The sequence below is a fragment of the Leptodactylus fuscus genome, chromosome 4, assembly GCF_031893055.1.
Source record: "Leptodactylus fuscus isolate aLepFus1 chromosome 4, aLepFus1.hap2, whole genome shotgun sequence".
Taxonomy (NCBI): Eukaryota; Metazoa; Chordata; class Amphibia; order Anura; family Leptodactylidae; genus Leptodactylus; species Leptodactylus fuscus.
In genome coordinates, this window is record NC_134268.1 from 224,544,922 (window position 1) to 224,617,010 (window position 72,089).

The window sequence follows — 72,089 nt, forward strand, 5'->3', positions numbered from 1 at the left end:
AGAACAGAATGACACTAGGGCAGATGGAGGGGGGAGAATGGCATGACACTGGGGCAGATAGAGGGGGAGAGAACAGCATGGCACTGGGGCAGATGGAGGGGGGAGAATGGCATGACACTGGGGCAGATGAAGGGGGAAGAACAGAATGACACTAGGGCAGATGGAGGGGGGAGAATGGCATGACACTGGGGCAGATGGAGGGGGGAGAATGGCATGGCACTGGGGCAGATGAAGGGGGGAAGAACAGTATGACACTGGGGCAGATAGAGGGGGAGAATGGCATGACACTGGGGCAGATGGAGGGGGGAGAATGGCATGACACTGGGGCAGATAGAGGGGGAGAGAACAGCATGACACTGGGGCAGATGAAGGGGGGAAGAACAGAATGACACTAGGGCAGATGGAGGGGGGAGAATGGCATGACACTGGGGCAGATGGAGGGGGGAGAATGGCATGACACTGGGGCAGATGAAGGGGGGAAGAACAGAATGACACTAGGGCAGATGGAGGGGGGAGAATGGCATGGCACTGGGGCAGATGAAGGGGGGAAGAACAGCATGACACTGGGGCAGATGGAGGGGGGAGAATGGCATGACACTGGGGCAGATGGAGGGGGGAGAACAGCATGACACTGGGGCAGATGAAGGGGGGGAGAACAGCATGACACTGGGGCAGATGGAGGGGGAGAACGGCATGACACTGGGGCAGATGAAGGGGGGGGAATGGCATGACATTGGGGCAGATGAAGGGGGAGAACGGCATGACACTGGGGCAGATGAAGGGGGGAGAACGGCATGACACTGGGGCAGAGACGGGGGGGAAATGAAAATGTGGGCAGATAAAGGGGGAGAATGGCATGAAACTGGGGACAGAGATAGAGGGGGGGACATGAAACTAGGGGTAGATGAAGGGTGTATATGAAAATGGGGGGGGAGATATAATTTACGGGTGACTGTAGGAGGATTATACTGTGTGGAATCACATGTAAATTGAATGAGAATGGGTGGAGTCAACATAAAAGCGGGCGGGGCCTAATTTGCTGTGGCGCACATTTTGCTCCCTCTTTCTAGTCTTCAACAGTTGGGAAGTACAGGTTAGAAGTGCGAGACCCCCAGTAAGTAGGGCCCCACCAAAGTCAATTGCCCAGGGCCCCGCAAACCCTGGATCCGCCACTGCTGCTCCTTCAGCCGCTAATCTCAGGTCCCAGGTCTGTTATCTCTCTATGTAACACTCAGCTAACCCTCAGTCCATTGTGTACAAGCATCTGCATATTATCTGATCTGCTCCAGGCAGTGCTGACACACTGGAGGGGAAAACACCTTTATTCCAAATTGGCAGTTTGCTGATATTAAACATGGCGGGAAAAACTAAATCTAATTTGTGGCAAACAACGAGAGCGATGAAGGAGCCAGAAGTCACAGAGTTCTCAATCGGAGCAGACGGGATCATTGGCGCCAACAACACGCTCATTATTTGGTGTCCCAGTGAGCTGCTGAGATGCCGGAACAATCACAGGCACGGTGCGAGGAACAAGTTCAGCCGCAGGACAGCTTGAGAGCTGACGAATTGCCGGAGAAGGCAAACCACGGCACGGCAGCAATTTGCAGAATATAAGCGGATCATCGACGCCAAAAACACGCAGACAAAGTCGCAGGCAGAGGCTAGTATGTAATTGTACAGACAAGACGTATCTCGGGCCTAAAACTCTGCTACTAATTCCAGGTATAGAGGTTGTAGTGAGTGTGTATAGTGTGTAGTTGTTAGGCTGTGATAGTGGGGTAATAGAGGGGCTTTGGGGTGTTAGATGCCCCCAGACATGCGCCCCCTGCTGGCCCAGTTACATTGCAGTGTGTTGGCATCATTTCCTGGGGTGTCATAGTGGACTTGGTGACTCTCCTGAGGTGAATGGTGGGATCCCCTGAAACGAAGCATCTTCTCCATAGACTATAATAGGGTTCCATATTCCTTCCAATAGTCCAATATTGAGATGATATTCAGAATGAATAACGAATATTTCACTACTCTCTCATCTCTAGTCAAAACTTATGATGAGCAAGTCATCTGCTAGGTTCTGGCAGCGGTTGCAATGGTGGTCCCGCCATCATTGAGCCCTTGTGAGTAGGGTTGAGCAATCGAGTAAATTTCATGATCGTGATTGGAATTCCAATCCCAATCTTTTTAGGAGGGATCAAGGTCAGAGGTCATTTCCCACAATGCTTTGCTACTGGCCAAGCATTGTGGGAAAAGCTAATAATGTCAGCTAGGACCCATAGGAATGAATGGATGCGGCGTCCGGCCGCTTAACCCCCTGCGCGCGGCTGCGTCCATTCATTCTAATAGGAGACTAGCTAACATCTCTAGTAGCGAACACTTACCTGCTCAGAAGCGCTGCTGCTGATCTGGTCTCCGCTGTTCTCGCCTCACTGCCCCCACCTCCCAGGTTAGTGTTACAGACCTAGGAAGAAGGTGGGGCTTATGGCTTAGGAGAGTGTGGGCGGGTACTGGGAGGGGAGCACTCACGTCTCCCCGCCCTTTACCTCCCCACACTCTCCTAAGCCACAAGCCCCGCCTTCTTCCTAGGTCTGTAACACTAACCTGGGAGGTGGGGGCAGTGAGGCGAGAAGAGGAGCGAGAACAGCGGAGACCAGATCAGCGGCAGCACTTCTGTGCAGGTAAGTGGACAGCAGGGGGGACTAAGTAGCTGAGGGATTTTTCAATCACTACACAGCGTGGAGTCTAACAATTAAAGCGTTCAATTTTTGGACTCCATGCTGTGTAGCGAGAAGATCGTTTTTAAAATCCGATCTTCAATTATTAAAAATATCCCATTGACTTGCATTCGGATCGGGTTCGAATGGAAAATGATCGGAAATCGGATTTTAAAAACAATCCTGAAATCTCAAGATCGGCTGAACCCTACTTGTGAGTCCTCGAGACGCAACCACATTGGCGTTACTGGGGGCTTTGCCGACTGCACCACACAGAGGTATTTGGCTGCATGATGTGTGTTTTGTTGCATGAAGTTGCCGTGTAGCCCCTGCCCCGGGGATTTGATGACTGATGGAAAACGGAATTTTGTTGGGTAAATCCAATAGTGAGACATATAATACCGTCCTATATCCTCTCCAGCGATATATCAAACCCCTATGAGGTAACACTGAAACCAAACTGATCCGTCCTGATTCCTCCCGGCATCACCTGACAGATCCTGTTCATGTTGTAAGGCCGAGAGCCAAATATCTATCAGGTAGATCTGACCTATATCTGATTCCCAGTATACAGCACCGTATATCCCAGTGTAATGGGAGGAGTATATAGCAGGGAGTACGCAGCAATGAAAACAACAACTCATCTCAGTCCAGGATTAGCAGATGGATCATAGAGATCGGTCATAACTCAGAAAACAGGTCATATTATTGGTTCAGGTCAAAGATAGATACATTTCATAAGGATCAGAGCTTAAAGGGATCCTATCATTCAGAAGAATAGCCTTAAGAAAGATTATTCATCTCCTACCATTAGAAGTGGTCTCGGCCCGCCGTTCGGTAGAAATATTGGTTTTTACTGGTATGCAAATGAGTTCTCTCGCAGCACTGGGGGCGGGCCCCAATGCTGCAAGAGAACTCTGTCCAGCCACGCCTCCATCTTCAACAGGAACCGCCTCTTCTGTCATCTTCTTCTGGCTGGGGTCACACTCCAGAGCCTGCGCAGTTGGCTCTGCCATCAGTACGCAAACAAGAGCCAAATGCACAGGCCGGCGGACATTTTTTGGAGGCCGCATATTCGCGCATGCCGAGTACGCTCCTGTTCTCCATAGAAGTAAACTATATTGCATAGTGTATGACACTGTCAGGGCTCCTAGGACTATATATATCTATAATACATAGTGTATGACACTGTCAGGGCTCCTAGGACTATATATATCTATAATACATAGTGTATGACACTGTCAGGGCTCCTAAGACTATATATATCTATAATACATAGTGTATGACACTGTCAGGGCTCCTAGGACTATATATATCTATAATACATAGTGTATGACACTGTCAGGGCTCCTAGGACTATATATATCTATAATACATAGTGTATGACACTGTCAGGACTCCTAGGACTGTATATATCTATAATACATAGTGTATGACACTGTCAGGGCTCCTAGGAGTGTATATATCTATAATACATAGTGTATGACACTGTCAGGGCTCCTAGGACTATATATATCTATAATACATAGTGTATGACACTGTCAGGGCTCCTAAGACTATATATATCTATAATACATAGTGTATGACACTGAATTGTTTTGTAGAGAGGAATGGTCCAAAATATCTTCATCCAGGATCCAGGAACTGATTAAAAGCTAAAGGAAGCGACTAGAGGCTGTTATCTTTGCAAAAGGAGGATGTACTAAATATTAATGTCACTTTTCTGTTGAGGTGCCCATACTTTTGCACCGGTCAAATTTTGGTTTAATGCATATTGCACATTTTCTGTTAGTACAATAAACCTCATTTCAATCCTGAAATATTACTGTGTCCATCAGTTATTAGATATATCAAACTGAAATGGCTGCTGCAAACACCAAAATATTTAGAACTAAAAATGATTAAGATTAATAGGGGTGCCCAAACTTTTTCATAGGACTGTATATATAGTTCATAGTGTATGACACTGTCAAGGCTCCTAGGACTATATATATCTATAATACATAGTGTATGACACTGTCAGGGCTCCTAGGACTATATATATATATATATATCTCTATAATACATAGTGTATGACGCTGTCAGGACTCCTAGGACTATATATATCTATAATACATAGTGTATGACACTGTCAGGGCTCCTAGGACTATATATATCTATAATACATAGTGTATGACACTGTCAGGGCTCCCAGGACTATATATATCTATAATACATAGTGTATGACACTGTCAGGGCTCCTAGGACTATATATATATCTATAATACATAGTGTACGACACTGTCAGGGCTCCTAGGACTATATATATCTATAATACATAGTGTATGACACTGTCAGGACTCCTAGGACTATATATATCTATAATACATAGTGTATGACACTGTCAGGACTCCTAGGACTATATATATCTATAATACATAGTGTATGACACTGTCAGGGCTCCTAGGAATATATATCTATAATACATAGTGTATGACACTGTCAGGGCTCCTAGGACTATATATATGTATAATACATAGTGTATGACACTGTCAGGGCTCCTAGGAATATATATCTATAATACATAGTGTATGACACTGTCAGGACTCCTAGGACTATATATATCTATAATACATAGTGTATGACACTGTCAGGGCTCCTAGGAATATATATCTATAATACATAGTGTATGACACTGTCAGGACTCCTAGGACTATATATATCTATAATACATAGTGTATGACACTGTCAGGGCTCCTAGGAATATATATCTATAATACATAGTGTATGACACTGTCAGGGCTCCTAGGACTATATATATCTATAATACATAGTGTATGACGCTGTCAGGACTCCTAGGACTATATATCTATAATACATAGTGTATGACCCTGTCAGGGCTCCTAGGACGATATATCTATAATACATAGTGTATGACACTGTCAGGGCTCCTAGGACTATATATATATCTATAATACATAGTGTATGACGCTGTCAGGACTCCTAGGACTATATATATCTATAATATTTTTTTTATTTTTTATTTTATTTATATAGCGTCAACATATTCCGCAGCGCTGTACAATTTATAGGGTTCAGATACAGACATACATAACAAAGAACGTCATTTCACACAATGGGACTGAGGGCCCTGCTCAAAAGAGCTTACAATCTATGAGGTAGAGGGGGTGACACAAGAGGTAGCAGGGGCGGCATTGCTTATACAGTGTTCAGACAATTTTGTGCATTAGGAATTGTGATAGGCCGGTCTGATAAGATGCGTCTTTAGTTTGCGTTTGAAACTGTAGAAATTGGGAGTTACTCTGATTGTCCGGGGTAGAGCATTCCAGAGAAGTGGTGCAGCTCGGGAGAAGTCTTGTATACGAGCGGGGGAGGTTCTGATAATAGAGGATGGAAGTGTTAGGTCATTGAGTGAGCGGAGAGCACGGGTTGGGCGGTAGACAGAGATGAGGGAGGAAATGTATGGAGGTGCGGCATTATGGAGAGCCTTGTGGATGAGAGTAATAACTTTATATTTTATTCTATAATGAATAGGCAGCCAATGTAGTGACTGGCACAGACCGGAGGCCTCGCTGTAGTGACCGGCACAGACCGGAGGCCTCGCTGTAGTGACTGGCACAGACCGGAGGCCTCGCTGTAGTGACCGGCACAGACCGGAGGCCTCGCTGTAGTGACCGGCACAGACTGGAGGCCTCGCTGTAGTGACCGGCACAGACCGGAGGCCTCGCTGTAGCGTCTAGCCTGATAGATGAGCCTGGCTGCTGCATTCAGAATAGATTGTAGAGGGGAGAGTTTAGTGAGGGGAAGACGGATTAGTAAGGAGTTACAGTAGTCAAGGCGAGAATGAATCAGAGAGACAATAAGTGTCTTTAGTGTATCTCTGGTAAGGAAAGGGCGTATTCTGGAGATGTTTTTGAGGTGGAGGTGACATGAACGTGCGAGTGATTCAATATGAGGGGTGAAGGAAAGGTCTGCGTCACATATGACCCCGAGGCAGCGGGCCTACTGCCTAGGAGTTATAGTAAGGCCTGAGACTGCAATGGATATATCAGGGACAGATCTGTTAGATGGTGGAAACAGTAGTAGTTCAGTCTTAGAGAGATTTAGTGTCAGATAGAGCGAGGACATGATATTAGAGACAGCAGAGAGACAGTCACTGGTGTTCTGTATGAGTGCAGGGGTGATGTCACGGGAAGATGTGTATAATTGGGTGTCATCAGCATAAATATGTGTATGACATACATAGTGTATGACACTGTCAGGGCTCCTAGGACTATATACATCTATAATACATAGTGTATGACACTGTCAGGGCTCCTAGGACTATATATATATCTATAATACATAGTGTATGACACTGTCAGGGCTCCTAGGACTATATATATCTATAATACATAGTGTATGACACTGTCAGGACTCCTAGGACTATATATATATCTATACACTATGTATTATAGATATATATAGTCCTAGGAGCCCTGATAGTGTCATACACTATGTATTATAGATATATATAGTCTTGGGAGCCCTGATAGTGTCATATACTATGTATTATAGATATACAGTCCTATGAAAAAGTTTGGGCACCCCTATTAATCTTAATCATTTTTAGTTCTAAATATTTTGGTGTTTGCAGCAGCCATTTCAGTTTGATATATCTAATAACTGATGGACACAGTAATATTTCAGGATTGAAATGAGGTTTATTGTACTAACAGAAAATGTGCAATATGCATTAAACCAAAATTTGACCGGTGCAAAAGTATGGGCACCTCAACAGAAAAGTGACATTAATATTTAGTACATCCTCCTTTTGCAAAGATAACAGCCTCTAGTCGCTTCCTGTAGCTTTTAATCAGTCCCTGGATCCTGGATAAAGGGATTTTGGACAAACAATTCAAGTTCAGTTAAGTTAGATGGTCGCCGAGCATGGACAGCCCGCTTCACATCATCCCACAGATGTTCAATGATATTCAGGTCTGGGGACTGGGATGGCCATTCCAGAACATTGTAATTGTTCCTCTGCATGAATGCCTGAGGATTTGGAGCGGTGTTTTGGATCATTGTCTTGCTGAAATATCCATCCCCGGCGTAACTTCAACTTCGTCACTGATTCTTGAACATTATTCTCAAGAATCTGCTGATACTGAGTGGAATCCATGCGACCCTCAACTTTAACAAGATTCCCGATGCCGGCATTGGCCACACAGCCCCAAAGCATGATGGAACCTCCACCAAATTTTACAGTGGGTAGCATGTGTTTTTCTTGGAATGCTGTTTCTTTTTGGACGCCATGCATAACGCCTTTTTTTATAACCAAACAACTCAATTTTTGTTTCCAAAATGAAGCTGCCTTGTCCAAATGTGCTTTTTCATACCTCAGGCAACTCTATTTGTGGCGTACGTGCAGAAACGGCTTCTTTCTCATCACTCTCCCATACAGCTTCTCCTTGTGCAAAGTGCGCTGTATTGCTGACCGATGCACAGTGACACCATCTGCAGCAAGATGATGCTGCAGCTCTTTGGAGGTGTCTGTGGATTGTCCTTGACTGTTCTCACCATTCTTCTTCTCTGCCTTTCTGATATTTTTCTTGGCCTGCCACTTCTGGGCTTAACAAAACTGTCCCTGTGGTCTTCCATTTCCTTACTATGTTCCTCACAGTGGAAACTGACAGGTTAAATCTCTGAGACAGCTTTTTGTATCCTTCCCCTGAACAACTATGTTGAACAATCTTTGTTTTCAGATCATTTGAGAGTTGTTTTGAGTAGCCCATGATGCCACTCTTCAGAGGAGATTCAAATAGGAGATCAACTTGCAATTGGCCACCTTAAATACCTTTTCTCATGATTGGATACATCTGGCTATGAAGTTCAAAGCTCACTGAGGTTACAAAACCAATTTTGTGCTTCAGTAAGTCAGTAAAAAGTAGTTAGGGGAATTCAAATCAATAAAATGATAAGGGTGCCCATACTTTTGCACCGGTCAAATTTTGGTTTAATGCATATTGCACATTCTCTGTTAGTACAATAAACCTCATTTCAATCCTGAAATATTACTGTGTCCATCAGTTATTAGATATATCAAACTGAAATGGCTGCTGCAAACACCAAAATATTTAGAACTAAAAATGATTAAGATTAATAGGGGTGCCCAAACTTTTTCATAGGACTGTATATATAGTCCTAGAAGCCTTGACCGTGTCATACACTATATAGTATAGATATATATAGTCCTAGGAGTCCTGACAGTGTCATACACTATGTATTATAGATATATATAGTCCTAGGAGTCCTGACAGTGTCATACACTATGTATTATAGATATATATAGTCCTAGGAGCCCTGACAGTGTCATACACTATGTATTATAGATATATATAGTCCTAGGAGCCCTGACAGTGTCATACACTATGTATTATAGATATATATAGTCCTAGGAGCCCTGACAGTGTCATACACTATGTATTATAGATATATATAGTCCTAGGAGCCCTGACAGTGTCATACACTATGTATTATAGACATATATATATAGTCCTAGGAGCCCTGACAGTGTCATACACTATGTACTATAGATATATATATATATAGTCCTAGGAGCCCTGACAGTGTCATACACTATGTATTATAGATATATATATATATAGTCCTAGGAGCCCTGACAGTGTCATACACTATGTATTATAGATATATATATAGTCCTAGGAGCCCTGACAGTGTCATACACTATGTATTATATATATATATATATATATATATATATAGTCCTAGGAGTCCTGACAGTGTCATGCACTATGTATTATAGATATATACACTCACCGGCCACTTTATTAGGTACACCTGCCCAACTGCTCGTTAACACTTAATTTCTAATCAGCCAATCACATGGCGGCAACTCAGTGCATTTAGGCATGTAGACATGGTCAAGACAATCTCCTGCAGTTCAAACCGAGCATCAGTATGGGGAAGAAAGGTGATTTGAGTGCCTTTGAACGTGGCATGGTTGTTGGTGCCAGAAGGGCTGGTCTGAGTATTTCAGAAACTGCTGATCTACTGGGATTTTCACGCACAACCATCTCTAGGGTTTACAGAGAATGGTCCGAAAAAGAAAAAACATCCAGTGAGCGGCAGTTCTGTGGGGGGCGGAAATGCGTTGTTGATGCCAGAGGTCAGAGGAGAATGGCCAGACTGGTTCGAGCTGATAGAAAGGCAACAGTGACTCAAATAGCCACCCGTTACAACCAAGGTAGCCAGAAGAGCATCTCTGAACGCCGCACAGTACGTCGAACTTTGAGGCTACAGATGGGCTACAGCAGCAGAAGACCACACCGGGTGCCACTCCTTTCAGCTAAGAACAGGAAACTGAGGCTACAATTTGCACAAGCTCATCGAAATTGGACAATTGAAGATTGGAAAAACGTTGCCTGGTCTGATGAGTCTCGATTTCTGCTGTGACATTCGGATGGTAGGGTCAGAATTTGGCGTCAACAACATGAAAGCATGGATCCATCCTGCCTTGTATCGGTAACGGTTCAGGCTGGTGGTGGTGGTGTCATGGTGTGGGGAATATTTTCTTGGCACTCTTTGGGCCCCTTGGTACCAATTGAGCATCGTTGCAACGCCAAAGCCTACCTGAGTATTGTTGCTGACCATGTCCATCCCTTTATGACCACAATGTACCCAACATCTGATGGCTACTTTCAGCAGGATAATGCAATGCCATGTCATAAAGCTGGAATCATCTCAGACTGGTTTCTTGAACATGACAATGAGTTCACTGTACTCCAATGGCCTCCACAGTCACCAGATCTCAATCCAATAGAGGAGCATCTTTGGGATGTGGTGGAACGGGAGATTCGCATCATGGATGTGCAGCCGACAAATCTGCGACTGCAACTGTGTGATGCCATCATGTCAATATGGAGCAAAATCTCTGAGGAATGCTTCCAGCACCTTGTTGTATCTATGCCACGAAGAATTGAGGCAGTTCTGAAGGCAAAAGGGGGTCCAACCCGTTACTAGCATGGTGTACCTAATAAAGTGGCCGGTGAGTGTATATAGTCCTAGGAGCCCTGACAGTGTCATACACTATGTATTATAGATATATATATATAGTCCTAGGAGTCCTGACAGTGTCATACACTATGTATTATAGATATATATCGTCCTAGGAGTCCTGACAGTGTCATACACTATGTATTATAGATATATATAGTCCTAGGAGCCCTGACAGTGTCATACACTATGTATTATAGATATATATAGTCCTAGGAGCCCTGACAGTGTCATACACTATGTATTATAGATATATATAGTCCTAGGAGCCCTGACAGTGTCATACACTATGTATTATAGATATCCGCTCAACTACTCAAGACAAGAGAACATGGCACAAAGAATGGAGTACACCACGAGCACCAAATTTATTGAGGTTTGGGCACTGTATACCCAAAAAATAGGGGTGACGATGGGTTGTAAAACATACCAAATTTAGAAAACCCAAATTCTTGGTACATACATACGTCATCCATGAAAGGCGAGAAAAGTGCCTAACAAGTCTTTGCGCGCCAAGTCTACAGACACATACGTCATTGTCATGTCCAGCCCAAGGTCTCAAAATTTCATTTGTACTTTGCAGGTAGAACGCTCGATACCTGGGGATCACATGAGGTTCAGTCTAGAGCAAATATCCCAGATCAGACTGAGCTTCCCATCTGACTATACAGGGCTGTACTCGGGTATAGATGCAGAACCGCCATATGGTGCGCTTGGCATCAATCATCTTTCATAACTGGCCATGCCCATGGAAGACATTGCTGTGATTCTAGTAGACCACAGATGTGCGGTGCTTGGAGTATCGTCACTCTATGAGATAACAGGTATAATGAATGAGCAGCAGATATACAGGACGGGGACAGTTCATGCCGTCAGGTCAGGTGTAGACATCGCAGCATTACTACTCGTTCACACTTTCGTAGATGACCCCTCTGACCTGGGCTTGCTGGGTCTTTGCGTGTTGATCTCTCCACTTGGAACCGTTCTTCTACTGTGGGATTTCTGGTGCTTCACAAGCGTTGAGCTGCGACTGAATCTCTTCCCACACTCGAAACACGAGTATGGCTTCTCGCCGCTGTGAATGCGCTGGTGGATGGCGAGGTGCGAGTGCTGGATGAAGCTTTTGCCGCATTCTCTGCAGGTGTAAGGTTTCTCTTTGGTGTGGGTTCTACAATGTGTCACCAGGTAAGTGCTCCGACTGAAGCTCTTCCCACACTCGGCACAGGTGTAGGGTTTCTCTCCCGTGTGGGATCTGACATGGTTGTTATAGTCGGACACCTGAATGAAGCTCTTGCCGCAGTCAGCGCAGGCGTAGGGCTTCTCCCCGGTGTGAATCCTCTGGTGTCGGATAAATGCTGATTTGCACGGACAGCTCTTACCGCAGTAACTGCAGATGAACAAGGATCCTTTATGGGGCTTCTGTAGAGTGTTGATAATGGACATATTGTCGGAGGCCGCGAACACGTTATTGTAGGTGGATTCCACAATGTCATTACCAGGATATGAAAACTGAGAATCCAACTCCTCGAACTTGGTGACCTTGCCATTCACTGACGAGTCATCTAATGGCGTGTCCCTAATGTGGTCGGCCTGGGGTGAAAGGTCTGGTCCCTCTGGGTTCAGATTCTCGCTGTTCTCGCTCATCCCATTCACTTCCTCGGAGGATGAATAGCTGTACTCTATTTTGGGACTGTTCACCCTTTTCACTTCGGTGACCGTTTCAGGCATACCGTTGGCCGTTGCATCTACACTTCCTATTTCGGTGCCTTCTTCATTGTCCTTAAAAGGTTTCTGTGACTTTTTCTTCCATATAAACTTCTTATGATGTGGAAATGTCGGCTGATGATCGTCTTCTGCCGAGCCTTCAGAGATCAGGTATTTTTCCAAGGTGATTCGTAAGGGTTTGTGAGCAGCTTTCTTACTCTCCTTGTGAGGTTTTCTACAGTTCTCCGCTCGTTCCTCACACCCCGCTGCCTCGTCGGTTTCAGATTTGACGTGTGGGGTTTCAGCTCTTTGAGGGGACTGGGCTGGTTCTGCCTGATTGGTGATAGTTCCCCATGTGGGTGGATTGTTCTGTGTGAAGTTTTGAGAAACATCTTCCTCATTTTTCTTCTTACTAAAGTGCAGAGTCTTCCTTCTATGGGACTTCTTATGTTTTACTAGGGTTGAACTGCGGCTGAAGCTATTGCCACACTCAATACAGATGTAGGGCTTCTCCCCGCTGTGGATGCGCAGATGTAAAGAAAGGTGCGAGTGCTGGATGAAGCTTTTGTTGCACACATTGCAGGTGTAAGGCTTCTCTTTGGTGTGGGTTCTGGAGTGTGTCACCAGGTAAGTGCTCCGACTGAAGCTCTTCCCGCACTCCGCACAGGTGTAGGGTTTTTCTCCTGTGTGGGATCTGACATGATTGTTATAGTCGGACACCTGAATGAAGCTCTTGCCGCAGTCGGCGCAGGCGTAGGGCTTCTCCCCGGTGTGAATCCTCTGGTGTCGGATGTATGCGGACTGACAAGGACACGTTTTACCGCACTCAGAACAGATATAAATCTTAGCATTTGATTTTTTCTTAAAGTTTGATTCGAGATTTCCAAATGTATATTGCTTGTCAACACCTTCCCCTGCGAGATCCGTCTGGAGATCCATCAGATTGTCTGCGCTATCTTTTAAGCTGCTCTCGACAGACTCCATATTTCGTTGGTCGCACAAACCATCCGGGCTGTCGGCGCCTTCAGATTCTGTGCTGGTTTTTGACCCGGATTTCTCTCCTTCGGCTTTGGAGCAATTATTTGAGGTTTCAGTTGCGAGACTGCGGAGATGCGCGATAATGCTGGTGATGTCACTAGGACCGCGATCCTCCTGGCTGACTTTGTCCATCGAGTTGTTTGTAGGAGCTTGGGGAACATGATTGGAGTTGCACACTCCCCACGAGGGCTCTCGGGTAAAACATGAGGAGGGGTCATTATTCATCAATGGAACTGCATGCGACATTAACTGAGAAGATCCCAGAACGTGAGGACCGGAGCTCATGGTGCTGCCCACTGAAAGAGACAACAGGGAATCAGGTAAAGAGCCACAAAATAACCTAAGTGACGAAATGATAGTAACCTCATACCTGGAAAAGTGCTGCAACTCCCACTGTCCCCGCAGAACTCACATCCCAAACAATCGTTGACCCTTTATCTCTAATAGTGCTGCACTCCCTTCCACCTCACACAACAACTATATGCACCATAAAAACCACTGTGGCTGAGGGTCTTTGAGATCTACAACTCCCAGAAGTGATCTTACGCAAGCCTAAAGGTGCCCAGACACAAGCAAACCGCAGGGCAATGGTGTGCTGGTAATGGACAAGGCCCTGGACCCACTATTGTTCCTGCCCTTCCATGATTGTCCTCTACTCACCGGGTGCCACATGTCCAGCCGTTCCACCCGTGGCCTGTATGTTGCCAGCACAGGACACAACTCCTCTTTCTAACATGGAGCCTGGTGTCATCTCAGGGTGCGCAGCTGGGGTCTCAGTTCCTGGAAGAAGAAATATCTGAGAGCTCAGGGAAGGGGCAACACAATGGACCTATACAAAGGCAAAACACACCAGCGAAGTGCAGAGATCCTCCAGCTGTACAACGTACCAAAGAAAGAGAATAGATCAAGGTCGAATACACCATCATCCCGTCCCTGCAGAACGCCCTCGGCCATCGTTCGAAGCATCCATGCAAACTCTCCTGAAGTTCTCACCAAGATACACAAAGCCTATGGGGCAAGAAATGCTCAGTATGTGAATCTGAATATATAGCAATAATACAACATATCATCAACCAAAAGCATTCCCAATCTAGAGATGGAGGGTGAGGGGCGCACCAGAGGAGCACCATTACCATACAGTACTCAGAAGGGTGGTCTGTGCCCATGAGGTGGGGGCAGTGATAATGTCAGACAATATCAGTCATCATAGTCCTTGGCCACACATTTACATCCAGCCACTTCCACTGACATCTAATGCATGACAGAGTCAACGCCCCGGGGACCATCGACATGGAAAGACCTTCAGAAAACGGTCAGGAAGGAGGCAACAACATCTGGGATACAATTAAACTCTATGTAGATGTTTGAAGGTCTGGAGAGAGGTGACAGTCAGTAAAAACCCGAAGGCAGCTTCATGGGCAAAGAGTTGTGGATCTCCAGGCAATGGGATGGGCAGCGCAGTCTAGTGGTCTCGCCTCCATAGAAAGGACGTATACTACCGGTGGAATAAACCATTGAAGTGACTGGACCTAGAGTAATCCGTCTGTCCCGGAATACAGAGGGGCACGGTCACAGGACATATGACAGCAGCAGAAACCAAAGCTGTGGCCCCAATAATGGTAGATTATAGAATTCATCATCCAGTACCGAATGCACACCCCCGAGGGATTTCAGAAGTTTCTCCAAACAATCCTGTGATTGAGCCTCAGCGGTCACGTGGGGCACGATGACATCATTACACCAACAGTCAGCGGCCGGAAGAGTCCCGGAGAGGGAGTTGAGCCCAGGAGAGTTGAGTATAAGTATTTTTTTTTTATTTTAGTCACCCCCCCACTGTGATGGCATCTATTGGAAAGGGGCCCCACGACATCACAGGCCCCTTTTCATTTACAACATTTATAGCGGGCGAGGAACCAGGCTTTTCCTGACCACTATCATGGTGGTCTGGAGCCCCGGCCAATTCCGCAGGAGACATCTGGTTAGGAGCAATGCTTTTTCCAGCATGATGGACACAACGTCACAAAGCAAAAGTGATAACCAAGCGACTCAGGGAACGAAACATTACAATGTGTGTCCATAGTAGAAAACCCCCAGATGTAAATCCCATTCAGATCCCAGAGTCAATCCTCAAAAAGCAGCACAACAAAAACACAGACGGTGTGATAAAATACAAACCCCAATAAAGTAAGATGGGCCCAGAAACCGATATCCAGCAAAGCAAGGCAAAGGGCAGAAGTCTGGTCACATAAGGGGCAAAGAAGGAAGTATCGAGGCTTTACCGAAAATGTGTCTACTCATCAATAAGAGAAAAGTTTCAAAGGCTTAGAAATCTACTAAAGTAACCGAGGAAAGGCCCGAGAAAATAATCCAAAAACAATGGAAAAAAATACATTTATGTCCACAACCTGTACTCTCCATATATGACCTAATCTCCTGATACCGCCTCACATGTAATCTCCACAAACCTTCCTCTCCATACATGTCCTAATCTACTGATCACCTGTCCTCTCCATACAAGACCTCGGGGTCTTGTCTCCTCAGTAATCTCGCCTGTATTATTAGTCCTCGGGGTCTTGTCTCCTCAGTAATCTCCCCTATATTATCAGTCCTCGGCGTCTTGTCTCCTCAGTAATCTCCCCTGTACTGTCAGTCCTCGGGGTCTTGTCTCCTCGGTAATCTCCCCTATATTATCAGTTCTCGGGGTCTTGTCTCCTCAGTAATCTCCCCTATATTATCAGTCCTCGGGGTCTTGTCTCCTCAGTAATCTCCCCTGTATTATCAGTCCTCGGGGTCTTGTCTCCTCAGTAATCTTCTCTGTATTATCAGTCCTCGGGGTCTTGTCTCCTCAGTAATCTCGCCTGTATTATCAGTCCTCGGGGTCTTGTCTCCTCAGTAATCTCCCCTGTATTATCAGTCCTCGGGGTCTTGTCTCCTCGGTAATCTCCCCTGTATTATCAGTCCTCGGGGGCTTGTCTCCTCGGTAATCTCCCCTGTATTATCAGTCCTCGGGGGCTTGTCTCCTCAGTAATCTCGCCTGTATTATCAGTCCTCGGGGGCTTGTCTCCTCAGTAATCTCCCCTGTATTATTAGTCCTCGGGGTCTTGTCTCCTCGGTAATCTCCCCTGTATTATCAGTCCTCGGGGGCTTGTCTCCTCAGTAATCTCCCCTATATTATCAGTCCTCGGTGGCGTGTCTCCTCAGTAATCTCCCCTGTATTATCAGTCCTCGGGGGCTTGTCTCCTCAGTAATCTCGCCTGTATTATTAGTCCTCGGGGTCTTGTCTCCTCAGTAATCTCCCCTATATTATCAGTCCTCAGGGTCTTGTCTCCTCATTAATCTCCCCTGTATTATCAGTCCTCGGGGTCTTGTCTCCTCAGTAATCTCCCCTGTACTGTCAGTCCTCGGGGTCTTGTCTCCTCATTAATCTCCCCTGTATTATCAGTCCTCGGGGTCTTGTCTCCTCAGTAATCTCCCCTATATTATCAGTCCTCGGGGTCTTGTCTCCTCAGTAATCTCCCCTATATTATCAGTCCTCGGGGTCTTGTCTCCTCGGTAATCTCCCCTATATTATCAGTTCTCGGGGTCTTGTCTCCTCAGTAATCTCCCCTATATTATTAGTCCTCGGGGGCTTGTCTCCTCAGTAATCTTCTCTGTATTATCAGTCCTCGGGGTCTTGTCTCCTCAGTAATCTCCCCTGTATTATCAGTCCTCGGGGTCTTGTCTCCTCAGTAATCTCGCCTGTATTATCAGTCCTCGGGGTCTTGTCTCCTCAGTAATCTCCCCTGTACTGTCAGTCCTCGGGGTCTTGTCTCCTCAGTAATCTCCCCTGTATTATCAGTCCTCGGGGTCTTGTCTCCTCAGTAATCTCCCCTATATTATCAGTCCTCGGGGTCTTGTCTCCTCAGTAATCTCCCCTGTACTGTCAGTCCTCGGGGTCTTGTCTCCTCAGTTATCTCCAATGTATTATCAGTCCTCGGGGTCTTGTCTCCTCAGTAATCTCCCCTGTATTATCAGTCCTCGGGGTCTTGTCTCCTCAGTAATCTCCCCTGTATTATCAGTCCTCGGGGTCTTGTCTCCTCAGTAATCTCCCCTGTATTATCAGTCCTCGAGGTCTTGTCTCCTCAGTAATCTCCCCTGTATTATCAGTCCTCGGGGTCTTGTCTCCTCAGTAATCTCCCCTGTACTGTCAGTCCTCGGGGTCTTGTCTCCTCAGTAATCTCCCCTGTACTGTCAGTCCTCGGGGTCTTGTCTCCTCGGTAATCTCCCCTGCATTGTCAGTCCTCGGGGTCTTGTCTCCTCAGTAATCTCCCCTATATTATCAGTCCTCGGGGTCTTGTCTCCTCAGTAATCTCCTCTGTATTATCAGTCCTCGGGGTCTTGTCTCCTCAGTAATCTCCCCTGTATTATCAGTCCTCGGGGTCTTGTCTCCTCAGTAATCTTCCCTATATTATCAGTCCTCGGGGTCTTGTCTCCTCAGTAATCTCCCCTGCACTGTCAGTCCTCGGGGTCTTCTCTCCTCAGTAATCTCCTCTGTATTATCAGTCCTCAGGGTCTTGTCTCCTCAGTAATCTCCCCTGTATTATCAGTCCTCGGGGTCTTGTCTCCTCAGTAATCTCCCCTGTATTATCAGTCCTCGGGGTCTTGTCTCCTCAGTAATCTCGCCTGTATTATTAGTCCTCGGGGTCTTGTCTCCTCAGTAATCTCCCCTATATTATCAGTCCTCGGGGTCTTGTCTCCTCAGTAATCTCCCCTATATTATCAGTCCTCGGGGTATTGTCTCCTCATTAATCTCCCCTGTATTATCAGTCCTCGGGGTCTTGTCTCCTCAGTAATCTCCCCTATATTATCAGTCCTCGGGGTCTTGTCTCCTCAGTAATCTCCCCTATTTTATCAGTCCTCGGGGTCTTGTCTCCTCAGTAATCTCCCCTGTATTATCAGTCCTCGGGGGCTTGTCTCCTCAGTAATCTCCCCTGTATTATCAGTCCTCGGGGGCTTGTCTCCTCAGTAATCTCCCCTGTATTATCAGTCCTCGGGGGCTTGTCTCCTCGGTAATCTCCCCTGTATTATCAGTCCTCGGGGGCTTGTCTCCTCAGTAATCTCGCCTGTATTATCAGTCCTCGGGGGCTTGTCTCCTCAGTAATCTCCCCTGTATTATCAGTCCTCGGGGGCTTGTCTCCTCGGTAATCTCCCCTGTATTATCAGTCCTCGCGGTCTTGTCTCCTCAGTAATCTTCTCTGTATTATCAGTCCTCGGGGTCTTGTCTCCTCAGTAATCTCCTCTGTATTATCAGTCCTCGGGGTCTTGTCTCCTCAGTAATCTCCCCTATATTATCAGTCCTCGGGGTCTTGTCTCCTCAGTAATCTCCCCTATATTATCAGTCCTCGGGGTATTGTCTCCTCATTAATCTCCCCTGTATTATCAGTCCTCGGGGTCTTGTCTCCTCAGTAATCTCCCCTATATTATCAGTCCTCGGGGTCTTGTCTCCTCAGTAATCTCCCCTATTTTATCTGTCCTCGGGGTCTTGTCTCCTCAGTAATCTCCCCTGTATTATCAGTCCTCGGGGGCTTGTCTCCTCAGTAATCTCCCCTGTATTATCAGTCCTCGGGGGCTTGTCTCCTCAGTAATCTCCCCTGTATTATCAGTCCTCGGGGGCTTGTCTCCTCGGTAATCTCCCCTGTATTATCAGTCCTCGGGGGCTTGTCTCCTCAGTAATCTCGCCTGTATTATCAGTCCTCGGGGGCTTGTCTCCTCAGTAATCTCCCCTGTATTATCAGTCCTCGGGGGCTTGTCTCCTCGGTAATCTCCCCTGTATTATCAGTCCTCGGGGGCTTGTCTCCTCAGTAATCTCTCCTATATTATCAGTCCTCGGTGGCGTGTCTCCTCAGTAATCTCCCCTGTATAATCAGTCCTCGGGGGCTTGTCTCCTCGGTAATCTCCACTGTATTATCAGTCCTCGGGGGCTTGTCTCCTCAGTAATCTCGCCTGTATTATCAGTCCTCGGGGGCTTGTCTCCTCAGTAATCTCCCCGGTATTATCAGTCCTCGGGGGCTTGTCTCCTCGGTAATCTCCCCTGTATTATCAGTCCTCGGGGGCTTGTCTCCTCAGTAATCTCCCCTATATTATCAGTCCTCGGTGGCGTGTCTCCTCAGTAATCTCCCCTGTATTATCAGTCCTCGGGGGCTTGTCTCCTCGGTAATCTCCACTGTATTATCAGTCCTCGGGGGCTTGTCTCCTCAGTAATCTCGCCTGTATTATCAGTCCTCGGGGGCTTGTCTCCTCAGTAATCTCGCCTGTATTATCAGTCCTCGGGGTCTTGTCTCCTCAGTAATCTCCCCTATATTATCAGTCCTCGGGGTCTTGTCTCCTCAGTAATCTCCCCTGTACTGTCAGTCCTCGGGGTCTTGTCTCCTCAGTAATCTCCCCTGTATTATCAGTCCTCGGGGTCTTGTCTCCTCAGTAATCTCGCCTGTATTATCAGTCCTCGGGGGCTTGTCTCCTCATTAATCTCCCCTGTATTATCAGTCCTCGGGGTCTTGTCTCCTCGGTAATCTCCCCTATATTATCAGTTCTCGGGGTCTTGTCTCCTCAGTAATCTCCCCTATATTATCAGTCCTCGGGGTCTTGTCTCCTCAGTAATCTCGCCTGTATTATCAGTCCTCGGGGTCTTCTCTCCTCAGTAATCTCCCCTATATTATCAGTCCTCGGGGTCTTGTCTCCTCAGTAATCTCCCCTATATTATCAGTCCTCAGGGTATTGTCTCCTCATTAATCTCCCCTGTATTATCAGTCCTCGGGGGCTTGTCTCCTCAGTAATCTCCCCTGTATTATCAGTCCTCGGGGGCTTGTCTCCTCGGTAATCTCCCCTGTATTATCAGTCCTCGGGGGCTTGTCTCCTCGGTAATCTCCCCTGTATTATCAGTCCTCGGGGGCTTGTCTCCTCAGTAATCTCGCCTGTATTATCAGTCCTCGGGGGCTTGTCTCCTCAGTAATCTCCCCTGTATTATCAGTCCTCGGGGTCTTGTCTCCTCGGTAATCTCCCCTGTATTATCAGTCCTCGGGGGCTTGTCTCCTCAGTAATCTCCCCTATATTATCAGTCCTCGGTGGCGTGTCTCCTCAGTAATCTCCCCTGTATTATCAGTCCTCGGGGGCTTGTCTCCTCAGTAATCTCGCCTGTATTATTAGTCCTCGGGGTCTTGTCTCCTCAGTAATCTCCCCTATATTATCAGTCCTCGGGGTCTTGTCTCCTCAGTAATCTCCCCTGTATTATCAATCCTCGGGGTCTTGTCTCCTCAGTAATCTTCTCTGTATTATCAGTCCTCGGGGTCTTGTCTCCTCAGTAATCTCGCCTGTATTATCAGTCCTCGGGGTCTTGTCTCCTCAGTAATCTCGCCTGTATTATCAGTCCTCGGGGGCTTGTCTCCTCATTAATCTCCCCTGTATTATCAGTCCTCGGGGTCTTGTCTCCTCGGTAATCTCCCCTATATTATCAGTTCTCGGGGTCTTGTCTCCTCAGTAATCTCCCCTATATTATCAGTCCTCGGGGTCTTGTCTCCTCAGTAATCTCGCCTGTATTATCAGTCCTCGGGGTCTTCTCTCCTCAGTAATCTCCCCTATATTATCAGTCCTCGGGGTCTTGTCTCCTCAGTAATCTCCCCTATATAATCAGTCCTCAGGGTATTGTCTCCTCATTAATCTCCCCTGTATTATCAGTCCTCGGGGGCTTGCCTCCTCGGTAATCTCCCCTGTATTATCAGTCCTCGGGGGCTTGTCTCCTCGGTAATCTCCCCTGTATTATCAGTCCTCGGGGGCTTGTCTCCTCGGTAATCTCCCCTGTATTATCAGTCCTCGGGGGCTTGTCTCCTCAGTAATCTCGCCTGTATTATCAGTCCTCGGGGGCTTGTCTCCTCGGTAATCTCCCCTGTATTATCAGTCCTCGGGGTCTTGTCTCCTCGGTAATCTCCCCTGTATTATCAGTCCTCGGGGGCTTGTCTCCTCAGTAATCTCCCCTATATTATCAGTCCTCGGTGGCGTGTCTCCTCAGTAATCTCCCCTGTATTATCAGTCCTCGGGGGCTTGTCTCCTCAGTAATCTCGCCTGTATTATTAGTCCTCGGGGTCTTGTCTCCTCAGTAATCTCCCCTATATTATCAGTCCTCGGGGTCTTGTCTCCTCAGTAATCTCCCCTGTATTATCAGTCCTCGGGGTCTTGTCTCCTCAGTAATCTTCTCTGTATTATCAGTCCTCGGGGTCTTGTCTCCTCAGTAATCTCGCCTGTATTATCAGTCCTCGGGGGCTTGTCTCCTCGGTAATCTCCCCTGTATTATCAGTCCTCGGGGGCTTGTCTCCTCAGTAATCTCGCCTGTATTATCAGTCCTCGGGGGCTTGTTTCCTCAGTAATCTCCCCTGTATTATTAGTCCTCGGGGTCTTGTCTCCTCGGTAATCTCCCCTGTATTATCAGTCCTCGGGGGCTTGTCTCCTCAGTAATCTCCCCTATATTATCAGTCCTCGGTGGCGTGTCTCCTCAGTAATCTCCCCTGTATTATCAGTCCTCGGGGGCTTGTCTCCTCAGTAATCTCGCCTGTATTATCAGTCCTCGGGGTCTTGTCTCCTCAGTAATCTCCCCTGTACTGTCAGTCCTCGGGGTCTTGTCTCCTCAGTAATCTCCCCTGTATTATCAGTCCTCGGGGTCTTGTCTCCTCAGTAATCTCGCCTGTATTATCAGTCCTCGGGGGCTTGTCTCCTCATTAATCTCCCCTGTATTATCAGTCCTCGGGGTCTTGTCTCCTCGGTAATCTCCCCTATATTATCAGTTCTCGGGGTCTTGTCTCCTCAGTAATCTCCCCTATATTATCAGTCCTCGGGGTCTTGTCTCCTCAGTAATCTCGCCTGTATTATTAGTCCTCGGGGTCTTCTCTCCTCAGTAATCTCCCCTATATTATCAGTCCTCGGGGTCTTGTCTCCTCAGTAATCTCCCCTATATTATCAGTCCTCAGGGTCTTGTCTCCTCATTAATCTCCCCTGTATTATCAGTCCTCGGGGGCTTGTCTCCTCATTAATCTCCCCTGTATTATCAGTCCTCGGGGGCTTGTCTCCTCGGTAATCTCCCCTGTATTATCAGTCCTCGGGGGCTTGTCTCTTCGGTAATCTCCCTTGTATTATCAGTCCTCGGGGGCTTGTCTCCTCAGTAATCTCGCCTGTATTATCAGTCCTCGGGGTCTTGTCTCCTCAGTTATCTCCCCTGTATTATCAGTCCTCGGGGTCTTGTCTCCTCAGTAATCTCCCCTGTATTATCAGTCCTCGGGGTCTTGTCTCCTCAGTAATCTCCCCTGTATTATCAGTCCTCGGGGTCTTGTCTCCTCAGTAATCTCCTCTGTATTATCAGTCCTCGGGGGCTTGTCTCCTCAGTAATCTCCCCTGTATTATCAGTCCTCGGGGTCTTGTCTCCTCAGTAATCTCCCCTGTATTATCAGTCCTCGGGGTCTTGTCTCCTCAGTAATCTCCCCTGTACTGTCAGTCCTCGGGGTCTTGTCTCCTCAGTAATCTCCCCTGTACTGTCAGTCCTCGGGGTCTTGTCTCCTCGGTAATCTCCCCTGCATTGTCAGTCCTCGGGGTCTTGTCTCCTCAGTAATCTCCCCTATATTATCAGTCCTCGGGGTCTTGTCTCCTCAGTAATCTCCTCTGTATTATCAGTCCTCATGGTCTTGTCTCCTCAGTAATCTCCCCTGTATTATCAGTCCTCGGGGTCTTGTCTCCTCAGTAATCTCCCCTGTACTGTCAGTCCTCGGGGTCTTGTCTCCTCAGTAATCTCCCCTGTATTATCAGTCCTCGGGGTCTTGTCTCCTCAGTAATCTCGCCTGTATTATCAGTCCTCGGGGGCTTGTCTCCTCATTAATCTCCCCTGTATTATCAGTCCTCGGGGTCTTGTCTCCTCGGTAATCTCCCCTATATTATCAGTTCTCGGGGTCTTGTCTCCTCAGTAATCTCCCCTATATTATCAGTCCTCGGGGTCTTGTCTCCTCAGTAATCTCGCCTGTATTATTAGTCCTCGGGGTCTTCTCTCCTCAGTAATCTCCCCTATATTATCAGTCCTCGGGGTCTTCTCTCCTCAGTAATCTCGCCTGTATTATCAGTCCTCGGGGTCTTGTCTCCTCAGTAATCTCCCCTATATTATCAGTCCTCAGGGTCTTGTCTCCTCATTAATCTCCCCTGTATTATCAGTCCTCGGGGGCTTGTCTCCTCAGTAATCTCCCCTGTATTATCAGTCCTCGGGGGCTTGTCTCCTCGGTAATCTCCCCTGTATTATCAGTCCTCGGGGGCTTGTCTCCTCGGTAATCTCCCTTGTATTATCAGTCCTCGGGGGCTTGTCTCCTCAGTAATCTCGCCTGTATTATCAGTCCTCGGGGGCTTGTCTCCTCAGTAATCTCCCCTGTATTATTAGTCCTCGGGGTCTTGTCTCCTCGGTAATCTCCCCTGTATTATCAGTCCTCGGGGGCTTGTCTCCTCAGTAATCTCCCCTATATTATCAGTCCTCGGTGGCGTGTCTCCTCAGTAATCTCCCCTGTATTATCAGTCCTCGGGGGCTTGTCTCCTCAGTAATCTCGCCTGTATTATTAGTCCTCGGGGTCTTGTCTCCTCAGTAATCTCCCCTATATTATCAGTCCTCGGGGTCTTGTCTCCTCAGTAATCTCCCCTATATTATCAGTCCTCAGGGTCTTGTCTCCTCATTAATCTCCCCTGTATTATCAGTCCTCGGGGTCTTGTCTCCTCAGTAATCTCGCCTGTATTATCAGTCCTCGGGGTCTTGTCTCCTCAGTAATCTCCCCTATATTATCAGTCCTCGCGGTCTTGTCTCCTCAGTAATCTCCCCTGCATTGTCAGTCCTCGGGGTCTTGTCTCCTCAGTAATCTCCTCTATATTATCAGTCCTCGGGGTCTTGTCTCCTCAGTAATCTCCTCTGTATTATCAGTCCTCGGGGGCTTGTCTCCTCAGTAATCTCCCCTGTGTTATCAGTCCTCGGTGGCGTGTCTCCTCAGTAATCTCCCCTGTATTATCAGTCCTCGGGGGCTTGTCTCCTCGGTAATCTCCCCTGTATTATCAGTCCTCGGGGTCTTGTCTCCTCAGTAATCTCCCCTGTATTATCAGTTGTCACGGGATGGTTAGAGTCTATACTATAGGCAATGTGTAATATATATTTCATGTGGAATGTATTCTCTAACCTGTTGTAAACATCAGTGTGTAGTTGGCTGATTCGGGTCTAGTGTGTTAGCACATTGTATGCAAATCCCTCTAACTAGTGAGGACCAGTGAGGACAATGGGTGGAGATAATCTGATCAGTGTCTCCAAGAAGATGTTGGATGGTGCATTGTCCATAGTAGACAGGGAGTCTGCTCTCCTTGGTATAGGTGAGGGGGGAAGGATCTGTGACTCAGCCCTTCCCACCCCCAGGTATAGGAAGTAACAGTCTTAGTATATAGATGTAGCTAGCAGTTAGTATGTGTTAGCCGGCCTGTGCACAGCTCTGTAGAGAGCCAGGATTTAGTTACAGGACCAAGGAACCAAAGTTATCATTGGATTGTGACTTCTGTGGACTTATTGTTATTACGGTTGATGTGACCGCCGCCGGCTACTAACTTTGTGGATTACAATAAATTGCTGTTGTCTCCCGACCTCTTGCGTCCGTGTTGATTCAAAAGACCTTCCGGAGGAAGACGTATACCTTTGCTCCGTGACAACTGGTTGGCAGCGGTGGGATCAACAGCGGACAGCGAGATGGACTACAGCAGCCCAGCGATTAATGGAGCCACAACCTCAGAATACAGGAACTGGACTATGGCAAGTCTACAAGTAAGAGCCCGGGAACTAAACCTGAGTTACCAGGGAAGAACGAAAGAGCAACTGATCGAGGCACTGGAGGAGATGACCCTGCAAAGCGACCATGAGGAGGGCTGCCCCCAGGAGACTGGAGAGATACGGGAGTGGCAGGTACAGACCCAAAAGAGCAGATGGGTTGTTTTGTATGAGGAGGAATTGGCAGTGCTGGGGCTAGGAGCAACTGCAGAGCAAAGGAGTAGAGCATTACAGAGGGCTCAGGAAACGGAGAAGGAGGAACAGAGAATGGCGTATGAAAAGGAAAGAATGGCGCATGAAATGCGAATGGCTGAGATAACTGCGCGGAATTATAATCAAACGTCGACCCCCAGCCCAACAGTGAGAGAACCACCATATGTCTCCCATAAACACTTCAAGACCTTTGATGAAGCGGCTGGGGATGTTGATGGATATTTTCAGGACTTCGAACACCAGTGCCGCCTGATGGAAGTCCCAGAGAAGGATTGGGTCCGGTATCTGGTGGGGCACCTACGAGATGGGGCTGCGGAAGCTCTCAGAGCCATGGACCCTAGTGATCAGCGGGACTATGAGGCCATTAAAAGAGCGGTGCAGAAGTATTATGCAGTCACTCCAGAATCCTACCGAGTTCAGTTCCGCTCTTTGTCTTACAATGGGGGAAGCTCCTTCCACATGTTCGCCCACAAGTTGAAGCAAGCATGCAAGCGCTGGCTAGAAGGAGAGGAGGCTGTCACAGTCGATAAGATCCTCCAAGTCATACTTAAGGAACAGTTCTTTTCCCAGTGCCCCGCTGAGATCCGTGAGTGGGTGCTGGAACGGAACCCAGCCACAGTTGAGCAAGCTGCTTCTCTTGCAGATGAGGGCCTGACCATCAAGCCGCAGTGGAAGAGGTTGTTTGCAGAGGAGCGGAAAACTACCACAGTCCGCCAGACACCCTTCAGCCAGCCACCCACCTTTCGTGCCCGGCCTCAGGATTACAATTCCCCCTCTACCCTTGCCCCAGCCCATCGGCCTCCAGCTATGAACAACCCTGTCCCTAGACAACGACCTACTGGAAGAATGCTAGAGCGCAGATGTTTTGGTTGCGGGCGGCCTGGACATTTGCAAGCTAGTTGCCCTGTTAACATGGGGGCACGGGCCACCGTGGCATCTCGGCCTATTCACTACCTGGGAACCACCCCTAGGACAGAAAGTTTGGCCCCATTTCCAGATGACTCCATGAATGACCCATCTGTTCCACCTCCAGGGGTCTATGGGATTCAGCCTTCCGCCACACATCCCGCAAACCTTCAGAGGAAGCACTTGCAGGAGGTCCTACTGGATGGCCGAACAGTTGTTGGATTCCGGGACTCAGGAGCTTTCCTAACGGTAGCGGACCCCCGAGTTGTGCGACCCGAGGCCCTAGAGGAGGGCCCTGGCATTTCTATCAAGTTGGCAGGGGGTACTCAAAGACGTATTCCTAAAGCTACCGTGGAACTCGACTATGGTTATGGACCAAAACAATGCACAATTGGTGTGATGAGCGGGCTGCCGGCCGATGTTCTGTTAGGCAACGATGTTGGAAATCTACAGTGCCACTTTGTGGGAGCAGTGACCCGAAGCCAAGCTCAGGGAGAAGCCAACATGGATCCACCGGATTTTCTGCCAGATGCCAGCCCTTCAACCCTACAACTTTACCATTCAGCACCGCCGAGGGAACCAACACCAGAACACAGATGGGTTATCCCGGCAGGAGGACATATGAGCTATAGAGACTGATGTGCATTCCCCAATTTACCTGTGTAGGCCAATTGTGTCATGCACATGTTTTGAGAGGGGGAGGGGTTGTCACGGGATGGTTAGAGTCTATACTATAGGCAATGTGTAATATATATTTCATGTGGAATGTATTCTCTAACCTGTTGTAAACATCAGTGTGTAGTTGGCTGATTCGGGTCTAGTGTGTTAGCACATTGTATGCAAATCCCTCTAACTAGTGAGGACCAGTGAGGACAATGGGTGGAGATAATCTGATCAGTGTCTCCAAGAAGATGTTGGACTGTGCATTGTTCAAAAGAGACAGGGAGTCTGCTCTCCTTGGTATAGGTGAGGGGGGAAGGATCTGTGACTCAGCCCTTCCCACCCACAGATAGAGGAAGTAACAGTCTTAGTATATAGATGTAGCTAGCAGTTAGTATGTGTTAGCCGGCCTGTGCACAGCTCTGTAGAGAGCCAGGATTTAGTTACAGGACCAAGGAACCAAAGTTATCATTGGATTGTGACTTCTGTGGACTTATTGTTATTACGGTTGATGTGACCGCCGCCGGCTACTAACTTTGTGGATTACAATAAATTGCTGTTGTCTCCCGACCTCTTGCGTCCGTGTTGATTCAAAAGACCTTCCGGAGGAAGACGTATACCTTTGCTCCGTGACATCAGTCCTCGGGGGTCTTGTCTCCTCAGTAATCTCCCCTGTATTATCAGTCCTCGCGGTCTTGTCTCCTCAGTAATCTCCCCTGTATTATCAGTCCTCGGGGGCTTGTCTCCTCAGTAATCTCCCCTATATTATCAGTCCTCGGGGTCTTGTCTCCTCAGTAATCTCCCCTATATTATCAGTCCTCGGGGTCTTGTCTCCTCAGTAATCTCCCCTGTATTATCAGTCCTCGGGGGCTTGTCTCCTCAGTAATCTCCCCTGTATTATCAGTCCTCGGGGTCTTGTCTCCTCATTAATCTCCCCTGTATTATCAGTCCTCGGGGTCTTGTCTCCTCATTAATCTCCCCTGTATTATCAGTCCTCGGGGTCTTGTCTCCTCAGTAATCTCCCCTGTACTGTCAGTCCTCGGGGTCTTGTCTCCTCGGTAATCTCCCCTATATTATCAGTCCTTGGGGTCTTGTCTCCTCAGTAATCTCCCCTATATTATCAGTCCTCGGGGGCTTGTCTCCTCAGTAATCTCGCCTGTATTATTAGTCCTCGGGGTCTTGTCTCCTCAGTAATCTCCCCTATATTATCAGTCCTCGGGGTCTTGTCTCCTCAGTAATCTCCCCTATATTATCAGTCCTCGGGGTCTTGTCTCCTCAGTAATCTCCCCTGTATTATCAGTCCTCGGGGGCTTGTCTCCTCAGTAATCTCCCCTGTATTATCAGTCCTCGGGGTCTTGTCTCCTCAGTAATCTCCCCTGTATTATCAGTCCTCGGGGTCTTGTCTCCTCAGTAATCTCCCCTGTATTATCAGTCCTCGGGGGCTTGTCTCCTCAGTAATCTCCCCTATATTATCAGTTCTCGGGGTCTTGTCTCCTCAGTAAACTCCCCTATATTATCAGTCCTCGGGGTCTTGTCTCCTCAGTAATCTCCCCTATATTATCAGTCCTCGGGGTCTTGTCTCCTCGGTAATCTCCCCTGTATTATCAGTCCTCGGGGTCTTGTCTCCTCAGTAATCTCCCCTGTACTGTCAGTCCTCGGGGTTTTGTCTCCTCGGTAATCTCCCCTATATTATCAGTTCTCGGGGTCTTGTCTCCTCAGTAAACTCCCCTATTTTATCAGTCCTCGGGGTCTTGTCTCCTCAGTAATCTTCTCTGTATTATCAGTCCTCGGGGTCTTGTCTCCTCAGTAATCTCCCCTGTATTATCAGTCCTCGGGGTCTTGTCTCCTCAGTAATCTCCCCTGTATTATCAGTCCTCGGGGTCTTGTCTCCTCAGTAATCTTCTCTGTATTATCAGTCCTCGGGGTCTTGTCTCCTCAGTAATCTCCCCTGTACTGTCAGTCCTCGGGGTCTTGTGTCCTCGGTAATCTCCCCTATATTATCAGTTCTCGGGGTCTTGTCTCCTCAGTAATCTCCCCTGTATTATCAGTCCTCGGGGTCTTGTCTCCTCAGTAATCTCCCCTGTATTATCAGTCCTCGGGGTCTTGTCTCCTCAGTAATCTTCTCTGTATTATCAGTCCTCGGGGTCTTGTCTCCTCAGTAATCTCCCCTGTATTATCAGTCCTCGGGGTCTTGTCTCCTCAGTAATCTCCCCTGTACTGTCAGTCCTCGGGGTCTTGTCTCCTCAGTAATCTCCCCTGTATTATCAGTCCTCGGGGTCTTATCTCCTCAGTAATCTTCTCTGTATTATCAGTCCTCGGGGTCTTGTCTCCTCAGTAATCTCCACTATATTATCAGTCCTCGGGGTCTTGTCTCCTCAGTAATCTCGCCTGTATTATCAGTCCTCGGGGTCTTGTCTCCTCAGTAATCTCCACTATATTATCAGTCCTCGGGGTCTTGTCTCCTCGGTAATCTCCCCTGTACTGTTAGTCCTTGAGGTCTTCTCTCCTCAGTAGTCTCCCCTGTATTATCAGTCCTCGGGGTCTTGTCTCCTCAGTAATCTCCCCTGTATTATCAGTCCTCGGGGTCCTGTCTCCTCAGTAATCTCCCCTGTATTATCAGTCCTCGGGGTCTTGTCTCCTCAGTAATCTCCCCTGTATTATCAGTCCTCGCGGTCTTGTCTCCTCAGTAATCTTCTCTGTATTATCAGTCCTCGGGGTCTTGTCTCCTCAGTAATCTCCTCTGTATTATCAGTCCTCGGGGTCTTGTCTCCTCAGTAATCTCCCCTGTATTATCAGTCCTCGGGGTCTTGTCTCCTCAGTAATCTCCCCTATATTATCAGTCCTCGGGGTCTTGTCTCCTCAGTAATCTTCTCTGTATTATCAGTCCTCGGGGTCTTGTCTCCTCAGTAATCTCGCCTGTATTATCAGTCCTCGGGGTCTTGTCTCCTCAGTAATCTCCCCTGTATTATCACTCCTCGCGGTCTTGTCTCCTCAGTAATCTTCTCTGTATTATCAGTCCTCGGGGTCTTGTCTCCTCAGTAATCTCCTCTGTATTATCAGTCCTCGGGGTCTTGTCTCCTCAGTAATCTCCCCTGTATTATCAGTCCTCGGGGTCTTGTCTCCTCAGTAATCTCCTCTGTATTATCAGTCCTCGGGGTCTTCTCTCCTCAGTAATCTCCCCTGTATTATCAGTCCTCGGGGGCTTGTCTCCTCAGTAATCTCCCCTATATTATCAGTCCTCGGGGTCTTGTCTCCTCAGTAATCTTCTCTGTATTATCAGTCCTCGGGGTCTTGTCTCCTCAGTAGTCTCCCCTATATTATCAGTTCTCGGGGTCTTGTCTCCTCAGTAATCTCCCCTATATTATCAGTCCTCGGGGTCTTGTCTCCTCAGTAATCTCCCCTATATTATCAGTTCTCGGGGTCTTGTCTCCTCAGTAATCTCCCCTATATTATCAGTCCTCGGGGGATTGTCTCCTCAGTAATCTTCTCTGTATTATCAGTCCTCGGGGTCTTCTCTCCTCAGTAATCTCCCCTGTACTGTCAGTCCTCGGGGTCTTCTCTCCTCACTACCCCCACCACAGCAGAGATACAATGGTAGCTCACCACAGTCCAGAGCCCCGTACACCTGACTCTTCAGCGCTGTTGTCTTGATACCAGGGCCGCTGTATACGATATGAGGAGTCCACAGGGCGAGTGTCTTCACGGTAGATGGAGAAGTGTTATGTGTGAGGCAGTGGAAAGGAAGAGCAGCGACGGCGGTGGGAGCCACATAGACACGTATAGCAGTGTGTTCTACATGGACGTAGGAGGTCACATGACTGCGGGGTCCTAAAGCCACTATAGGACTCTAGGCGGTCACATGACTGCTTGGTCCTGAAGCCACTATAGGACTCTAGGTGGTCACATGACTGCGGGGTCCTGAAGCCACTATAGGACTCTAGGTGGTCACATGACTGCTTGGTCCTGAAGCCACTATAGGACTCTAGGTGGTCACATGACTGCGGGGTCCTGAAGCCACTATAGGACTCTAGGTGGTCACATGACTGCTTGGTCCTGAAGCCACTATAGGACTCTAGGTGGTCACATGACTGCTTGGTCCTGAAGCCACTATAGGACTCTAGGTGGTCACATGACTGCGGGGTCCTACAGACATTATAAGATTGTAGGAGGTCACATGACTGCGGGGTCCTATGGTCACATGACTGACAGAAGTATTGCTATCATCACAGTGCACCGTCTGATGCCACATCTACAACACTCACCCAACTTTCCTGAGCCCCTGCACAGCACAGCCCCCAACCTGACTGTAGCATCAGCATGAAGTGAGTGAGACTAGTTGTGGCCCCTGCAGCCCCCACAGAGACCCTCCCCTCTGCAGCTCCACTGCTGTGCACAGTCAGGGGCCCCTCTCACCTCTCAGGCAGTCCACAATCTCAGCTCAGCTGAGTCTCCGCACAGGACATAGGGAGTGGCGCTGCGTCCTGGGACTTGTAGTCCTCTCTCTGCTTCCAAGTAGGGAAATCTCATCCACTGGCACTACAACTACCAGAAGGCAGTGCGCGGAGCCAGCTGACAGGCCGGCGGGGGATGCCGGGAGATGTAGTCCAGACAACGGAAAGCGAAAGGTGACAGAGATTGCGTAAGACTACAGAAACCAGAGTGCAACGGGACAGCAGCCCGGCCGGGTAGGCGGGGCCAGAGCGCCGGAAAAGGCGGGGCAAGGGGGTGTTTCCGGTGAATGGAGCCTCCCTGTGCAAATCCCATCAAGGTAACGCTCAGGTAATAACAATAACGGCGGCGGAGACCGGAGGAGGAGGAGCCTGTGACCAGGAGACTCCGCGTGTACCGGAGAAGAGGGGGGAGGGGAGAGCGCGGGGCTAACCCTGTGTGTGCCGGAGAGAATGAGGAGGAGTAACCCTGTGTGTGCCGGAGAGGATGAGGAGGAGTAACCCTGTGTGTGCCGGAGAGAATGAGGAGGAGTAACCCTGTGTGTGCCGGAGAGAATGAGGAGGAGTAACCCTGTGTGTGCCGGAGAGGATGAGGAGGAGTAACCCTGTGTGTGCCGGAGAAAATGAGGAGGAGTAACCCTGTGTGTGCCGGAGAGGATGAGGAGGAGTAACCCTGTGTGTGCCGGAGAGGATGAGGAGGAGTAACCCTGTGTGTGCCGGAGAAAATGAGGAGGAGTAACCCTGTGTGTGCCGGAGAGAATGAGGAGGAGTAACCCTGTGTGTGCCGGAGAGAATGAGGAGGAGTAACCCTGTGTGTGCCGGAGAGGATGAGGAGGAGTAACCCTGTGTGTGCCGGAGAGGATGAGGAGTAACCCTGTGTGTGCCGGAGAGGATGAGGAGGAGTAACCCTGTGTGTGCCGGAGAGGATGAGGAGGAGTAACCCTGTGTGTGCCGGAGAGAATGAGGAGGAGTAACCCTATGTGTGCCGGAGAAGATGAGGAGGAGTAACCCTGTGTGTGCCGGAGAGGAGGAGGAGGAGGAATAAACCTGTGTGTGCCGGAGAGAATGAGGAGGAGTAACCCTGTGTGTGCCGGAGAGGATGAGGAGGAGTAACCCTGTGTGTGCCGGAGAGGATGAGGAGGAGTAACCCTGTGTGTGCCGGAGAGGATGAGGAGTAACCCTGTGTGTGCCGGAGAGGATGAGGAGGAGTAACCCTGTGTGTGCCGGAGAGGATGAGGAGGAGTAACCCTGTGTGTGCCGGAGAGGATGAGGAGTAACCCTGTGTGTGCCGGAGAGGATGAGGAGGAGTAACCCTGTGTGTGCCGGAGAGGATGAGGAGTAACCCTGTGTGTGCCGGAGAGGATGAGGAGGAGTAACCCTGTGTGTGCCGGAGAGGATGAGGAGTAACCCTGTGTGTGCCGGAGAGGATGAGGAGGAGTAACCCTGTGTGTGCCGGAGAAAATGAGGAGGAGTAACCCTGTGTGTGCCGGAGAGGATGAGGAGGAGTAACCCTGTGTGTGCCGGAGAGGATGAGGAGGAGTAACCCTGTGTGTGCCGGAGAGAATGAGGAGTAACCCTGTGTGTGCCGGAGAGGAGGAGGAGGAATAACCCTGTGTGTGCCGGAGAGAATGAGGAGGAGTAACCCTGTGTGTGCCGGAGAAAATGAGGAGGAGTAACCCTGTGTGTGCCGGAGAGGATGAGGAGTAACCCTGTGTGTGCCGGAGAGAATGAGGAGGAGTAACCCTGTGTGTGCCGGAGAGAATGAGGAGGAGTAACCCTGTGTGTGCCGGAGAGGATGAGGAGGAGTAACCCTGTGTGTGCCGGAGAGGATGAGGAGTAACCCTGTGTGTGCCGGAGAGGATGAGGAGGAGTAACCCTGTGTGTGCCGGAGAGGATGAGGGGAGTAACCCTGTGTGTGCCGGAGAGGATGAGGAGGAGTAACCCTGTGTGTGCCGGAGAGGATGAGGAGGAGTAACCCTGTGTGTGCCGGAGAGGATGAGGGGAGTAACCCTGTGTGTGCCGGAGAGAATGAGGAGGAGTAACCCTGTGTGTGCCGGAGAGGATGAGGAGGAGTAACCCTGTGTGTGCCGGAGAGGATGAGGAGGAGTAACCCTGTGTGTGCCGGAGAGGATGAGGGGAGTAACCCTGTGTGTGCCGGAGAGAATGAGGAGGAGTAACCCTGTGTGTGCCGGAGAGGATGAGGGGAGTAACCCTGTGTGTGCCGGAGAGAATGAGGAGGAGTAACCCTGTGTGTGCCGGAGAGGATGAGGAGGAGTAACCCTGTGTGTGCCGGAGAGAATGAGGAGGAGTAACCCTGTGTGTGCCGGAGAGAATGAGGAGTAACCCTGTGTGTGCCGGAGAGGATGAGGAGGAGTAACCCTGTGTGTGCCGGAGAGGATGAGGGGAGTAACCCTGTGTGTGCCGGAGAGGATGAGGAGGAGTAACCCTGTGTGTGCCGGAGAGGATGAGGAGGAGTAACCCTGTGTGTGCCGGAGAGGATGAGGAGGAGTAACCCTGTGTGTGCCGGAGAGGATGAGGAGGAGTAACCCTGTGTGTGCCGGAGAGGATGAGGAGGAGTAACCCTGTGTGTGCCGGAGAGGATGAGGAGGAGTAACCCTGTGTGTGCCGGAGAGGATGAGGAGGAGTAACCCTGTGTGTGCCGGAGAGGATGAGGAGGAGTAACCCTGTGTGTGCCGGAGAGGATGAGGAGGAGTAAACCTGTGTGTGCCGGAGAGGATGAGGAGGAGTAACCCTGTGTGTGCCGGAGAGAATGAGGAGGAGTAACCCTGTGTGTGCCGGAGAGAATGAGGAGGAGTAACCCTGTGTGTGCCGGAGAGAATGAGGAGGAGTAACCCTGTGTGTGCCGGAGAGAATGAGGAGGAGTAACCCTGTGTGTGCCGGAGAGGATGAAGAGGAGTAACCCTGTGTGTGCCGGAGAGGATGAGGAGGAGTAACCCTGTGTGTGCCGGAGAGGATGAAGAGTAACCCTGTGTGTGCCGGAGAGGATGAGGAGGAGTAACCCTGTGTGTGCCGGAGAGAATGAGGAGGAGTAACCCTGTGTGTGCCGGAGAAAATGAGGAGTAACCCTGTGTGTGCCGGAGAGGATGAGGAGGAGTAACCCTGTGTGTGCCGGAGAGAATGAGGAGGAGTAACCCTGTGTGTGCCGGAGAGAATGAGGAGGAGTAACCCTGTGTGTGCCGGAGAGAATGAGGAGTAACCCTGTGTGTGCCGGAGAGGATGAGGGGAGTAACCCTGTGTGTGCCGGAGAGGATGAGGAGGAGTAACCCTGTGTGTGCCGGAGAGGATGAGGAGGAGTAACCCTGTGTGTGCCGGAGAGGATGAGGAGGAGTAACCCTGTGTGTGCCGGAGAGGATGAGGAGTAACCCTGTGTGTGCCGGAGAGGATGAGGGGAGTAACCCTGTGTGTGCCGGAGAGGATGAGGAGGAGTAACCCTGTGTGTGCCGGAGAGGATGAGGAGTAACCCTGTGTGTGCCGGAGAGGATGAGGAGTAACCCTGTGTGTGCCGGAGAGGATGAGGAGGAGTAACCCTGTGTGTGCCGGAGAGGATGAGGAGGAGTAACCCTGTGTGTGCCGGAGAGGATGAGGAGTAACCCTGTGTGTGCCGGAGAGGATGAGGAGTAACCCTGTGTGTGCCGGAGAGAATGAGGAGGAGTAACCCTGTGTGTGCCGGAGAGGATGAGGAGGAGTAACCCTGTGTGTGCCGGAGAGGATGAGGAGTAACCCTGTGTGTGCCGGAGAGGATGAGGAGTAACCCTGTGTGTGCCGGAGAGAATGAGGAGGAGTAACCCTGTGTGTGCCGGAGAGAATGAGGAGGAGTAACCCTGTGTGTGCCGGAGAGAATGAGGAGGAGTAACCCTGTGTGTGCCGGAGAGGATGAGGAGGAGTAACCCTGTGTGTGCCGGAGAGGATGAGGAGGAGTAACCCTGTGTGTGCCGGAGAGGATGAGGGGAGTAACCCTGTGTGTGCCGGAGAGGATGAGGAGTAACCCTGTGTGTGCCGGAGAGCGCGGGGCTAACCCTGTGTGTGCCGGAGAGAATGAGGAGTAACCCTGTGTGTGCCGGAGAGAATGAGGAGGAGTAACCCTGTGTGTGCCGGAGAGAATGAGGAGGAGTAACCCTGTGTGTGCCGGAGAGAATGAGGAGTAACCCTGTGTGTGCCGGAGAGAATGAGGAGGAGTAACCCTGTGTGTGCCGGAGAGGATGAGGAGGAGTAACCCTGTGTGTGCCGGAGAGAATGAGGAGTAACCCTGTGTGTGCCGGAGAGGAGTAACCCTGTGTGTGCTGGAGAGGATGAGGAGGAGTAACCCTGTGTGTGCCGGAGAGAATGAGGAGGAGTAACCCTGTGTGTGCCGGAGAGGATGAGGAGGAGTAACCCTGTGTGTGCCGGAGAGAATGAGGAGGAGTAACCCTGTGTGTGCCGGAGAGAATGAGGAGGAGTAACCCTGTGTGTGCCGGAGAGGATGAGGAGTAACCCTGTGTGTGCCGGAGAGGATGAGGAGGAGTAACCCTGTGTGTGCCGGAGAGGATGAGGGGAGTAACCCTGTGTGTGCCGGAGAGGATAAGGGGAGTAACCCTGTGTGTGCCGGAGAGGATGAGGAGGAGTAACCCTGTGTGTGCCGGAGAGAATGAGGAGTAACCCTGTGTGTGCCGGAGAAGATGAGGAGGAGTAACCCTGTGTGTGCCGGAGAGAAGGAGGAGGAGTAACCCTGTGTGTGCCGGAGAGAAGGAGGAGGAGTAACCCTGTGTGTGCCGGAGAGAATGAGGAGGAGTAACCCTGTGTGTGCCGGAGAGAATGAGGAGGAGTAACCCTGTGTGTGCCGGAGAGAATGAGGAGGAGTAACCCTGTGTGTGCCGGAGAGAATGAGGAGGAGTAACCCTGTGTGTGCCGGAGAGGATGAGGAGGAGTAACCCTGTGTGTGCCGGAGAGGATGAAGAGTAACCCTGTGTGTGCCGGAGAGGATGAGGAGGAGTAACCCTGTGTGTGCCGGAGAGAATGAGGAGGAGTAACCCTGTGTGTGCCGGAGAGAATGAGGAGGAGTAACCCTGTGTGTGCCGGAGAGGATGAGGAGGAGTAACCCTGTGTGTGCCGGAAAGAATGAGGAGGAGTAACCCTGTGTGTGCCGGAGAGAATGAGGAGTAACCCTGTGTGTGCCGGAGAGGATGAGGAGGAGTAACCCTGTGTGTGCCGGAGAGGATGAGGAGGAGTAACCCTGTGTGTGCCGGAGAGGATGAGGAGGAGTAACCCTGTGTGTGCCGGAGAGGATGAGGAGTAACCCTGTGTGTGCCGGAGAGAATGAGGAGGAGTAACCCTGTGTGTGCCGGAGAGAATGAGGAGGAGTAACCCTGTGTGTGCCGGAGAGAATGAGGAGTAACCCTGTGTGTGCCGGAGAGGATGAGGAGGAGTAACCCTGTGTGTGCCGGAGAGAATGAGGAGGAGTAACCCTGTGTGTGCCGGAGAGAATGAGGAGGAGTAACCCTGTGTGTGCCGGAAAGGATGAGGAGGAGTAACCCTGTGTGTGCCGGAGAGGATGAGGAGGAGTAACCCTGTGTGTGCCGGAGAGAATGAGGAGTAACCCTGTGTGTGCCGGAGAGGAGTAACCCTGTGTGTGCCGGAGAGAATGAGGAGGAGTAACCCTGTGTGTGCCGGAGAGGAGGAGGAGTAACCCTGTGTGTGCCGGAGAGGATGAGGAGGAGTAACCCTGTGTGTGCCGGAGAGGATGAGGAGTAACCCTGTGTGTGCCGGAGAGGATGAGGAGGAGTAACCCTGTGTGTGCCGGAGAGAATGAGGAGTAACCCTGTGTGTGCCGGAGAGGAGTAACCCTGTGTGTGCCGGAGAGGAGTAACCCTGTGTGTGCCGGAGAGAATGAGGAGGAGTAACCCTGTGTGTGCCGGAGAGGATGAGGAGGAGTAACCCTGTGTGTGCCGGAGAGGATGAGGAGTAACCCTGTGTGTGCCGGAGAGAATGAGGAGGAGTAACCCTGTGTGTGCCGGAGAGAATGAGGAGGAGTAACCCTGTGTGTGCCGGAGAGAATGAGGAGGAGTAACCCTGTGTGTGCCGGAGAGGATGAGGAGTAACCCTGTGTGTGCCGGAGAGGATGAGGAGGAGTAACCCTGTGTGTGCCGGAGAGAATGAGGAGGAGTAACCCTGTGTGTGCCGGAGAGAATGAGGAGGAGTAACCCTGTGTGTGCCGGAGAGGATGAGGAGGAGTAACCCTGTGTGTGCCGGAGAGAATGAGGAGGAGTAACCCTATGTGTGCCGGAGAAGATGAGGAGGAGTAACCCTGTGTGTGCCGGAGAGGAGGAGGAGGAGGAATAAACCTGTGTGTGCCGGAGAGAATGAGGAGGAGTAACCCTGTGTGTGCCGGAGAGGATGAGGAGGAGTAACCCTGTGTGTGCCGGAGAGGATGAGGAGGAGTAACCCTGTGTGTGCCGGAGAGGATGAGGAGGAGTAACCCTGTGTGTGCCGGAGAGGATGAGGGGAGTAACCCTGTGTGTGCCGGAGAGAATGAGGAGGAGTAACCCTGTGTGTGCCGGAGAGGATGAGGGGAGTAACCCTGTGTGTGCCAGAGAGGATGAGGAGGAGTAACCCTGTGTGTGCCGGAGAGAATGAGGAGGAGTAACCCTGTGTGTGCCGGAGAGAATGAGGAGGAGTAACCCTGTGTGTGCCTGAGAGAATGAGGAGGAGTAACCCTGTGTGTGCCGGAGAGGATGAGGAGGAGTAACCCTGTGTGTGCCGGAGAGGATGAGGAGGAGTAACCCTGTGTGTGCCGGAGAGGATGAGGAGGAGTAACCCTGTGTGTGCCGGAGAGGATGAGGGGAGTAACCCTGTGTGTGCCGGAGAGGAGGAGGAGTAACCCTGTGTGTGCCGGAGAGGATGAGGAGGAGTAACCCTGTGTGTGCCGGAGAGGATGAGGAGGAGTAACCCTGTGTGTGCCGGAGAGGATGAGGAGGAGTAACCCTGTGTGTGCCGGAGAGGATGAGGAGAAGTAACCCTGTGTGTGCCGGAGAGGATGAGGAGGAGTAACCCTGTGTGTGCCGGAGAGGATGAGGAGTAACCCTGTGTGTGCCGGAGAGGATGAGGGGAGTAACCCTGTGTGTGCCGGAGAGGATGAGGAGGAGTAACCCTGTGTGTGCCGGAGAGAATGAGGAGGAGTAACCCTGTGTGTGCCGGAGAGAATGAGGAGTAACCCTGTGTGTGCCAGAGAGAATGTGGAGGAGTAACTCTGTGTGTGCCGGAGAGAATGAGGAGGAGTAACCCTGTGTGTGCCGGAGAGGATGAGGAGGAATAACCCTGTGTGTGCCGGAGAGGATGAGGAGTAACCCTGTGTGTGCCGGAGAGGATGAGGGGAGTAACCCTGTGTGTGCCAGAGAGGATGAGGAGGAGTAACCCTGTGTGTGCCGGAGAGGATGAGGAGGAGTAACCCTGTGTGTGCCGGAGAGGATGAGGAGGAGTAACCCTGTGTGTGCCGGAGAGAATGAGGAGGAGTAACCCTGTGTGTGCCGGAGAGGATGAGGAGGAGAAACCCTGTGTGTGCCGGAGAGGATGAGGAGGAGTAACCCTGTGTGTGCCGGAGAGGATGAGGAGGAGTAACCCTGTGTGTGCCGGAGAGGATGAGGAGTAACCCTGTGTGTGCCGGAGAAGATGAGGAGGAATAAACCTGTGTGTGCCAGAGAGGATGAGGAGGAGTAACCCTGTGTGTGCCGGAGAGGATGAGGAGGAGTAACCCTGTGTGTGCCGGAGAGGATGAGGAGGAGTAACCCTGTGTGTGCCGGAGAGGATGAGGAGGAGTAACCCTGTGTGTGCCGGAGAGGATGAGGAGGAGTAACCCTGTGTGTGCCGGAGAGGATGAGGAGGAGTAACCCTGTGTGTGCCGGAGAGGATGAGGAGGAGTAACCCTGTGTGTGCCGGAGAGAATGAAGAGTAACCCTGTGTGTGCCGGAGAGGATGAGGAGGAGTAACCCTGTGTGTGCAGGAGAGGATGAGGAGGAGTAACCCTGTGTGTGCCAGAGAGGATGAGGAGGAGTAACCCTGTGTGTGCCGGAGAGGATGAGGAGGAGTAACCCTGTTTGTGCTGGAGAGGATGAGGAGGAGTAACCCTGTGTGTGCCGGAGAAAATGAGGAGGAGTAACACTGTGTTTGCTGGAGGAGGTGTATGGGATGTCCACTACTAGAATTTGTATGATAGGGTCCTGGAGCTTCTTTACCTTTTGCTGTGGGATGGGGGGTTTGATGAGAAGTTGTACTGTGCCTTCATACATCACTGTACTGTCAGCTCTCGTCTCCAGTCATAGGAAGAGGACATGAGCGAGCGGGCAGAAGGCGCACACATGTGGGATCCCCCCGGCTCTGATGATGATGACGATTGCCCCATACCTTACACAGGTAGAGAGATGAGATGTGTAAGTGTGAACATGGGGAAGGGCTCGGGTGGAGACCAGGATGTGTGTGCCGGGAGGGAGTCAGGGGAATCACTGCATACAGATTATACAGTCACCACTAGAGGGAGATCACTACATACAGATTATACAGTCACCACTAGATGGAGCTCACTACATACAGATTATACAGTCACCACTAGGAGGAGCTCACTACATACAGATTATACAGTCACCACTAGGGGGAGCTCACTACATACAGATTATACAGTCACCACTAGGAGGAGCTCACTACATACAGATTATACAGTCACCACTAGGAGGAGCTCACTACATACAGATTATACAGTCACCACTAGAGGGAGCTCACTACATACAGATTATACAGTCACCACTAGATGGAGCTCACTACATATAGATTATACAGTCACCACTAGGGGGAGCTCACTACATACAGATTATACAGTCACCACTAGGAGGAGCTCACTACATACAGATTATACAGTCACCACTAGAGGGAGCTCACTACATACAGATTATACAGTCACCACTAGATGGAGCTCACTACATATAGATTATACAGTCACCACTAGGGGGAGCTCACTACATACAGATTATACAGTCACCACTAGGAGGAGCTCACTACATACAGATTATACAGTCACCACTAGGGGGAGCTCACTACATACAGATTATACAGTCACCACTAGGAGAAGCTCACTACATACAGATTATACAGTCACCACCAGGAGGAGCTCACTACATACAGATTATACAGTCACCACTAGGGGGAGCTCACTACATACAGATTATACAGTCACCACTAGGAGGAGCTCACTACATACAGATTATACAGTCACCACTAGATGGAGCTCACTACATATAGATTATACAGTCACCACTAGGGGGAGCTCACTACATACAGATTATACAGTCACCACTAGGAGGAGCTCACTACATACAGATTATACAGTCACCACTAGGGGGAGCTCACTACAAACAGATTATACAGTCACCACTAGGGGGAGCTCACTACATACAGATTATACAGTCACCACTAGGAGGAGCTCACTACATACAGATTATACAGTCACCACTAGGGGAGCTCACTACATACAGATTATACAGTCACCACTAGGGGGAGCTCACTACATACAGATTATACAGTCACCACTAGGGGGATCTCACTACATACAGATTATACAGTCACCACTAGGATGAGCTCACTACATACAGATTATACAGTCACCACTAGGATGAGCTCACTACACACAGATTATACAGTCACCACTAGAGGGAGCTCACTACATACAGATTATACAGTCGGGAGCTTACCACGTACAGATTATACAGTCACAACTAGGAAGAGCTCACTACATACAGATTATACAGTCACCACTAGGAGGAGCTCACTACATACAGATTATACAGTCACCACTAGGGGGAGCTCACTACATACAGATTATACAGTCACCACTAGGAGGAACTCATTACATACTGATTATACAGTCACCACTAGAGGGAGCTCACTACATACAGATTATACAGTCACCACTAGGAGGAGCTCACTACATACAGATTATACAGTCACCACTAGGGGGAGCTCACTACATACAGATTATACAGTCACCACTAGGAGGAACTCATTACATACTGATTATACAGTCACCACTAGAGGGAGCTCACTACATACAGATTATACAGTCACCACTAGGAGGAGCTCACTACATACAGATCATACAGTCACCACTAGGGGGAGCTCACTACATACAGATTATACAGTCACCACTAGGAGGAGCTAACTACACACAGATTATACAGTCACCACTAGGAGGAGCTAACTACACACAGATTATACAGTCACCACTAGGAGGAGCTCACTACATACAGATTATACAGTCACCACTAGGGGGTGCTCACTACATACAGATTATACAGTCACCACTAGGAGGAGCTCACTACATGCAGTATATACAGTCACCACTAGGAGGAGCTCACTACATACAGATTATACAGTCACCACTAGGGGGAGCTCACTACATACAGATTATACAGTCACCACTAGGGGGAGCTCACTACATACAGATTATACAGTCACCACTAGGAGGAGCTCACTACATACAGATTATACAGTCACCACTAGGAGGAGCTCACTACATACAGATTATACAGTCACCACTAGGGGGAGCTCACTACATACAGATTATACAGTCACCACTAGGGGGAGCTCACTACATACAGACTATACAGTCACCACTAGGAGGAGCTCACTACATACAGATGATACAGTCACCACTAGGGGGTGCTCACTACATACAGATTATACAGTCACCACTAGGGGGAGCTCATTACATACAGATTATACAGTCACCACTAGAGGGAGCTCACTACATACAGATTATACAGTCACCACTAGGAGGAGCTCACTATATACAGATTATACAGTCACCACTAGGAGGAGCTCACTACATACAGATTATACAGTCACCACTAGGGGAGCTCACTACATACAGATTATACAGTCACCACTAGGGGGAGCTCACTACATACAGATTATACAGTCACCACTAGGATGAGCTCACTACATACAGATTATACAGTCACCACTAGGAGGAGTTCACTACATACAGATTATACAGTCACCACTAGGAGGAGCTAACTACACACAGATTATACAGTCACCACTAGGGGGAGCTCACTACATACAGATTATACAGTCACCACTAGAGGGAGCTCACTACATACAGATTATACAGTCACCACTAGAGGGAGTTTACCACGTACAGATTATACAGTCACTACTAGGAAGAGCTCACTACATACAGACTATACAGTCACCACTAGGAGGAGCTCACTACATACAGATGATACAGTCACCACTAGGGGGTGCTCACTACATACAGATTATACAGTCACCACTAGGAGGAGCTCACTACATACAGATTATACAGTCACCACTAGGGGGAGCTCACTACATACAGATTATACAGTCACCACTAGTGGGAGCTCACTACATACAGATTATACAGTCACCACTAGGAGGAGCTCACTACATACAGATGATACAGTCACCACTAGGGGGTGCTCACTACATACAGATTATACAGTCACCACTAGGGGGAGCTCACTACATACAGATTATACAGTCACCACTAGGAGGAACTCATTACATACTGATTATACAGTCACCACTAGGGGGTGCTCACTACATACAGATTATACAGTCACCACTAGGGGGAGCTCATTACATACAGATTATACAGTCACCACTAGAGGGAGCTCACTACATACAGATTATACAGTCACCACTAGGAGGAGCTCACTATATACAGATTATACAGTCACCACTAGGAGGAGCTCACTACATACAGATTATACAGTCACCACTAGGGGAGCTCACTACATACAGATTATACAGTCACCACTAGGGGGAGCTCACTACATACAGATTATACAGTCACCACTAGGATGAGCTCACTACATACAGATTATACAGTCACCACTAGGAGGAGTTCACTACATACAGATTATACAGTCACCACTAGGAGGAGCTAACTACACACAGATTATACAGTCACCACTAGGGGGAGCTCACTACATACAGATTATACAGTCACCACTAGAGGGAGCTCACTACATACAGATTATACAGTCACCACTAGAGGGAGTTTACCACGTACAGATTATACAGTCACCACTAGGGGAGCTCACTACATACAGATTATACAGTCACCACTAGGGGGAGCTCACTACATACAGATTATACAGTCACCACTAGGATGAGCTCACTACATACAGATTATACAGTCACCACTAGGAGGAGTTCACTACATACAGATTATACAGTCACCACTAGGAGGAGCTAACTACACACAGATTATACAGTCACCACTAGGGGGAGCTCACTACATACAGATTATACAGTCACCACTAGAGGGAGCTCACTACATACAGATTATACAGTCACCACTAGAGGGAGTTTACCACGTACAGATTATACAGTCACTACTAGGAAGAGCTCACTACATACAGACTATACAGTCACCACTAGGAGGAGCTCACTACATACAGATGATACAGTCACCACTAGGGGGTGCTCACTACATACAGATTATACAGTCACCACTAGGAGGAGCTCACTACATACAGATTATACAGTCACCACTAGGGGGAGCTCACTACATACAGATTATACAGTCACCACTAGGAGGAGCTCACTACATACAGATGATACAGTCACCACTAGGGGGTGCTCACTACATACAGATTATACAGTCACCACTAGGGGGAGCTCACTACATACAGATTATACAGTCACCACTAGGAGGAACTCATTACATACTGATTATACAGTCACCACTAGAGGGAGCTCACTACATACAGGTTATACAGTCACCACTAGGAGGAGCTAACTACACACAGATTATACAGTCACCACTAGGAGGAGCTCACTACATACAGATTATACAGTCACCACTAGGGGAGCTCACTACATACAGATTATACAGTCACCACTAGGGGGAGCTCACTACATACAGATTATACAGTCACCACTAGGATGAGCTCACTACATACAGATTATACAGTCACCACTAGGAGGAGTTCACTACATACAGATTATACAGTCACCACTAGGAGGAGCTAACTACACACAGATTATACAGTCACCACTAGGGGGAGCTCACTACATACAGATTATACAGTCACCACTAGAGGGAGCTCACTACATACAGATTATACAGTCACCACTAGAGGGAGTTTACCACGTACAGATTATACAGTCACTACTAGGAAGAGCTCACTACATACAGACTATACAGTCACCACTAGGAGGAGCTCACTACATACAGATGATACAGTCACCACTAGGGGGTGCTCACTACATACAGATTATACAGTCACCACTAGGGGGAGCTCACTACATACAGATTATACAGTCACCACTAGTGGGAGCTCACTACATACAGATTATACAGTCACCACTAGGAGGAGCTCACTACATACAGATGATACAGTCACCACTAGGGGGTGCTCACTACATACAGATTATACAGTCACCACTAGGGGGAGCTCACTACATACAGATTATACAGTCACCACTAGGAGGAACTCATTACATACTGATTATACAGTCACCACTAGGGGGTGCTCACTACATACAGATTATACAGTCACCACTAGGGGGAGCTCATTACATACAGATTATACAGTCACCACTAGAGGGAGCTCACTACATACAGATTATACAGTCACCACTAGGAGGAGCTCACTATATACAGATTATACAGTCACCACTAGGAGGAGCTCACTACATACAGATTATACAGTCACCACTAGGGGAGCTCACTACATACAGATTATACAGTCACCACTAGGGGGAGCTCACTACATACAGATTATACAGTCACCACTAGGATGAGCTCACTACATACAGATTATACAGTCACCACTAGGAGGAGTTCACTACATACAGATTATACAGTCACCACTAGGAGGAGCTAACTACACACAGATTATACAGTCACCACTAGGGGGAGCTCACTACATACAGATTATACAGTCACCACTAGGGGGAGCTCACTACATACAGATTATACAGTCACCACTAGAGGGAGCTCACTACATACAGATTATACAGTCACCACTAGAGGGAGTTTACCACGTACAGATTATACAGTCACCACTAGGGGAGCTCACTACATACAGATTATACAGTCACCACTAGGGGGAGCTCACTACATACAGATTATACAGTCACCACTAGGATGAGCTCACTACATACAGATTATACAGTCACCACTAGGAGGAGTTCACTACATACAGATTATACAGTCACCACTAGGAGGAGCTAACTACACACAGATTATACAGTCACCACTAGGGGGAGCTCACTACATACAGATTATACAGTCACCACTAGAGGGAGCTCACTACATACAGATTATACAGTCACCACTAGAGGGAGTTTACCACGTACAGATTATACAGTCACTACTAGGAAGAGCTCACTACATACAGACTATACAGTCACCACTAGGAGGAGCTCACTACATACAGATGATACAGTCACCACTAGGGGGTGCTCACTACATACAGATTATACAGTCACCACTAGGAGGAGCTCACTACATACAGATTATACAGTCACCACTAGGGGGAGCTCACTACATACAGATTATACAGTCACCACTAGGAGGAGCTCACTACATACAGATGATACAGTCACCACTAGGGGGTGCTCACTACATACAGATTATACAGTCACCACTAGGGGGAGCTCACTACATACAGATTATACAGTCACCACTAGGAGGAACTCATTACATACTGATTATACAGTCACCACTAGAGGGAGCTCACTACATACAGGTTATACAGTCACCACTAGGAGGAGCTCACTTCATACAGATCATACAGTCACCACTAGGGGGAGCTCACTACATACAGATTATACAGTCACCACTAGGAGGAGCTAACTACACACAGATTATACAGTCACCACTAGGAGGAGCTCACTACATACAGATTATACAGTCACCACTAGGGGGAGCTCACTACATACAGACTATACAGTCACCACTAGGAGGAGCTCACTACATACAGATGATACAGTCACCACTAGGGGGTGCTCACTACATACAGATTATACAGTCACCACTAGGGGGAGCTCATTACATACAGATTATACAGTCACCACTAGAGGGAGCTCACTACATACAGATTATACAGTCACCACTAGGAGGAGCTCACTATATACAGATTATACAGTCACCACTAGGGGGAGCTCACTACATACAGATTATACAGTCACCACTAGGAGGAGCTCACTACATACAGATTATACAGTCACCACTAGGGGGAGCTCACTACATACAGATTATACAGTCACCACTAGGGGGCGCTCACTACACACAGATTATACAGTCACCACTAGGAGGAGCTCACTACATACAGATTATACAGTCACCACTAGAGGGAGCTCACTACATACAGATTATACTGTCACCACTAGGAGGAGCTCACTACATACAGATTATACAGTCACCACTAGAGGGAGCTCACTACACACAGATTATACAGTCACCACTAGAGGGAGCTCACTACATACAGATTATACTGTCACCACTAGGAGGAGCTCACTACATACAGATTATACAGACACTACTAGAGGGAGCTCACTACATACAGATTATACTGTCACCACTAGGAGGAGCTCACTACATACAGATTATACAGTCACCACTAGGGGGAGCTCACTACATACAGATTATACAGTCACCACTAGGGGGAGCTCACTACATACAGATTATACAGTCACCACTAGGAGGAGCTCACTACATACAGATTATACAGTCACCACTAGGGGGAGCTCACTACATACAGATTATACTGTCACCACTAGGAGGAGCTCACTACCTACAGATTATACAGTCACCACTAGGGGGAGCTCACTACATACAGATTATACAGTCACCACTAGGGGGAGCTCACTACATACAGATTATACAGACACTACTAGAGGGAGCTCACTACATACAGATTATATAGTCACCACTAGAGGGAGCTCACTACATACAGATTATACAGTCACCACTAGGAGGAGCTCACTACATACAGACTATACAGTCACCACTAGGGGGAGCTCACTACATACAGATTATACAGTCACCACTAGGAGGAGCTCACTACATACAGATTATACAGTCACCACTAGGAGGAGCTCACTACATACAGATTATACAGTCACCACTAGAGGGAGCTCACTACATACAGTATATACAGTCACCACTAGGGGGCGCTCACTACATACAGATTATACAGTCACCACTAGAGGGAGCTCACTACATACAGATTATACAGACACTACTAGAGGGAGCTCACTATATACAGATTATACAGTCACCACTAGGAGGAGCTAACTACATACAGATTATACAGACACTACTAGAGGGAGCTCACTACATACAGATTATACAGTCACCACTAGGGGGAGCTCACTACATACAGATTATACAGACACTACTAGAGGGAGCTCACTACATACAGATTATATAGTCACCACTAGAGGGAGCTCACTACATACAGATTATACAGTCACCACTAGGAGGAGCTCACTACATACAGACTATACAGTCACCACTAGGGGGAGCTCACTACATACAGATTATACAGTCACCACTAGGAGGAGCTCACTACATACAGATTATACAGTCACCACTAGGAGGAGCTCACTACATACAGATTATACAGTCACCACTAGAGGGAGCTCACTACATACAGTATATACAGTCACCACTAGGGGGCGCTCACTACATACAGATTATACAGTCACCACTAGAGGGAGCTCACTATATACAGATTACACAGTCACCACTAGAGGGAGCTCACTACATACAGATTATACAGACACTACTAGAGGGAGCTTACTACTAGTGGATTTTGGGGCAGGAGAGGGGTCTCCTTTGCACATCAGTGACTTGTTCTTTTTATTCCGTAGATGCTTTTGGGCCTATGAATGGGACTGAAGATGAGAACACGTTGTATATCCAGCAGTGCGGCGTGCTGTTAGATTGTCATGACGATAACGACGACGATATTTCTCGGTCAGTTCCAGGTGAAGAGAGTGAGGAGATTTTCTTTGAGTCAGAAAAGAAAGACTGTTCACCCCTCAGCGCATCAGCCAAAGCGGGCCCCAGCAGTAAAGGGGCCAGTAAGCTGTCAAACATCATAGCCCATCTGCAGAACTTGGCCAGTGAGCGGGAGTCGTCCCGTCGAGAGTCTGAGATGGAGGAGGACGTTGCCTTCCAAATGGGAGAGAGCTCTTACGCCTATGATACTGAGGGTATTGCCTTTGATGGTCACGGAGAGAACTTGGCCTCCCCTAGGGGGCGCTCACACTCTTCAGATCAACGTTTAAAGGCGTTTAAGGCGATTAAAATTTTGCAGGACACGGACTCAAAGGACAAGAAATATATTTGTGTGGAGTGTGGGAAAACGAGCCGTTACAAGTCTGCGTATCTGCGGCACAAGCGGACGCACACCGGCGAGAAGCCCTTTAGTTGTACAGATTGTGGAAAGTGTTTCCGGAGAAGCTCCCAGCTCGTGACGCACCAGAGAATCCACACTGGTGAGAAGCCCTACACATGTCTGCGCTGCGGCAAGAGCTTCAGCTGCAACTCCACCCTGGTGACCCACCAAAGGACCCACACGGGGGAGAAGCCTTACATCTGCATCGAGTGCGGGAAGGGCTTCATTCATAGCTCCGACTACAACCGGCACCACCGTGTCCACCGTGGAGAGAAGCGCTACACCTGCAAGGAGTGCGGCAAGAGCTTCAGCCAGAGCTCCTACCTGGTCATCCACCAGCGCATCCACACCGGGGAGAAACCCTTTGTCTGTAACGAATGTGGCAAGTGTTTCAGCCGCAACTCGTCTCTGGTGACGCATCAGAGGGTGCACACGGGCGAGCGGCCATACACCTGCGCAGAATGTGGAAAGAGCTTTCGCCAAAGTTCCCACCTCCTCATCCACCAGAGGACACATACTCCGGACAGCCACCTGGCCCTGCGCGCCATGATGTGAGAGGTGTACAGTGTTACTGGCGCTGGGGTCAGAGGGGACTATTGGGGTCACCCCCTTCCAAAGATTACAAAGAAGTCACCTATTGTCCCAGTCCATGGAGGTTGTGACCCGCCCCATGGACGCGCCGAGTCCCTGTTATTCATGGTGCTATTGGAGAAGTGTTGGGACGCCCCCTCCTGTTGTGTCCTCATCCTGCACTCACTTTAGGTCATTTGTTCCCTGATGGTGGAACGGACAGACTCTCTGCACTCCTCCCCTCCCCCACTATTTATACTTGATGGTTAGCTTGGAGTCCGTCGGCGGTCTCGCGTTGCTGTCCTCAGCTCTGTAGTCCTATTTGCATGCCGCTATGTGTCATGTCTAATCCGTTCATTTCTAAGGTTTGTCCTATGAATCTGTGCTGCTTGACATGAGGAGTCCGGTGAGCTGAGCACATGTTTTAGGCATGTGCCGGGGACACGCTATCACTAAATGTTCTCGTAGGTTCCCTCATCCAAGGCGAGAATCAAGGTGAAGAAGTTGGCAGCCAATGATGACTGTGGCTGGTACCCGAGGAGGTCGGCCGGGTGACCACTGTTACTGCGGGTGTCAGGTTGTCAGTTCTGCTGCTTTTGGAGTCCGTGTGTCTCTGACGTGTGACACTCCGCCGAGGTTATGCGGTCCGGCCTGATGTATCACGTCTCTATAGCCACAACACAACGGACTTTGTTCTGTGACGTAGTGATGGATTGTGGGTAGGGATGTGTAAGATGGTAAGTTGTCTCCGCACCTTCTACCCCTACAGGTCGGCCATGACGGTGGGTCTCATGTCGTTCACTGACGCAGAGCAGTGATGGTATCTGATCCTGTCTCTGCGGCCCGATACAGATGTAGCAGTCACCTCGAGGACAGAACAAGACGCCGGGCCGTGGTGTCAGAGGCCTCTATAAAGGACAATAGCTGCAGCTCCGGTCTAGAATGAAGGATCGTCACACAACACTATTATTTATATTACAGTTACTGGTAGAGCGCCAGGTGGTCACCGACCGGCCACTGAACACTAAGCCTGCTGTCCGTGCCGCTCTCCACGTACGTTTTCATGGAAGCACTTTTATACTGTGACTGTTGTATCATTAAATACATCAAACCAGAAAGAGGCTCAATCATTGCCTTAGTTTGGGGCCGGAGGTCCAATGTCGAGTCTCCGCACACAATGCTGAGACCGGAACGGGGGGGATTACACCGCCACACACCCCCATCACTGGGCTACAAATACATGAAGCATCTGCCGTATCTGCACCTGCTCACATAAATGGGGGCAGACGAGATGCGGATACACCCGGGTCCTACAGTGTCCCCGGCAACCACAGAGGGTAACACAGCTAAAAAATACTGGGAATAGTCAGAGCCAAAGAGAAGGAACAGATGTAACAGACACTAAATCCAGTCTGTTACTATAGTCACTTTATATATGGGAGTGGTCCCCAGACTATATATCTATAATACATAGTGTATGACACTGTCAGGACTCCTAGGACTATATATATCTATAATACATAGTGTATGACACTGTCAGGGCTCCTAGGACTATATATATATATATATATATATATATATATATATATATATAATACATAGTGTATGACGTTGTCAGGACTCCTAGGACTATATATATCTATAATACATAGTGTATGACACTGTCAGGACTCCTAGGACTATATATATCTATAATACATAGTGTATGACACTGTCAGGGCTCCTAGGACTATATATCTATAATACATAGTGTGTGACACTGTCAGGGCTCCTAGGACTATATATCTATAATACATAGTGTATGACACTGTCAGGGCTCCTAGGACTATATATATATCTATAATACATAGTGTATGACACTGTCAGGGCTCCTAGGACTATATATATATAATACATAGTGTATGACACAGTCAGGACTCCTAGGACTATATATATCTATAATACATAGTGTATGACACTGTCAGGGCTCCTAGGACTATATATATATATAATACATAGTGTATGACGTTGTCAGGACTCCTAGGACTATATATATCTATAATACATAGTGTATGACACTGTCAGGACTCCTAGGACTATATATATCTATAATACATAGTGTATGACACTGTCAGGACTCCTAGGACTATATATATCTATAATACATAGTGTATGACACTGTCAGGACTCCTAGGACTATATATATCTATAATACATAGTGTATGACACTGTCAGGGCTCCTAGGACTATATATATCTATAATACATATTGTATGACACTGTCAGGGCTCCTAGGACTATATATATATATAATACATAGTGTATGACACTGTCAGGACTCCTAGGACTATATATATATATATATATATAATACATAGTGTATGACACTGTCAGGACTCCTAGGACTATATATATCTATAATACATAGTGTATGACACTGTCAGGGCTCCTAGGACTATATATATCTATAATACATAGTGTATGACACTGTCAGGGCTCCTAGGACTATATATATCTATAATACATAGTGTATGACACTGTCAGGGCTCCTAGGACTATATATATCTATAATACATATTGTATGACACTGTCAGGGCTCCTAGGACTATATATACCTATAATACATAGTGTATGACACTGTCAGGGCTCCTAGGACTATATATATATATCTATAATACATAGTGTATGACACTGTCAGGACTCCTAGGACTATATATATATCTATAATACATAGTGTATGACACTGTCAGGGCTCCTAGGACTATATATATCTATAATACATAGTGTATAACACTGTCAGGACTCCTAGGACTATATATATATCTATAATACATAGTGTATGACACTGTCAGGGCTCCTAGGACTATATATATCTATAATACATAGTGTATGACACTGTCAGGGCTCCTAGGACTATATATATATCTATAATACATAGTGTATGACACTGTCAGAACTCCTAGGACTATATATATATATATATATATATATATATATATATATATATATATATATATATAATACATAGTGTATGACACTGTCAGGACTCCTAGGACTATATATATCTATAATACATAGTGTATGACACTGTCAGGACTCCTAGGACTATATATATATATATAATACATAGTGTATGACACTGTCAGGACTCCTAGGACTATATATATCTATAATACATAGTGTATGACGTTGTCAGGACTCCTAGGACTATATATATCTATAATACATAGTGTATGACACTGTCAGGACTCCTAGGACTATATATATATATCTATAATACATAGTGTATGACACTGTCAGGGCTCCTAGGACTATATATATCTATAATACATAGTGTATGACGTTGTCAGGACTCCTAGGACTATATATATCTATAATACATAGTGTATGACACTGTCAGGACTCCTAGGACTATATATATCTATAATACATAGTGTATGACACTGTCAGGGCTCCTAGGACTATATATATCTATAATACATAGTGTATGACACTGTCAGGGCTCCTAGGACTATATATATCTATAATACATAGTGTATGACGTTGTCAGGACTCCTAGGACTATATATATCTATAATACATAGTGTATGACACTGTCAGGGCTCCTAGGACTATATATATATCTATAATACATAGTGTATGACACTGTCAGGGCTCCTAGGACTATATATATATATAATACATAGTGTATGATGTTGTCAGGACTCCTAGGACTATATATATCTATAATACATAGTGTATGACACTGTCAGGACTCCTAGGACTATATATATCTATAATACATAGTGTATGACACTGTCAGGACTCCTAGGACTATATATATCTATAATACATAGTGTATGACACTGTCAGGACTCCTAGGACTATATATATATATATAATACATAGTGTATGACACTGTCAGGACTCCTAGGACTATATATATATATATATATATATAATACATAGTGTATGACACTGTCAGGACTCCTAGGACTATATATATCTATAATACATAGTGTATGACACTGTCAGGGCTCCTAGGACTATATATATCTATAATACATAGTGTATGACACTGTCAGGGCTCCTAGGACTATATATATCTATAATACATAGTGTATGACACTGTCAGGGCTCCTAGGACTATATATATCTATAATACATATTGTATGACACTGTCAGGGCTCCTAGGACTATATATATCTATAATACATAGTGTATGACACTGTCAGGGCTCCTAGGACTATATATATCTATAATACATAGTGTATGACACTGTCAGGACTCCTAGGACTATATATATATCTATAATACATAGTGTATGACACTGTCAGGGCTCCTAGGACTATATATATCTATAATACATAGTGTATGACACTGTCAGGACTCCTAGGACTATATATATATCTATAATACATAGTGTATGACACTGTGAGGGCTCCTAGGACTATATATATCTATAATACATAGTGTATGACACTGTCAGGGCTCCTAGGACTATATATATATCTATAATACATAGTGTATGACACTGTCAGAACTCCTAGGACTATATATATATATATATATATATATATATATATATATATATATATCTATAATACATAGTGTATGACACTGTCAGGGCTCCTAGGACTATATATATATCTATAATACATAGTGTATGACACTGTCAGGACTCCTAGGACTATATATATATATATATATATATATATATATATATATATATATATATATATATCTATAATACATAGTGTATGACACTGTCAGGGCTCCTAGGACTATATATATCTATAATACATAGTGTATGACACTGTCAGGGCTCCTAGGACTATATATCTATAATACATAGTGTATGACACTGTCAGGGCTCCTAGGACTATATATATATATATCTATAATACATAGTGTATGACACTGTCAGGGCTCCTAGGACGATAGATATATATATATATATATATATATATATATATATATATATATATATAATACATAGTGTATGACACTGTCAGGGCTCCTAGGACGATATATATATATATATATATATATATATATATATATATATATATATATATATATATATAATACATAGTGTATGACACTGTCAGGGCTCCTAGGACTATATATATCTATAATATATATTGTATGACACTGTCAGGGCTCCTAGGACTATATATCTATAATACATAGTGTATGACACTGTCAGGGCTCCTAGGACTATATATATATATATATCTATAATACATAGTGTATGACACTGTCAGGACTCCTAGGACTATATATATATCTATAATACATAGTGTATGACACTGTCAGAACTCCTAGGACTATATATATATATATAATACATAGTGTATGACACAGTCAGGACTCCTAGGACTATATATATATATCTATAATACATAGTGTATGACACTGTCAGGGCTCCTAGGACTATATATATCTATAATACATAGTGTATGACACTGTCAGGGCTCCTAGGACTATATATATCTATAATACATAGTGTATGACACTGTCAGGACTCCTAGGACTATATATATATATATATATTTATATATATATATATATATATATATATATATATATATATATATATATTACATAGTGTATGACACTGTCAGGGCTCCTAGGACTATATATATATATATCTATAATACATAGTGTATGACACTGTCAGGACTCCTAGGACTATATATATCTATAATACATAGTGTATGACACTGTCAGGGCTCCTAGGACTATGTATATCTATAATACATAGTGTATGACACTGTCAGGGCTCCTAGGACTATATATATCTATAATACATAGTGTATGATACTGTCAGGGCTCCTAGGATTATATATATCTATAATACATAGTGTATGACACTGTCAGGGCTCCTAGGACTATATATATATCTATAATACATAGTGTATGACACTATCAGGGCTCCTAGGACTATATATACAGTCCTATGAAAAAGTTTGGGCACCCCTATTAATCTTAATCATTTTTAGTTCTAAATATTTTGGTGTTTGCAACAGCCATTTCAGTTTGATATATCTAATAACTGATGGACACAGTAATATTTCAGGATTGAAATGAGGTTTATTGTACTAACAGAAAATGTGCAATATGCATTAAACCAAAATTTGACTGGTGCAAAAGTATGGGCACCTCAACAGAAAAGTGACCTTAATATTTAGTACATCCTCCTTTTGCAAAGATAACAGCATATAGTCGCTTCCTGTAGCTTTTAATCAGTTCCTGGATCCTGGATGAAGGGATTTTGGACCATTCCTCTTTACAAAACAATTCAAGTTCAGTTAAGTTTGATGGTCGCCGAGCATGGACAGCCCGCTCTCAAATGATCTGAAAACAAAGATTGTTCAACATAGTTGTTCAGGGGAAGGATACAAAAAGTTGTCTCAGAGATTTAACCTGTCAGTTTCCACTGTGAGGAACATAGTAAGGAAATGGAAGACCACAGGGACAGTTCTTGTTAAGCCCAGAAGTGGCAGGCCAAGAAAAATATCAGAAAGGCAGAGAAGAAGAATGGTGAGAACAGTCAAGGACAATCCACAGACCACCTCCAAAGAGCTGCAGCATCATCTTGCTGCAGATGGTGTCACTGTGCATCGGTCAACTATACAGCGCACTTTGCACAAATAGAAGCTGTATGGGAGAGTGATGAGAAAGAAGCCGTTTCTGCACGTACGCCGGAAACAGAGTCGCCTGAGGTATGAAAAAGCACATTGGGACAAGCCAGCTTCATTTTGGAAGAAGGTCCTGTGGACTGAGGAAACAAAGATTGAGTTGTTTGGTCATACAAAAAGGCGTTATGCATGGCGTCCAAAAAAACAGCATTCCAAGAAAAACACATGCTACCTACTGTAAAATTTGGTGGAGGTTCCATCATGCTTTGGGGCTGTGTGGCCAATGCCGGCTCCGGGAATCTTGTTAAAGTTGAGGGTCGCATGGATTCCACTCAGTATCAGCAGATTCTTGAGAATAATGTTCAAGAATCAGTGACGAAGTTGAAGTTACCCCGGGGATGGATATTTCAGCAAGACAATGATCCAAAACACTGCTCCAAATCCTCAGGCATTCATGCAGAGGAACAATTACAATGTTCTGGAATGGCCATCCCAGTCCCCAAACCTGAATATCATTGAACATCTGTGGGATGATTTGAAGCGGGCTGTCCATGCTCGGCGACCATCAAACTTAACTGAACTTGAATTGTTGGTCCAAAATACCTTCATCCAGGATCCAGGAACTGATTAAAAGCTACAGGAAGCGACTAGAGGCTGTTATCTTTGCAAAAGGAGGATTTACTAAATATTAATGTCACTTTTCTGTTGAGGTGCCCATACTTTTGCACCGGTCAAATTTTGGTTTAATGCATATTGCGCATTTTCTGTTAGTACAATAAACCTCATTTCAATCCTGAAATATTACTGTGTCCATCAGTTATTAGATATATCAAACTGAAATGGCTGCTGCAAATACCAAAATATTTAGAACTAAAAATGATTAAGATTAATAGGGGTGCCCAAACTTTTTCATACGACTGTATCTATAATACATAGTGTATGACACTGTCAGGACTCCTAGGACTATATATATCTATAATACATAGTGTATGACATTGTCAGGACTCCTAGGACTATATATATATATATATATAATACATAGTGTATGACACTGTCAGGACTCCTAGGACTATATATATATATATATATATAATACATAGTGTATGACACTGTCAGGACTCCTAGGACTATATATATCTATAATACATAGTGTATGACGTTGTCAGGACTCCTAGGACTATATATATCTATAATACATAGTGTATGACACTGTCAGGACTCCTAGGACTATATATATATCTATAATACATAGTGTATGACACTGTCAGGGCTCCTAGGACTATATATATCTATAATACATAGTGTATGACACTGTCAGGGCTCCTAGGACTATATATATATATAATACATAGTGTATGACGTTGTCAGGACTCCTAGGACTATATATATCTATAATACATAGTGTATGACACTGTCAGGACTCCTAGGACTATTTATATCTATAATACATAGTGTATGACACTGTCAGGACTCCTAGGACTATATATATCTATAATACATAGTGTATGACACTGTCAGGACTCCTAGGACTATATATATATATATATATATATATATATATATATATATATATATATATATATATATATAATACATAGTGTATGACACTGTCAGGGCTCCTAGGACTATATATATATATCTATAATACATAGTGTATGACACTGTCAGGACTCCTAGGACTATATATATATCTATAATACATAGTGTATGACACTGTCAGGGCTCCTAGGACTATATATATCTATAATACATAGTGTATGACACTGTCAGGACTCCTAGGACTATATATATATCTATAATACATAGTGTATGACACTGTCAGGGCTCCTAGGACTATATATATCTATAATACATAGTGTATGACACTGTCAGGGCTCCTAGGACTATATATATATCTATAATACATAGTGTATGACACTGTCAGAACTCCTAGGACTATATATATATATATATATATATATATATATATATATATATATATATATCTATAATACATAGTGTATGACACTGTCAGGGCTCCTAGGACTATATATATATATCTATAATACATAGTGTATGACACTGTCAGGACTCCTAGGACTATATATATATATATATATATATATATATATATATATATATATATATATATATATAATACATAGTGTATGACACTGTCAGGGCTCCTAGGACTATATATATATATATCTATAATACATAGTGTATGACACTGTCAGGGCTCCTAGGACGATATATATATATATATATATATATATATATATATATATATAATACATAGTGTATGACACTGTCAGGGCTCCTAGGACGATATATATATATATATATATATATATATATATATATATATATATATATATATCTATAATACATATTGTATGACACTGTCAGGGCTCCTAGGACTATATATCTATAATACATAGTGTATGACACTGTCAGGGCTCCTAGGACTATATATATATATATATATATATATCTATAATACATAGTGTATGACACTGTCAGGACTCCTAGGACTATATATATATCTATAATACATAGTGTATGACACTGTCAGAACTCCTAGGACTATATATATATATATAATACATAGTGTATGACACAGTCAGGACTCCTAGGACTATATATATATATCTATAATACATAGTGTATGACACTGTCAGGGCTCCTAGGACTATATATATCTATAATACATAGTGTATGACACTGTCAGGGCTCCTAGGACTATATATATCTATAATACATAGTGTATGACACTGTCAGGACTCCTAGGACTATATATATATATATATATATATATATATATATATATATATATATATATATATATATATATATTACATAGTGTATGACACTGTCAGGGCTCCTAGGACTATATATATATATCTATAATACATAGTGTATGACACTGTCAGGACTCCTAGGACTATATATATCTATAATACATAGTGTATGACACTGTCAGGGCTCCTAGGACTATGTATATCTATAATACATAGTGTATGACACTGTCAGGGCTCCTAGGACTATATATATCTATAATACATAGTGTATGATACTGTCAGGGCTCCTAGGATTATATATATCTATAATACATAGTGTATGACACTGTCAGGACTCCTAGGATTATATATATATCTATAATACATAGTGTATGACACTATCAGGGCTCCTAGGACTATATATATCTATAATACATAGTGTATGACACTGTCAGGACTCCTAGGACTATATATATCTATAATACATAGTGTATGACACTGTCAGGACTCCTAGGACTATATATATCTATAATACATAGTGTATGACATTGTCAGGACTCCTAGGACTATATATATCTATAATACATAGTGTATGACACTGTCAGGACTCCTAGGACTATATATATATATATATATAATACATAGTGTATGACACTGTCAGGACTCCTAGGACTATATATATATATATATATAATACATAGTGTATGACACTGTCAGGACTCCTAGAACTATATATATCTATAATACATAGTGTATGACGTTGTCAGGACTCCTAGGACTATATATATCTATAATACATAGTGTATGACACTGTCAGGACTCCTAGGACTATATATATATCTATAATACATAGTGTATGACACTGTCAGGGCTCCTAGGACTATATATATCTATAATACATAGTGTATGACGTTGTCAGGACTCCTAGGACTATATATATCTATAATACATAGTGTATGACACTGTCAGGACTCCTAGGACTATATATATCTATAATACATAGTGTATGACACTGTCAGGGCTCCTAGGACTATATATATCTATAATACATAGTGTATGACACTGTCAGGGCTCCTAGGACTATATATATCTATAATACATAGTGTATGACGTTGTCAGGACTCCTAGGACTATATATATCTATAATACATAGTGTATGACACTGTCAGGGCTCCTAGGACTATATATATATCTATAATACATAGTGTATGACACTGTCAGGGCTCCTAGGACTATATATATATCTATAATACATAGTGTATGACACTGTCAGGGCTCCTAGGACTATATATATCTATAATACATAGTGTATGACACTGTCAGGGCTCCTAGGACTATATATATCTATAATACATAGTGTATGACGTTGTCAGGACTCCTAGGACTATATATATCTATAATACATAGTGTATGACACTGTCAGGGCTCCTAGGACTATATATATATCTATAATACATAGTGTATGACACTGTCAGGACTCCTAGGACTATATATATCTATAATACATAGTGTATGACACTGTCAGGACTCCTAGGACTATATATATATATATATATAATACATAGTGTATGACACTGTCAGGACTCCTAGGACTATATATATATATATATATAATACATAGTGTATGACACTGTCAGGACTCCTAGGACTATATATATCTATAATACATAGTGTATGACACTGTCAGGGCTCCTAGGACTATATATATCTATAATACATAGTGTATGACACTGTCAGGGCTCCTAGGACTATATATATCTATAATACATAGTGTATGACACTGTCAGGGCTCCTAGGACTATATATATATATCTATAATACATAGTGTATGACACTGTCAGGACTCCTAGGACTATATATATATCTATAATACATAGTGTATGACACTGTCAGGGCTCCTAGGACTATATATATCTATAATACATAGTGTATGACACTGTCAGGACTCCTAGGACTATATATATATCTATAATACATAGTGTATGACACTGTCAGGGCTCCTAGGACTATATATATCTATAATACATAGCGTATGACACTGTCAGGGCTCCTAGGACTATATATATATCTATAATACATAGTGTATGACACTGTCAGAACTCCTAGGACTATATATATATATATATATATATATATATATATATATATATATATATCTATAATACATAGTGTATGACACTGTCAGGACTCCTAGGACTATATATATCTATAATACATAGTGTATGACGTTGTCAGGACTCCTAGGACTATATATATCTATAATACATAGTGTATGACACTGTCAGGACTCCTAGGACTATATATATATCTATAATACATAGTGTATGACACTGTCAGGGCTCCTAGGACTATATATATCTATAATACATAGTGTATGACGTTGTCAGGACTCCTAGGACTATATATATCTATAATACATAGTGTATGACACTGTCAGGACTCCTAGGACTATATATATCTATAATACATAGTGTATGACACTGTCAGGACTCCTAGAACTATATATATCTATAATACATAGTGTATGACGTTGTCAGGGCTCCTAGGACTATATATATCTATAATACATAGTGTATGACGTTGTCAGGACTCCTAGGACTATATATATCTATAATACATAGTGTATGACACTGTCAGGACTCCTAGGACTATATATATATCTATAATACATAGTGTATGACACTGTCAGGGCTCCTAGGACTATATATATCTATAATACATAGTGTATGACACTGTCAGGACTCCTAGGACTATATATATCTATAATACATAGTGTATGACACTGTCAGGACTCCTAGGACTATATATATATATATATATAATACATAGTGTATGACACTGTCAGGACTCCTAGGACTATATATATATATATAATACATAGTGTATGACACTGTCAGGACTCCTAGGACTATATATATCTATAATACATAGTGTATGACGTTGTCAGGACTCCTAGGACTATATATATCTATAATACATAGTGTATGACACTGTCAGGACTCCTAGGACTATATATATATCTATAATACATAGTGTATGACACTGTCAGGGCTCCTAGGACTATATATATCTATAATACATAGTGTATGACGTTGTCAGGACTCCTAGGACTATATATATCTATAATACATAGTGTATGACACTGTCAGGACTCCTAGGACTATATATATCTATAATACATAGTGTATGACACTGTCAGGGCTCCTAGGACTATATATATCTATAATACATAGTGTATGACACTGTCAGGGCTCCTAGGACTATATATATCTATAATACATAGTGTATGACGTTGTCAGGACTCCTAGGACTATATATATCTATAATACATAGTGTATGACACTGTCAGGGCTCCTAGGACTATATATATATATCTATAATACATAGTGTATGACACTGTCAGGGCTCCTAGGACTATATATATATATAATACATAGTGTATGACGTTGTCAGGACTCCTAGGACTATATATATCTATAATACATAGTGTATGACACTGTCAGGACTCCTAGGACTATACATATCTATAATACATAGTGTATGACACTGTCAGGACTCCTAGGACTATATATATCTATAATACATAGTGTATGACACTGTCAGGACTCCTAGGACTATATATATATATATAATACATAGTGTATGACACTGTCAGGACTCCTAGGACTATATATATATATATATATATAATACATAGTGTATGACACTGTCAGGACTCCTAGGACTATATATATCTATAATACATAGTGTATGACACTGTCAGGGCTCCTAGGACTATATATATCTATAATACATAGTGTATGACACTGTCAGGGCTCCTAGGACTATATATATCTATAATACATAGTGTATGACACTGTCAGGGCTCCTAGGACTATATATATCTATAATACATATTGTATGACACTGTCAGGGCTCCTAGGACTATATATATCTATAATACATAGTGTATGACACTGTCAGGGCTCCTAGGACTATATATATATATCTATAATACATAGTGTATGACACTGTCAGGACTCCTAGGACTATATATATATCTATAATACATAGTGTATGACACTGTCAGGGCTCCTAGGACTATATATATCTATAATACATAGTGTATGACACTGTCAGGACTCCTAGGACTATATATATCTATAATACATAGTGTATGACACTGTCAGGGCTCCTAGGACTATATATATCTATAATACATAGTGTATGACACTGTCAGGGCTCCTAGTACTATGTATATCTATAATACATAGTGTATGACACTGTCAGGGCTCCTAGGACTATATATATCTATAATACATAGTGTATGACACTGTCAGGGCTCCTAGGACTATATATATATATATATATATATCTATAATACATAGTGTATGACACTGTCAGGACTCCTAGGACTATATATATATCTATAATACATAGTGTATGACACTGTCAGGGCTCCTAGGACTATATATATCTATAATACATAGTGTATGACACAGTCAGGGCTCCTAGGACTATGTATATCTATAATACATAGTGTATGACACTGTCAGGGCTCCTAGGACTATATATATCTATAATACCTAGTGTATGACACTGTCAGGACTCCTAGGACTATATACACTCACCGGCCACTTTATTAGGTACACCATGCTAGTAACGGGTTGGACCCCCTTTTGTCTTCAGAACTGCCTCAATTCTTCGTGGCATAGATACAACAAGGTGCTGGAAGCATTCCTCAGAGATTTTGCTCCATATTGACATGATGGCATCACACAGTTGCAGTCGCAGATTTGTCGGCTGCACATCCATGATGCGAATCTCCCGTTCCACCACATCCCAAAGATGCTCCTCTATTGGATTGAGATCTGGTGACTGTGGAGGCCATTGGAGTACAGTGAACTCATTGTCATGTTCAAGAAACCAGTCTGAGATGATTCCAGCTTTATGACATGGCATTGCATTATCCTGCTGAAAGTAGCCATCAGATGTTGGGTACATTGTGGTCATAAAGGGATGGACATGGTCAGCAACAATACTCAGGTAGGCTTTGGCGTTGCAACGATGCTCAATTGGTACCAAGGGGCCCAAAGAGTGCCAGGAAAATATTCCCCACACCATGACACCACCACCACCAGCCTGAACCGTTACCGATACAAGGCAGGATGGATCCATGCTTTCATGTTGTTGACGCCAAATTCTGACCCTACCATCCGAATGTCGCAGCAGAAATCGAGACTCATCAGACCAGGCAACGTTTTTCCAATCTTCAATTGTCCAATTTCGATGAGCTTGTGCAAATTGTAGCCTCAGTTTCCTGTTCTTAGCTGAAAGGAGTGGCACCCGGTGTGGTCTTCTGCTGCTGTAGCCCATCTGTAGCCTCAAAGTTGGACGTACTGTGCGGCGTTCAGAGATGCTCTTCTGGCTACCTTGGTTGTAACGGGTGGCTATTTGAGTCACTGTTGCCTTTCTATCAGCTGGAACCAGTCTGGCCATTCTCCTCTGACCTCTGGCATCAACAACGCATTTCCGCCCCCCACAGAACTGCCGCTCACTGGATGTTTTTTCTTTTTCGGACCATTCTCTGTAAACCCTAGAGATGGTTGTGCGTGAAAATCCCAGTAGATCAGCAGTTTCTGAAATACTCAGACCAGCCCTTCTGGCACCAACAACCATGCCACGTTCAAAGGCACTCAAATCACCTTTCTTCCCCCCCATACTGATGCTCGGTTTGAACTGCAGGAGATTGTCTTGACCATGTCTACATGCCTAAATGCACTGAGTTGCCGCCATGTGATTGGCTGATTAGAAATTAAGTGTTAACGAGTAGTTGGACAGGTGTACCTAGTAAAGTGGCCGGTGAGTGTATATATCTATAATACATAGTGTATGACACTGTCAGGACTCCTAGGACTATATATCTATAATACATAGTGTATGACACTGTCAGGGCTCCTAGGACTATATATATCTATAATACATAGTGTATGACACTGTCAGGGCTCCTAGGACTATATATATCTATAATACATAGTGTATGACACTGTCAGGGCTCCTAGGACTATATATATATATATATCTATAATACATAGTGTATGACACTGTCAGGGCTCCTAGGACTATATATATATATCTATAATACATAGTGTATGACACTGTCAGGGCTCCTAGGACTATATATATCTATAATACATAGTGTATGACACTGTCAGGGCTCCTAGGACTATATATATATATATCTATAATACATAGTGTATGACACTGTCAGGTCTCCTAGGACTATATATATCTATAATACATAGTGTATGACACTGTCAGGGCTCCTAGGACTATATATATATCTATAATACATAGTGTATGACACTGTTAGGACTCCTAGGACTATATATATATATAATACATAGTGTATGACACTGTCAGGGCTCCTAGGACTATGTATATCTATAATACATAGTGTATGACACTGTCAGGGCTCCTAGTACTATATATATATATATATATATATATATATATATATATATATATATATATATAATACATAGTGTATGACACTGTCAGAACTCCTAGGACTATATATATCTATAATACATAGTGTATGACACTGTCAGGGCTCCTAGGACTATGTATATCTATAATACATAGTGTATGACACTGTCAGGGCTCCTAGGACTATATATATATATATATATATATAATACATAGTGTATGACACAGTCAGGACTCATAGGACTATATATATCTATAATACATAGTGTATGACACTGTCAGGGCTCCTAGGACTATATATATCTATAATACATAGTGTATGACACTGTCAGGACTCCTAGGACTATATATATATATCTATAATACATAGTGTATGACACTGTCAGGACTCCTAGGACTATATATATATATATATCTATAATACATAGTGTATGACACTGTCAGGGCTTCTAGGACTATATATATATATATATCTATAATACATAGTGTATGACACTATCAGGGCTCCTAGGACTATATATACAGTCCTATGAAAAAGTTTGGGCACCCCTATTAATCTTAATCATTTTTAGTTCTAAATATTTTGGTATTTGCAACAGCCATTTCAGTTTGATATATCTAATAACTGATGGACACAGTAATATTTCAGGATTGAAATGAGGTTTATTGTACTAACAGAAAATGTGCAATATGCATTAAACCAAAATTTGACCGGTGCAAAAGTCTGGGCACCTCAACAGAAAAGTGACATTAATATTTAGTACATCCTCCTTTTGCAAAGATAACAGTCTCTAGTCGCTTCCTTTAGCTTTTAATCAGTTCCTGGATCCTGGATGAAGGTATTTTGGACCATTCCTCTTTACAAAACAATTCAAGTTCAGTTCAGTTTGATGGTGGCCGAGGATGGACAGCCCGCTCTCAAATGATCTGAAAACAAAGATTGTTCAACATAGTTGTTCAGGGGAAGGATACAAAAAGTTGTCTCAGAGATTTAACCTGTCAGTTTCCACTGTGAGGAACATAGTAAGGAAATGGAAGACCACAGGGACAGTTCTTGTTAAGCCCAGAAGTGGCAGGCCAAGAAAAATATCAGAAAGGCAGAGAAGAAGAATGGTGAGAACAGTCAAGGACAATCCACAGACACCTCCAAAGAGCTGCAGCATCATCTTGCTGCAGATGGGGTCACTGTGCATCGGTAACAATACAGCGCACTTTGCACAAGGAGAAGCTGTATGGGAGAGTGATGAGAAAGAAGCCGTTTCTGCAAGCACGCCGGAAACAGAGTCGCCTGAGGTATGCAAAAGCACATTGGGACAAGCCAGCTTCATTTTGGAAGAAGGTCCTGTGGACTGATGAAACAAAGATTGAGTTGTTTGGTCCTACAATAAGGCGTTATGCATGGCGTCCAAAAAAAACAGCATTCCAAGAAAAACACATGCTACCCACTGTAAGATTTGGTGGAGGTTCCATCATGCTTTGGGGCTGTGTGGCCAATGCCGGCACCGGGAATCTTGTTAAAGTTGAGGGTCGCATGGATTCCACTCAGTATCAGCAGATTCTTGAGAATAATGTTTAAGAATCAGTGACGAAGTTGAAGTTACGCCGGGGATGGATATTTCAGCAAGACAATGATCCAAAACACCGCTCCAAATCCTCAGGCATTCATGCAGAGGAACAATTACAATGTTCTGGAATGGCCATCCCAGTCCCCAGACCTGAATATCATTGAACATCTGTGGGATGATTGGAAGCGGGCTGTCCATGCTCGGCGACCATCAAACTGAACTGAACTTGAATTGTTCTGTAAAGAGGAATGGTCCAAAATCCCTTCATCCAGGATCCAGGAACTGATTAAAAGCTACAGGAAGCGACTAGAGGCTGTTATCTTTGCAAAAGGAGGATCTACTAAATATTAATGTCACTTTTCTGTTGAGGTGCCCATACTTTTGCACCGGTCATATTTTGTTTTAATGCATATTGCGCATTTTCTGTTAGTACAATAAACCTCATTTCAATCCTGAAATATTACTGTGTCCATCAGTTATTAGATATATCAAACTGAAATGGCTGCTGCAAATACCAAAATATTTAGAGCTAAAAATGATTAAGATTAATAGGGGTGCCCAAACTTTTTCATAGGACTGTATATCTATAATACATAGTGTATGACACTGTCAGGACTCCTAGGACTATATATATCTATAATACATAGTGTGTGACACTGTCAGGGCTCCTAGGACTATATATCTATAATACATAGTGTATGACACTGTCAGGACTCCTAGGACTATATATATATCTATAATACATAGTGTATGACACTGTCAGGACTCCTAGGACTATATATATCTATAATACATAGTGTATGACACTGTCAGGGCTCCTAGGACTATATATATCTATAATACATAGTGTATGACACTGTCAGGGCTCCTAGGACTATATATATATATCTATAATACATAGTGTATGACACTGTCAGGGCTCCTAGGAGTATATATATATCTATAATACATAGTGTATGACACTGTCAGGACTCCTAGGACTATATATCTATAATACATAGTGTATGACACTGTCAAGACTCCTCGGACTATATATATCTATAATACATAGTGTATGACACTGTCAGGGCTCCTAGGACTATATATATCTATAATACATAGTGTATGACACTGTCAGGGCTCCTAGGACTATATATATCTATAATACATAATGTATGACACTGTCAGGGCTCCTAGGACTATATATATATATAATACATAGTGTATGACACTGTCAGGGCTCCTAGGACTATATATATCTATAATACATAGTGTATGACACTGTCAGGACTCCTAGGACTATATATATATATAATACATAGTGTATGACACTGTCAGGGCTCCTAGGACTATATATAGCTATAATACATAGTGTATGACACTGTAAGGACTCCTAGGACTATATATATCTATAATACATAGTGTATGACACTGTCAGGGCTCCTAGGACTATATATATCTATAATACATAGTGCATGACACTGTCAGGGCTCCTAGCATTGAATCTCTATATATATGTATATATCCCTCCAGATTTTCCTTGCAGCTACTGGCAGTCATTAAATTCAGTAGTGTTGCTGTCGCCACTGTCATTCTTATTGTTAGTACTTGCATTAGTGTTTTTTTTACGGCACACAGGGCTTAATTGTTATAGGCAACCTTTTTGACGCTGTGTCTATTGGGTTTGGTTTTTATTTATTTTTTTTTACCAACAAGTACTTCAGGAGAAGTTAACTTTAAATAACAGGTTGGGTTTTTTCAGATCACAGATCAAACTTCCCCTAAAGACACATATGTAATCACAAGAAGGCGTAGACAATCGAAGATCGTACAGAGTGCAGGACGACCGCCCATGTCAAATTTTGGTAGGAGGAAGGAATGTTGTTACACAGAGCAGAGGAAACCGATCCAATTCAGGCAGAGTCAATAACATATATAATAAATTATATATATATATATATATATATATATATATATATATATAATACATAGTGTATGACACTGTCAGGGCTCCTAGGACTATATATATCTATAATACATAGTGCATAACACTGTCAGGACTCCTAGGACTATATATATCTATAATACATAGTGTATGACACTGTCAGGGCTCCTAGGACTATATATATCTATAATACATAGTGTATGATACTGTCAGGGCTCCTAGGATTATATATATATCTATAATACATAGTGTATGACACTGTCAGGACTCCTAGGACTATATATATCTATAATACATAGTGTATGACACTGTCAGGGCCCCTAGGACAATATATATCTATAATACATAGTGTATGACACTGTCAGGGCCCCTAGGACAATATATATCTATAATACATAGTGTATGACACTGTCAGGGCCCCTAGGACTATATATATCTATAATACATAGTGTATGACACTGTCAGGGCTCCTAGGACTATATATATCTATAATACATAGTGTATGACACTGTCAGGGCCCCTAGGACAATATATATCTATAATACATAGTGTATGACACTGTCAGGGCTCCTAGGACTATATATATCTATAATACATAGTGTATGACACTGTCAGGGCTCCTAGGATTATATATATCTATAATACATAGTGTATGACACTGTCAGGGCTCCTAGGACTATATATATCTATAATACATAGTGTATGACACTGTCAGGGCTCCTAGGACTATATATATATATATATATATATATATATATATATATATATATATATATATATATATATATCTATAATACATAGTGTATGACACTGTCAGGGCTCCTAGGACTATATATATCTATAATACATAGTGTATGACACTGTCAGGGCTCCTAGGACTATATATATCTATAATACATAGTGTATGACACTGTCAGGGCTCCTAGGATTATATATATCTATAATACATAGTGTATGACACTGTCAGGGCTCCTAGGACTATATATATCTATAATACATAGTGTATGACACTGTCAGGGCTCCTAGGACTATATATATATATATATATATATATATATATATATATATATAATACATAGTGTATGACACTTTCAGGGCCCCTAGGACAATATATATCTATAATACATAGTGTATGACACTGTCAGGACTCCTAGGACTATATATATCTATAATACATAGTGTATGACACTGTCAGGGCTCCTAGGACTATATATATCTATAATACATAGTGTATGACACTGTCAGGACTCCTAGCATTACATCTCTATATATATGTATATATCCCTCCAGATTTTCCTTGCAGCTACTGGCAGTCATTAAATTCAGTAGTGTTGCTGTCGCCACTGTCATTCTTATTGTTAGTACTTGCATTAGTGTTTTTTTTACGGCACACAGGGCTTATTGTTATAGGCAACCTTTTTGACGCTGTGTCTATTGGGTTTGGTTTTTATTTATTTTTTTTACCAACAAGTACTTCAGAAGTTAACTTTAAATAACAGGTTGGGTTTTTTCAGATCACAGATCAAACTTCCCCTAAAGACACATATGTAATCACAAGAAGGCGTAGACAATCGAAGATCGTACAGAGTGCAGGACGACCGCCCATGTCAAATTTTGGTAGGAGGAAGGAATGTTGTTACACAGAGCAGAGGAAACCGATCCAATTCAGGCAGAGTCAATAACATATATAATAAATTATATATATATAATACATAGTGTATGACACTGTCAGGGCTCCTAGGACTATATATATCTATAATACATAGTGTATGACACTGTCAGGGCCCCTAGGACTATATATATCTATAATACATAGTATATGACACTGTCAGGGCCCCTAGGACTATATATATCTATAATACATAGTGTATGACACTGTCAGGACTCCTAGGACTGTATATATCTATAATACATAGTGTATGACACTGTCAGGACTCCTAGGACTATATATATCTATAATACATAGTGTATGACACTGTCAGGGCTCCTAGGACTATATATATCTATAATACATAGTGTATGACACTGTCAGGACTCCTAGGACTATATATATCTATAATACATAGTGTATGACACTGTCAGGACTCCTAGGACTATATATATATCTATAATACATAGTGTGTGACACTGTCAGGGCTCCTAGGACTATATATATCTATAATACATAGTGTGTGACACTGTCAGGGCTCCTAGGACTAATCAAATCAAATCAAATCAAAAAATGCTTTATTGGCACGTCCGAATAGGTATTTGGCATTGCCAAAGCTAGTAAAGTGGGTGGGTGGGGGGGGGAGTTGGGTTGGGTGGGTGGGTGGTGGGTATGGGGGGGGGGTCGGTTATAACAGTCCATGGAGTCTCATCTTCCTCTTCGTTGGTGACTGCTATATGGGGAGGTGGGGGTGGGGGTGGGTGGGGCGGGTGTATTGGGATAAATATAACAGTCCATGGAGTCTCATCTTCCTCTGGTTTGGTGACAGCTGGACACGTATTGGGCAGCGATCTCCACAGTGGCCTCTTCTTCTCCCAGTAGGATGTAGAGTTTCCTCTTCTCCCAGTCTGGGATGTGGGCAGAGAGTCTTTGGTAGTAGACGGCCCTCACAGCTGAGTATTTGGTGCAGTGTAGCAGGAAGTGGGTCTCGTCTTCTTGGACCCCCTGGTCACAGTGCTGGCACAGTCTCTTCTCCCGTGGCTTGTACGTCTGTCTGTATCGCCCCGTCTCTATCTCTAGGTTGTGGGCGCTCAGTCTGTATCGGCTCAGGGTCTGTCTGTGCTTGGGGTGGCGTATTCTCTCCAGGTAGGTGGCCATGGTGTAGTCCCTTTGTAGGGATTGGTACACATTGGTGAGTTTCTTGGAGTTATTTATTTCGTTTCTCCATTCTTCAGTGTACCGCTCTCTGTTTGCCTCTGTGGTCGCCTTTATTTCGGCCTTGGTTATCATCTGTTGGTGTTTTTGGTTTGGTGGTTGGCTGCTGTTTGGTTGTTGAATGTCTGGTTTGCTCGGGTGGCTTAGCCATGCTTGGTGGTGGTAGGAGTCAGGCTTGCTCCCCTGGATGTGTGCCTGGAAAGCTAGCGCCCTCTTCTGTATGGTGAGCCATAGGGGGAGTCTGCCTAGCTCTGCCCTGCAGGCCATGTTGGTGGTGTTGCGATGGACATGTAGCAGCTATTTGCAGAACTCCAGGTGGAAGTTCTCTGTTGGGCT

At 45.1% G+C, this 72,089-nt stretch overlaps 2 protein-coding genes across 7 annotated transcripts; one reads left to right on the forward strand and one right to left on the reverse strand.

Annotated features, from left to right (window-relative positions):
- Window positions 1-11,121: 11,121 nt before the first annotated feature.
- LOC142201046 (uncharacterized) lies at window positions 11,122-31,601 on the reverse strand. Of its 3 annotated transcripts, none has more exons than XM_075271866.1 (4): window positions 31,546-31,601; window positions 14,393-14,513; window positions 14,166-14,285; window positions 11,122-13,801 (listed from the first exon to the last, which is right to left on the reverse strand). In XM_075271866.1, the coding sequence occupies exons 2-4, from the start codon at window positions 14,469-14,471 to the stop codon at window positions 11,673-11,675; spliced, it is 2,328 nt and encodes a 775-aa protein (XP_075127967.1). In that variant the 5' UTR covers window positions 14,472-14,513; window positions 31,546-31,601; the 3' UTR covers window positions 11,122-11,672. The 3 variants fall into 3 exon arrangements, with proteins under 3 accessions (XP_075127967.1, XP_075127969.1, XP_075127968.1); XM_075271868.1 differs by lacking the exon at window positions 31,546-31,601 and adding an exon at window positions 31,395-31,406; XM_075271867.1 differs by lacking the exon at window positions 31,546-31,601 and adding an exon at window positions 30,736-30,812.
- A 238-nt stretch (window positions 31,602-31,839) lies between these two features.
- On the forward strand, window positions 31,840-50,680 carry LOC142201067 (uncharacterized). Of its 4 annotated transcripts, none has more exons than XM_075271895.1 (3): window positions 31,841-31,911; window positions 39,887-39,983; window positions 48,474-50,680. In XM_075271895.1, exons 2-3 carry the CDS (start codon window positions 39,902-39,904, stop codon window positions 49,556-49,558), a joined length of 1,167 nt encoding a protein of 388 aa, XP_075127996.1. In that variant the 5' UTR covers window positions 31,841-31,911; window positions 39,887-39,901; the 3' UTR covers window positions 49,559-50,680. The 4 variants fall into 4 exon arrangements, with proteins under 4 accessions (XP_075127999.1, XP_075127996.1, XP_075127997.1 ...); XM_075271896.1 differs by having other exon boundaries at window positions 31,854-31,900; XM_075271897.1 differs by having other exon boundaries at window positions 31,866-31,911; window positions 39,887-40,000.
- Window positions 50,681-72,089: the final 21,409 nt, after the last annotated feature.

Excerpts from the sequence above, each read along its gene's own strand:
- LOC142201046 (XM_075271866.1), bottom strand. The coding sequence starts at position 14,471 with ATGCTTCGAACGATGGCCGAGGGCGTTCTGCAGGGACGGGATGATGGT. Across the intron at positions 14,286-14,392 it reads TGATCTATTCTCTTTCTTTG|GAACTGAGACCCCAGCTGCG; the intron begins GTACGTTGTACA and ends TTCTTCTTCCAG. Across the intron at positions 13,802-14,165 it reads GGCTGGACATGTGGCACCCG|TGGGCAGCACCATGAGCTCC; the intron begins GTGAGTAGAGGA and ends TGTCTCTTTCAG.
- LOC142201067 (XM_075271895.1), top strand. The coding sequence starts at position 39,902 with ATGAGCGAGCGGGCAGAAGGCGCACACATGTGGGATCCCCCCGGCTCT. Across the intron at positions 39,984-48,473 it reads TTGCCCCATACCTTACACAG|ATGCTTTTGGGCCTATGAAT; the intron begins GTAGAGAGATGA and ends TTTATTCCGTAG.